We start from the raw sequence: 72,089 nt of genomic DNA, 5'->3' as shown, positions 1-72,089 counted from the left end.
GCATGAAATGTATTTGGAAATTCCGTTTGGCAAATTTTTTTCTTTGATTTTACTTCCAAAGAAATAGGAATTGAGTTCTATCTTCTTTTTCTTTCTTATTATCAAAGACCCACTCACCCTCAAGCAATTTAAATGCTTATTGACTAACTGACTAACTGATTTCCTTTCTCTTCTTCTTGGCCTCAAAACATATATTTTTTTTTAAATCTCAATTTGTGCTCCTTAGCATTCATCACAAACCTCCTTTTAGTTAATATTCCTAACATTCTTATAGAACCATTCTTTCTTTTTTATCCTCAGTTACCTGCCTTTGCTCCTATTATCTGTACATGCTTTTTCAAAGTCTAAACTAGTTTATCATTTCCCTATTCAGTCTTTAAATTTTTCTTTTTTCTTCCTTAGAATCATTTGTGTTCATGTCATCTCTTTTAAATAATTTTCTTTGTAAAATTTTAGACCATGGACTCTGACATCTATTCTCCCAAAATCTAGGAGTTTGGTTATAACCATCCTCCTTATTTTTCTGATTGAAGACTTCCAAAGGGAAATCCATAATCTCTTGAGAAAGTCTATTGTACTTTTGGACAACTCTAATTGTTAGGAAGTTTTTTTTGTTTGTTTGTTCTGTTTTTTTTTTTCTTGATACCAGGCCTAAATTTGCCTCTTGGCAACTTCTACCCATAGTTCCTTGTTTTCCCCTTTGGGGTCAAATGGATCAAGCCTAGTCCCTCCAAGACAGGAAATCAAATAGTTGAACCCGCTGTCACATCCCCTCCTAAGTTTCTCTTCTCCAGGCTAACCATGCCTAGGTTCCTTCAGCCAGTCCTCTCATAATGGACACAAGGACCTTCACTAGTCAAAAATCATCAATTAAGCTCTATAATTCCAAACTCTGTTTTAATACAAAGAAAGGCAAAAACTTGGTTCCTGCTCTTGAGACAATATGCAAATAACTGTGTGTATAAAATAAAATCTATATGATACAAATGGAAAGTCATCTCAGGGGGAAGGGAATAGCCAGAGAAAGGGAGATGGTAGAGGGGTAGACTAGAAAATGCATCCTGTAAGAGGTGGATTTGAGTTCACTGTTGAAGAAAGCCAGGAAAGCTAGCAGTAAAAGATGAGGACTGAGCATTCTAGGCATGGTGAACAGCCAGTGCAAATGCATAGAAGGGGAGGGGAAGGGAATAACCATTTATTTAGCACCTACTATGTGCCAGACACTGTGTTAGGTGCTTTGCAGATATTATTTAACCCTCATGACAATTCTGGGAGGCAGATTCAATTGTGATCCCCATATTGCAGTTGAGGAAACTGAGGCAAACAGAAGGTGAATGATTTGGCCAAGGTCACGTAGCTAGTAAATACCTGAGGCCAGATTTGAACTCAGGTCTTCTTGGCTGCAGCACTTTATTCACTATGCTTGTAGTCAGGTGATTTGAGTGTTGTGTTCCAGGGGCAATAAGTAAGCCAATATAGGTGGATTGTAGAGTGCCTAGTGTGAGAGTAAAGTGCAAGAAACCTGACAAATTTAGCTAGAGGCCAGGTGACGACAAAGACAGCTAGGTTTTGCAGTGGATAGAGTGCCAGGCCTGGAGTCAAATCATCTTCCTGAGTTCAAATCCGACCTCCGACACTTACTAGCTGTGTGACCCTGGGCAAGTCACTTAACCCTGTTTGCCTCAGTTTCTTCATCTGTAAAATGATCTGGAGAAGGGAATGATGAACCATGTCAGTATCTCTGCCCAAAAACTACAAGTGGCATCATCAAGAGTGGGACAGGACTGAAAAAACTGATGGTCAAGGTTTTAAATGTCAAACAGATGATTTTATTTTTTCATCCTGGAGGTAGTAAGGAGCCATTGGAGTTTACTGAGTAGAGAGAAAGGGTGACATAGGTGTGCTTGTAGCAGTTTAACAACTGACTCACTGTGGGGGTGGGGAGGGTCAACACTCCCCCCCCCCCCGCCATGTATGCTGGACACACTTTTAAGTTTAATCTGCATTATTAACATTTTATCTATCATTTTTTAAAGTCTAGGCAACCAAAAATACAATAAATCAAGCCCTGATTTATGGGGTCTACCCCTTTCTGAGGTGTAAATGCTCATACTGAAAATTTAACAATTGGCTGTTTGAGATGCTATGAGATGGTTCTATCACACCCTTTACATTATTTCTTCTACTTTTTGGGAAAATCACCTTGGCAGGTGAGTGGAGGGATGGATTGGAGCTGGCAGAGACTTGTGGCATAGACATTAATTAGAAGCCTATCCTAATAGACTAGGTGAGAGGTGATACAGGCAGTTGCATGAGAGGAGAGAAGTGAATATATAGGAGAGATATTATGAAGGGGAAAATGACAAGACTTGACAATCAATTTTTATATGTGGTGAGTTTAAATGGGAAGGCTAGGATGTCAAGCCTGGGTGATTGGTGGTGCCCTTGCCAGTAATAGCAAACTGGGAAAGAGTAAAGAGTGTGTTTTGTTTGACTTAGGGTGGTGGGAGGTCTTGGTGGGGGAACATAATGAGTCCTATTTTGGATATGTTGAGTTTCAGAGGTGCCCATAGGACATTTAATTTGATACCTCCAAAAGGCAGTTGGTGCTTTAATACTGGAATTCAAGTCAGAGGTTAGGATTAGGTAGATAAATCTGGGAATCATGTCCATAGACAGGCTTATTGAACCCAAGGAACCTGAGGACATCATGAAAGAGGATAGTATAGAGGGAAAAGAGAAGAGGGCCTAGGACAGAATCCCAGGGGATACGCTCCTCTAGAAACTCTTCAGCTTATCAAAGCCAATTTATCAATGCCAACGGCCCATTAGTCAGATGTTTTTGCACTTCCAGTGCAAGTTTAGAAAATGGTGTTGGTGGTGGTAAGGCTGGAGACTCTTGGATCAGAGCTGCTCGGGTCTTTTACAAGGAGAGTAGAGGCTCTGCCCAGGTCCATCTGATTGGGTTCCCACTTAAGGGGTGCTTATCAGCTAAGACACAAGAAGTTTCTTTCTTATCATGTTCCAAGTGTTATCAGTTTTGCACAATTGGAGGAGGGGCTGATACTGGAGTAAATAGCTAACTCTTGCACCTGGGGGGACATGACTGGGGAACAGTCAGGCCATTGGACAAAAAAAAAAGTCACAAAGCCCAAAGGTTTTTACAGGCTGTAATAGAAGCTTTCTGTTTACATTTCTGTAGCCTATTAGTATCAGCGTTAATGGCACAAGACCATGCACAGACCCTTGGGGCACTTTACGGGAGACCACCTTCCAAGATGAAATCCACCCATTAATGAGGGACCTTTGAGTCTGATTGTTCATCCAGTTCTGAATCCCTTTGATTTGGCTCATTCTGTAGCTCCTCATCCTTCCCCTAAGAGAAGTATGTGCTTGATTCTATCAAATACTTCATTAAAATATAGGTAAATGATGCCTTGAGCATTGCCCTTGAGCTGCTCCATACCTTCTCTTACTATCTCTTTACCTGAGGGTCAACTTTCTATCATAAGAGGGAGGCAATGAGGTGGTCTGGTGGTTAGAGGGTTGAGTATGAAGTCAGAAAGACCTGAGTTCAATTCCAGCCTTAGACACTTGTCAGTTTTATCACCCTGGGCAAGTCACTTAACCTCTATCTGACTCCATTTCTTCAGATGTAAAATGAGGTTAATAATATCACCCGCTTCCCAAGGTCACCGTGAGGCTCGAGTGAGGTAATAGTGGTAATATACCTGGCACAGTGCCCAATGCACAATAAGTGTTTAATAAATGACTATTTCCTTTCCGTCCCCCAACTTAGTTAAGAAAACACCCTTTTTCATTCTCCATGAGCTTTCTTTGCCAGTTTCAATTCATCCTGAGCTTTAGTATTCCTGACATTCATCTCATTGCTCCGTGCCACAATTTTGGATTCATTCTGTTAGTTGCCCTTTCCCCATCTTCTGTCAGCGACCTTTAGTATCTCAGCTGGTGGTGCATCCGTATTAGTCCTTTCAGACAACTTTGCGGCTTGCTCCTCATTTAAATTGTGTCCCTTCTTGTCTGCAGAATTTCTTTCTTGGGAGTTTTCAATTGCTCCTTTGACTAACTTCTCCTATAGAATTTTATTCCATGGGATCCCAACTATTTTTTTCTTTTCTAAATAGTTTTCTACTTATTTTAATGACCTTTAAGAAAAAAGTACTCTTAAAATGGCTAAGTTTAGGGTAGTGTTACCAGATTAGCTCAACAGTAAGGAAATGTAACCTGTCACTCAAGCACCTTCTACAATATACAACATTCTGAAGTACTCCCAAGTTTCTGTGAACAGGGTAGTCCTCCATGAGACTTCTCTCAACAAAATAGCAATCAGAAGTTTTCCAACTATTTTTCCTATGAATCCTTTGAAATCCTCTCTTCCCAGATCTAAAGTACGTAGATAGCATACTGTCTGGCTTTCTTCTCCTCTATCTAGGGTGTAGCAGTTTCCTATCATTTCAACCCCAGGGATCAGCTCCTCCCTGTTGGGGAGAATCTGATTCAGAATAGTTAAACCACCCTGACTTTGTTCCTTGTCCTCCTCCCCCTACCCTTTCTTTGCTTTTGGTTAGGATTACTAGAGTGACAAGTGAGAGAATGATATAGATACAGTATAACTGTCTTCCACCAAGGCTTTGGTAGTTTTTCCCAATCTTCTTATCAGCAAAGTACAGAGGTGTGGTGTAGATGATGGCACTTAGGTAGATTCCAAACTGGTTAAACAAGAGTGCTGATTAATGACTTGAAGGCAACTCAGAAGAACATTTTTTAGAGAAGTAGCATAGGGTATCAACTTTACAATTGACACAAAGCTAGGAGAGATAACTATGGGTAAGTAGGTGGCACAATGGATGTAGTATGGTTCCTGGAGTCAGGAAGACTCATTTTCCTGAATTCAAATCTGGTCTCGAACACTTACCAACCATGTGACCCTGGGCAAGTCACTTAACCCTGTTTGCCTCAGTTTCCTCATCTGTAAAATGAGCTGGAGAAGGAAATGGTGAACCACTCCAGTATTTTTGCCAAGAAAACCCCAGATGGAGGCATATAGGGTTGGACACAATTGAAATGACTGAACTACAAAAGAGAAATAACTAAAATGTTGTATTGTACAATCATGATCCAAATAAAAAATCTAAGCAGGCTGAAAAAATGGGTTGAATATGATGAGATGGACATTTTTTTTGATGGGACCAGAGATTTCATGGGCATGGGATATTCCTCATGAGGAAACTTCTCTTCTCAGTGCAGATTGGTACCTGCTCTGCAATTTAGAAATATGGGATAAATATAAATTCCTACATTTGGGTTCGTGGCAATATGAGAATTCATGAAAAAAAGACCTTGGGATTTTAGTGTAATCCAAGTCAACAGTATGAAATGGGAGCACTTAATCCTGGGGGTACTGGCATAACTTGCTGAAACTACCACTAACTTGACAATAGCTCTCTCATTTGTCACTTCCTTTCTATTGGAACTGCTAAAGAAGCACCTGATTTTTGGTACTTATTACCTCTCATCTGGACTATTTTCATAGCCACCTAATTTCCCCATTGGTGGTCTCTAGTCTTTTCTTTTCCTCCCTACCCTAATGCTTACTTTATTTCTGCCAGTTGATATCCTGCTTATCCCCCAAGATATTCATCTTTGCCTACCATCCAGTCCCCAGCTTTGCACATAGTAGATACAATACACCCATCAATTTGAATTAAGCCTGTCAGTTCTTAATTAAGTGGAGAAAATAGCATCTTGTGAAGGAGCATGAACAATCAGGAACTTGTTAGGGTGTTGTCCTGAAAGTCTTTGCTTTTGAAATGGTGGAACTACCAGCCACTTCAGGCTTAAGTCTAAATCCTAATGTTAAAGATTGACAGCTTATATATTTAGCTACAAGATCACTCACTCCCACAATGACATCAGCAGCCAGTTTTGCATATTTTCACTGGGTCCCAGGAAGGTGGACTTAACTGTCACCATAGCAAAACTAAGAATGAGGAAGTTACCAGGAAATTGAAGACTCCAGAGGTGAGGATGGCTTGTGAGCTCAGAAGTAGGAAGCCCAAAACATAGGGTGATGAAGAGAATAACATCGGAAGTCCTTTTACAATTGACCTAGCACCTCCTTGTGTTTAGATTGGTTGCAATGCAGTTAAATTCAGTTCATATTTCTTGAGTATCTACTACATCCCAGACAATACTAGGTGATGGGAAAGAGAGAGGAAGAGAGAGGGAGAGGGAGGCGGAGAGGGAGAAGGAGAAGGAGGGGGGAGGAGTGAGAGGGAAAGGCAGAGAGAGAGAGAGAGAGAAAGGGAGACGGGGAGGAAGGAGGAAAGGAAGGAAAAAAGAAGAAAGAGAAACAGAAAAAAGAGGAAGAAAAAGAAATGAAGAGAAAGAATGAAAAAGAAAGAAAAGAGAAACAAAGAAAGAAGAAAGAAAAGAAGGAAGGAAGGAAGGAAGAGAGGGAAGGAGAAAGGAGGAAAGGGAAAGAGTCACTGACCTAAAGAATTTCACATTCAACCAGAGGAAAATAATGTGTACAGAGATTAACTAATTCTAAAATATGTCCAAAGTAAATACAAAATCATTTTTAGGAAGAAAGAAAAAAAGAAACTAACTACTGAGGTGGGGGAGGGGAGGGGAGAAGAATCTAGAAAGTCCTTATGTAGGAGATGGCACTTGATCTCTGCTTTAAAGTAAGCTAAGACTTCTTCATAGTAGAGGTACATTAGAGGCATGAAGAACAGTCTATCGAAAGGCATTCAGAACATGGAATATCATGTATGTAGAATAGCAAATAAGTCAATTTGGTCATAACATAGCATGGCAGTGGTTGTGGGGAAGGGGAGTTTCTCTGGAAAAGTAGGGTGGAGCCAGAAATTTAAAGACTTTAAATGCTAAATGACAGAGTTTATATTTTATCCTAGAAACAATAGAGAGTTGTGGAAGCTTATTGTGGGAGTGGCTGGTCAGAGCTGTACTTTATGGATTTCATTTAGGCAGCTGATTGGAATAAGGATTAGAGAAGAGAGAGAGACTGAAGGCTAGGAGACCAGTTAGGAAGCTATTGTAATAGCCCTCATGAGAAGTTAAGGTCTACTCTAGAGTGATGTCTGCATGAGTAGAGAGGGGGCAGGGCTGACATGGGGGATATCATGGAGATGGTGCCAACAGGAGTTGGCTATTGATTGGATATGGAGGCAAGGAATAAAGACGATTTAAGAATGACTTTGAAATTGAGGACTTGGTTGAATGGCAGGATGGTGGTACCCTTGAAGGGGAAAAAAGAGAGAGATGTAGCATGAGAGAGTAGAGGTTCTGTGTTTAAGTCCCACTTTAGATGCTTACCATTTGTGTTTGAACTCCCTGTACCACAGTTTCCTTATCTGTAAAATGGGGGAGGAATAGACTTGGTGTACACTAAATCCAACTCAAAGGCCTGGATATCATAGGATAATGGATTTGAGAACTAGAAATTAACCCAGCATATATCCATATAATATATATATACATATGTATATATATATATATATATATATATATATATTTTATTTATATATTTTTGTTTAGTCATTTTTAAGTCCTGTCTCACTTTTTGTGACCCCACTTGGGGTTTTCTTGGCACAGATACCAGAGTGATTTGCCATTTCCTTCTCCAGCTCATTTTATAGATGAGAAAACTGAGGCAGACAAGGTTAAGTGACTTGCCTTGACATATTATATATGTCTGTATACATATCTATGTATATATATATATATATATATATATGTACATATACATACATACATACATCAGGGATTTAGGGAAGGAAGGAAGGCACCAACAAATCATTGATCAAGAAAAGGATCAGACAAAAGATGTTGCTTGGGCTGTGTCTTAGAGAAAGTGATGGATATGATGTGGTGCAGGTGAAAAGGAAGGCATTGCAGTTATAGGAAACAGCTGGCTCGAAGCAACAGAGGTGGGGGGGGGTGAGTACGTACTGCAAAACATCAAACAGGACCCTGTGGCTGTAGAGGAAAGCACAAAGACAGCAATATATTGGAAGACTAGAAAGGGGCCAACTTGTCCAAGAAGTTTATAGTTGATCTTGGAGGCAATATAGAGTTGCTGGGGTTTATTGAGCAGAAAGGTGATATGATCCTTGAGGAAAATCACTTGGGTGGCTGGGTGAAGGGTAGAGTAAAATAGAAAGAGGACTAAGGCAGAGGGAACAAATATTCTTAGACTAGAATTACTAAATGAGGCAGCATGCTCTGAAAGACCTGAGTTCAAGCTTTACCTCTGACTCACACTGGCTCTATAACCCTGGACAAGTCACTTAATCCTTCAGGGTTCTCACCAACTCTGAAAATAAAATGTAGAGTTGGTGCTGGGCACTGGTGGAGAGAGTTTACTTGTCTGGAAGTTACCTGTATCAACAAAATGCAAGCCTTACCACTAATTCTATGCCAGGCACTGCACTATATGCTAGATACAGAGAGTATACAAAGAGTTAGAAAAGTAGATTAATATGGAAGGGAATTCATTAAATGAGGTGAATTTAAGTATAGAATCAAGATGCCAATTTCAGCACATGTATCCCAACCACTAATAAGCTTTTAGATTTCATCAGAGAACAAAGTCTTTAATAAGGACAGGAACAAACTATGAGTCCCTTTAGTCATGTCCTTGGGCTGATTTCCCCTTAGTATATCTTTAAGTAACCCAAACATGTAAAAGTCAGAAGACACAAGATCAGGACTGAATGATGGATATGGTAGGGGCTCAAGTACTGATCCAGGGAAGCTCTTCAGGGTTGTTTTGGCATCAGTGAACATAGCCCTGGGGCAGGGAAAAACCAAACCAAACCAAATAAACAAATCAAGAAGTGTTATTAACACAATATGTCTTTTCAAGCAAATCATTGTGTCTTAAAGAAGTAAGGCACTGGAAGCAATAACCATTGAGCTTTTTTTAGTCTTTGGGAAATGGTACCACTTAAGGTTCTCTCAGCTAGTTTAAAAAAAAATCTATCATTTCATTTTGACACAACCAGAAAGATCTGTAGACTGCAATAAAACCACATAAAAAACACCACAACAAATCAAAATCTCAATCTGGCTATTTTTTCTTCTGAGACCAGGGAACTGCTGAATATTACCAAAGTCTGGAATTGTTAAAAATAAAATCATTCATTTTTTTCTTCTTCTTTTGTAGTCTCTTCTTTGGATGCTGAATTTAGTCATTTTAAAACATAAAGCCTATTTGATTTTTAAAAACATCTCTGTCATTTTCCAGTGACCACACACAACGCTCAAGTCTCCCTTGAAACAAAGGAATAGTTACAAAACAAACCATCACATTGGCTTTTTCTGTAGGTTTCAATTTTCCTTTGTCCTCTGAAACCAAGATTAGTCATTGTATTAGAGTTCTGATATTCTTCAAACAATTTTCCCCCTTAAGGTTACTGGAGTTCCTATACAAAGTGTTTATTTCTGTTTACTCCACTCTACACCAATTAATGCAAGTCTCTCCAAAGTGTTCATACCCACCCTTTCTTATGTCACAATAATATTCCATCATATTCACAAGCCTTAATTTATCCAGGTATTCCTCAACTGATGAGTACTCCCCCTGCTTCCAGTTTTTTCTACTACAAACAGTGCTACTATGAGCATTTTGGTAGATCTGCCTTTGATATCACACACACACACACACACACATATACACATATATACATACATACACATACACATCATATATATACACCTATATAAACATATACAGAAAGACAGAGATAGAGAGATAAAGACAGAGACAGAGAGATCTATATATCTATATATCACTAAGTCAAAGAATTTGAACAGCTAAGTGAATTTTCTAATATAATTCCAAGTTGTTTTCCAGAACAATGGTACAAAGACACAACTCAATCAATGGTAAATTAGTGCACCTGCCTTCCCAGAGCTTCTCCAACAATGACCATTTTTTGTCTTTTTAAATTTCTTTATTGCATTTACTTTTTAGTATTCTCAATACTTCCAAAGAGAACTGTGGTTGAGCAGAGTAGAATTCTATGATTTGGAAACTGTTAAAGGAATTCAGGGCATGGGAGCTTTGCAGCTCCCCTCCCTTCCTTCCAAATAACATGATGAGTTTCCTCTTTCCTGGGTCTGACAAAACTGTTATGCAATCATGTCTCAGGACTGATGCTATAAAGCCTCAGCACAGGGACAGTCTTTAAGATAGGAGGTGCTCATCAGAGAAATGACAGAAGAATTTCTTTTTTAAAAAAAATATTTATTTTTGAACCTTTTTTAAAAAAATTTTTTGAGTTCCAGATTCTCCTTCTCCCATCCAACCTTCCACCACCCACTTAGAATGCCAACAATATGATATCAATTATACATGTGAAATTATACAAAACATATTTCCACATTAGCTGTATCACAAAAGATTGAAAAAGCAAGAAAATTATATTTAAATTTGCACTCAGAATTCATCAGTTCTCTTTCCGGAGGTGGATAGCAGTTTTTTCATCATGAGCCCTTTGGAATTGTCTTAGATCATTGTACTGATCCAAGGAGCTAAGCCATTCTCAGTTGATCCTCATTATAGTGTTGCCGATAGCGTGCAGAATGATCTCCAGGTTCTTCTCACTTCTCTTTGCCTGATTTCATACATGTCTTGCCCTCTTTTTTCTGAAATCACATCCCTTGTCATTTCCCACAAACCAATAATACTCCATCACAAATATATGCCACAACTTGTTCAGTCATTCCCCAATTGATGAGCATTCCCTCAATTTCCAATTCTTTGCCACCACAAAAAGAACTGCTATAAATATTTTTGTGCATTTGGGATATAGATCTAGTAGTGGTATTGCTGGGTCAAAGTGTATGTACAGCTTTATAGTCTTTTGGGTATAGTTCCAAATTGTTGTTCCAAATTAATTCGCAACTCCACCAAGAGTTCATTAATGTACCTATTTTCCTTCATCCTCTCCAACATTTGTAAGTTCTGATCTGATAGGTGTGAGGTGTTTTATTTTGCCTAGTAATTTAGAGCATTTTTTTCAGATGGCTATAAATAGTTTTGATTTCTTCTGAAAAGTGTGTGTTCATAACCTTTGGTCAAAGGATTTATCAGTTGGGGAATGGCCCATTTTTATAAATTGGATTCAGTTCCCTATATATTTGAAAAATGAATCCTTTATCAGAGAAACTTGCTGTTAAAAATGGCTGTTAGTTCATTGTGTATGGTACCTTAAACAAAATGTACTTTTCCTGATTATCTCTTTTAATTAGGTCTATTTTTGCTTTTGCTTTGAGATGATGATTGCTACTCTTGCTTCAACTGAAACATAATAGATTCTACTCCAGCCCCTTATTTTAACTCTGTGTGTCTCTCTGTTTCAAATATGTTTCTTATAAACAACATATTGTTGGATTCTGATTTCTGATGCATTCTGATATCTGCTTCCGTTTTTGGGTGAGCTCATCTCTTTTATATTCACAGTTAAACCTGCTAACTGTATATTTCCCTCTATACTTTCACTCTCAAACTGGTTTAGCTTGTCTGCTGAGACTCTTTTACTGGGGTATGGCTGCTAGACATGCTACAGCTTCTTGGAACCATAGGTGAGAGCTGAGTGAAAGATGGACACCAAAGGTGAGCAGCCCTGAAAAGGGTTAGAGATTCTGGTATTGACAGTCCTCAAACTCGTCAGTGAGGTAGTTTCAGGCTTTTTCATGCTGCTGTTTTCATAGGCAGGTCTGGGGGTCTGCGAGTTTTCCATGCTTCCAAGGTGGTATGATCTGGGGAGAAGTTTGATCACCACTCTCTTAGTCTGCGCTCTAGTATTTAGCTAGGAAGAACCCCTGCCGTCCTGTAGCCACATGTACTAATGTTCCTCTTAGCTCTGGAACTGTGATATCCCTGTGAGGTAAGTACTTCAGCATTCCCACCAGTCCCTGCTTCAATGCATGGTGTTGTGCTTGCAAAGTGAAACAGCTCTGTTCCGGTTTCTAATTAAAACACAGACGGAGCCCAATGCTAGAACAATGCTAAGTGTCTGACAAAAATCCCTGAGAGCGGGATGCTGTAGGGAGATGAAGCTGGAACTCGGCCCTTTGCCCAGGTTCTTGTGGCTCAGCATTGCTCTCTACATAATATATTAAGTTATCCATGGTACCATTCTGAAACCTCATTACAGGTAGGGAAAGTAAAGTGAGTTATAGGCAGAAGTTCTGCTCTAAAGAAAGTCTCTGAGAGTGGGCAGGCCGAAAATACAACCAGTTTTTTCTCATGCTGGAAGCAGTACTGAGGCTCTCTCTGATAAATGAGGGTTGCCTTGGGTCCAGTGCTTGAAGCAGGGAGAGGGGGCTGCCCTACCCTGGGACCAGGCAGTGATGCTGAGGCCAGGGGAAGGTGATTGTCCTGGTTAAAAACAGGGTTGGTAGGAGTAATGATCTGCCACCATCACCCAGGCAAATCAGATCAGGCTGTTATCCCTTGTTGCTTCTCCATGCCTTCTCTATCCCTTGGGCTGTCTTTTAGGAACACTTTTTTTTTTCATCTTCAAAAGTACCCTCACCATTTATTCTCATCTGCTGCTTAGCTAGTCTTAGGCTAGAATCGGGGGTGGGGAACCTGCAGCCTCAAGGCTACATGTGGCCCTCTAGGTCCTCAAGTGCAGCCCTCAGATTCAGTCAAAGGGCTGCACTTGAGGACCTAGAGGCACACATGTGGCCTCGAGGCTGCAGGTTCCTCACTCCTGGTCTAGTTAGTTGAAAATAGACATTACATAATTCAGAAGGCATCCAGTTGGAAGGAGGGAAATGGGAATAATGATATCTAGTATTTATATAGTGCATTGAAGTTAAAGCACTTTATATTTGTCATTTGGTCCTCACAACAATCCTGGAAGATAGGTTTAACTATTATCTCCATTTTACAGGTAAGCAAACTGAGGCTGAGAGGTGACTTACCCAGGGTCATGCATCTAATAAATGTCTGAGTTTAAGACTCTACCCACTTGCCTATGTAATGATGGTTAGGTTACTAAGCCAGAGTTCTTTCCTATTTTGATCTATGATGATTATAATGATAATGGTAGCTTATATGCTATAGCATTTTAAGGTTTGTAAAAAAAAACTTTATATCTAGTACCTCATTTGATTTATGACTATGAGACTATAGACTCACACATATCCATTCAATCCAAAAAAATCCATGTGCTCATGTACCATGTTCACTTAATCTGAATCACAGAATATCTGTAAATCTCCAAAATATCAAAACAACTTAGAAAAGAGAGGTGGTTTTGTTTGTTTGTTTGTTTGAAATCCTGATGAGCTTTTCTGGTACCCAAGGCCCCCTACAGCTCCAAATCTTTTCAGCTCATTGGCTGTCTGAATGATACACTTTCTCCAGGCTCTGCTCTGCTGCAGAAGAGGGTGGTCCAGTGTGGGGGGGGCGGTACAGCAATCCTAGAGGACAAGAGGGCAGCAGTCCCTTCTGCAGTCCAAGGTAGCCCCTACTAATGTCATGGAACTGGGACAAGCTTCAGACATATCACTTGCTAGGCAGGGGGTTTTGGGAGAAGGGGGTTCTCAGTGCTACCTGTAGCAGGCAAAACGTGTCCTTGGTCTCATAGCATGCAAATTTCACAGAGGCATTATTACCTAGAAGAATTAGGTTTTCCATTCTCATTAACATCCTACTTCACAGGTCCCAAACTGGGATTATTTTTTCTTCCCACCAGCTAGCATTTGTATAGTGCTTTAAGGGTTTTACAAAGTATTTTGCAAATATTATCTACTTTGCTGCCCTCACAATGGTCCCTTGGAGGTGAGGAAATTGAGGGAGACAGAGGATAAGTGACTTACCCAGGGTCACATAGCTAATAAATATCTAAGGTGGGATTTGAGCTCAGTCTTCTGGATTCCAAGTTCCATACACTCCAGCAATTGTCCCTCTTTTTGACATCAATTTCTTTCCCACTTTCTTTCAAAGTCTTGATGTTAGCTTTGATGCTTCCTTCTCCCTCACCTCTTACATTGACTGGTTACCAAGTCCTGTCAATTTGACCTCAGTCAATCAATCAACAAGTGTTTATGAAGCAACTACTATGTGCCAGGCACTATGATAGGCACTGGGCATATAAAGAACAAAAATCAACAGTCCCTCCTCTCGAGGATCTTGTATTTATCAGGGGAGAAGATACATACACTTACGAGTACATATAGCCTAAATACACCCCTTCCCTCCCAAAGCAAGTTAGATATAACATTTTAAGGAGGAAGGGAGCTAGCAGGAGGGGGAGCCAGGAATAGCTTCACATAGAATGTGATGCTTGAGCTGTGCTTTGATGAGAAGGATTCCCTGATGGAGGCGGTGGGGGTGGGGAGTGCATTTTAGTCACGGAGGGCAGCCAGGACAAACACGTAGCCATGGGAGATGATGCGTTGTGTGTAAGGTATGGGATGGACAATCTGGCCGCATCATAGAGTACTGGAAGGAGAATAATGCAAAATAAGAGAAGAAAGAAAGTGGAGGCCAGGTTTAAAAGTACCTTAAAAGCTAAACAGGAAAAATTATATTTTATCCCAGAGGCAATAGGGAACAACTGGAGATTCTTGAGTAGAGGAGTGAAATATTTGATTTGAAGTCAAGGAAAATCACTTTGGCAGCTGGGTGGTGGCTGGATTGCAGAGGGCAGAGATAGGAGGCAGGGAGACCAAGTAGGAGGTCAATGCAATAGTCCATTTATGATATGATGACAGACTTAATTTTGGTGCTGGCTGTGTGAGTGGAGAGAAAGACATGGGTGCAAAAGATGTTTTCAGGGGAGAAAGAGCAAAATTTGGTGATAGCCTGGATCTGAGGGATGAGGGAACCTGAGGAGTTGAATGAGAACCTGGGAGACTGGAACAATGGTGGTGTCATCAACAGAAATAGGAAAGCTTAGCAGAGGGTGGTTTGGAGAAGAAACCTTTCCAACGTCTCTTATATCTACTCTTGTTCTCTCTTCCCACATTACCTGAGCCCAGTACTTGAATTTTATCCATCTAGATTACTGCAATTGCCTCTCCTCATAGATCTTCCCACCTCCAATCTCTCTCTGTCTCTCTCTTTCTGTCTCTGTCTCTCTCTGTCTCTGTCTGTATCTGTCTCTCTCCCTCATCCAAACCATCCTTCATATCATTGCTGGAATATCCTTTCTTAGGAAAAGATTTGGTCAAGAAGGAAGGAAACAAGAATTTATTAAGCACCCTCTATGTGCCAGGAACTGTTAAACACTTTACAAATATTAGCTTATTTGATCCCCACAACATCCCTGAGAAATTGGTGCTATTATTATCCCTATTTTACAGCTGAAGAAACTGAGTCAGAAAGAGGGTAAGTAACTTGCCTAGGAGTCCACAGCTGGTAGGTATCTGAGGCTGGATTTGAATTCAGGTCTTCCTGACTCCAGACCTAGTGCTCTGTCTGCTGAGCCACCTAGCAGGCTCTAGGTCAGCTTGTGCCTCTTTTCCAAAACTCTGGTGGTTCCCAGTTTTCTACTGTATACAGTTCAAATTCTGTTGCCTGAAATTCAAGGTTGAAAACAGTCTGGTGCACCCCTACCTTTGCCAACATTTACTCATACTATTCCCCACCATATATCGTATGCTTCAGCTACACTGGACTATTAGATGTCCTCCCATACTACCTCTCTATTGCTCATCCCTGGGCTTTTGCTCGGTGTTCCCTAAATCTATAAGTCCCACCCTCACACCCAATCTCCCTCTTTAAAGCCTGAGGCACCATGGTATAGTGAGAGAAGCAGAATAACGTAGACAGAAAAAGGGTATAAACCCCATGAGGATTGAGGACCTGCACTGCTTAATCAATGTTTGGTTGACTGACAAGTAATCAAAGGATCTGGCAAATTCCCCATTTGACTAAAGCATTCCAAGTCTCATTTTTCTTCTCATTAAAATAAGGGATTTCTACTAATATAATTTCTGCTCTAAATCTGATGAAATGCCCCTTCTTCCCCAAAGCCTTCCTTATTTTGCCCCTAGTTAGTAACGATCCTTCCCACCTCAGACCTTGAACAGTCCTGTCCTTTGGACCAGATTTGTGATGTCATCAGTATGGGAAAGGCCTTGACCCATGCTGATTGTCTTTTCCCGGTACTGGCAGAGTGGAATGACTAAACCAATTCTGGCTTTATAAAGCGATACAGACAATATAATCCTATTGTTCTTGGTAGTTATTAAGTTTGGTTGGGTAAAGGGAGAGAAGAACATTTATTTAATCCTTGTTACATCAAAATCCACAAAATATTAAACTACATTCAAGAATATTACATGATCTATCATCATCAGCAAAAAAGATCTGTTGGGCTGAGGATTCGAATTTGTTTATTTATTCCTATGAATTATATTTTTCACTGAAGATCTTCCTAGCTCTAATGGAGATTATCATTGCAGAAAACATGGAATGTTTTCTAATGGATTTTTCTTTAGGTGGACTAAATTGCATGGAAGGGGCAAACATCATGCTATTAATACTTCCTGCAGTCTTTAAAAGTCTTTCAGGTCACCAGAATACCATGCAATGTGTAATATTTTCTTCAGGAATAAAACTACATGTGGACTTTTATGGCATTATTCCTGATAGGCCTGAGGCATAAGGATTTGATACCATTCCCATCTTATACCTGGAAAGTGGTTTTTACACTATGAATGACCTGATCCAGGATGATGTCCAGCTAAGGCTGAGACATGTATCGCTGTCTTCTTCAATACTTTAATGGGTTTGTGATCTGATAGATGTAGGTCCTCTCTCCAGGAATGTAATCACAACTTATCCATACCCTGTCATCCTTGCAACATTTGTCCATGCCTCCCCATAAATCTTTCATAGGTGGTCTGGCCATGATGCTGGGGACCTTTCTCTAATTCTTCTGGTATTTCATGAATAACAATGGAGCACCCATACTTTCCATTGGATGTCCCTTGCTCTTGTCACATGCCTTCTGTTTTGGTCATCCATCATCGACAAACATTTATTAAGTATTTACAACGTGCTGGGCAATATGCTAATGACATCCTTTGTGTCACTTCTGTGCAATTTGGTCTTGAATTAATATAGGAATCATTTCTCTCCCTATAATCAGATTTGTTAGAGAAAAGATCAAAATCAATAGCAAGCGAATAGATATAACCAATTGTGGTATACAACTGCCTTTTAAAAACAAGCTGCTGATAATTCCAAAGGACTCAGGATGGAAAATGCCATCCACATCCAGAGAAAGAACTACGGAGTCTGAATGCAGAACGAAGCAGAATCCTTTTTTTTATTTCTTATGGTTTCTCCCATTCCTTATAATTCTTCTATACAACATGACTAATGTGAAAATATGTTTAATAAGAATGTATATATAGAGCCTATATCAGATTGCGGGCTGTCTTGGGGAGGGAAGGGGAGAAAATTTAAAACTTATGGAAGTGAGAACTGAAAATAAATAAACTAATAAAAAAACCAAGTTGTTGATGTAAAACATTATATAATGTCAATAGAAGATATTACCTTTTCATAAGGAAACTTAACTGATGCCAATCCTTTGCCATAGCTAGGAAACTAAAAGTGCATAGAAGCCACCTAAGCCAACCAACATTTGATCTCCTTGCCAACTGGGGAGCTAAGGGTGTAAACTTGCTTGTAGGAACTTATGGTTCCTACTGTCAATGTTGCTGTCATTGTTAACCAAAGGTCTTTACTTGGTGGGAGAAGAAAGAAAGAACTTTAGTGTCTTCAAACAACGAAAGGAAAATTTAGTTCTAGCAAACCCTGCCTGCGTGTAGAACATGGTGCTTGAGCTGAGAGAATTACAAAGATTATGTAATATAGGTCCTTGTATTCTCAGAGCTGACAATTTAATAGGGGTGGTAAGACACTGGCATAGACGTCTGCCGTACAAAATAATACATAAATGGATAATTGAGGTGAGAAACAAAGAGCTATGTGACTTCCAATGGGGAAAAGGAATCAGAAAAATCGTTGTGGAACTTTTGAGTAGAACTTTCAATGACAGGTAGGAATTTGTCAGATGAGGAAGGGGAAGAAGGTCATTCATTCCAGGTATGGCAAGCAGTATGAGCAAAGGCATGAAACTAAGGAAACCTAGAGATTGTTGGGCATGTGACAAGACATCTAGTTTGATTGGAGAGTATGTGATATAATAATAATAATAATAGTAGTAACCAACATTTTTATAGCATTTTAAGTTTTGTAAAATGCCATACATGTACCGATGTAGCTTTATATATATAAATATATATTAATTATACATAACATGTAACACTATATAATCTATATGTAATATGACAGGGTAGGATAGGATAATAATATGATATAATATGACATGATATGACATAATATTGTATGATATAATCCAATCCAATCCAATATAATATAATATCCAGGGGTGTAGAGGGTGCCAGAGAGGACTAGCACCTCTGCTGTGAGGGCTTGCTGAGCCCTTTTCAAGGCTGTTAATCCAGCTTTGATGTCCACCTTCACCCAACTCTTACCTGTGGCTCCAAGAAGCTATAGCATGTGCACTGGCCATATTCTAGCAAAACTGTCTCATCAGACAAGCTAAACCAAGATGAGGGCAACTGAAAGGCCTCAAACCTGTTAGTGAGTTAGGAGAATGTCTACCCCAAGCACATGAAGATCACTCTGTTGGAATGGGCGGATAAGAACAAATTGTTCCAATGGCCATGGAGGCAGCTGAAGTAGGCACTGTGGAGCACTTAGAGCTTGGTCAAACATCAAAGATGCTAAATTCATCCACTGCATTCTGGACCATTGCTACTCATCTTGACTTTTGTCTTGCCACTGGACTTTGATGACTGGAAGAGGGAGTGAGGATGATGACTTTGTACATCTCCACTTCACTTACATCCAATTCACATGCAAGTCAAGACATCATCCTGTGATATCACTGGTCTTCTTTCAAAATGAAGGATGAAGAACAAAGATAGATAGATAGATAGATAGACAGACATAGACATAGACACAGACTTAGACTGGACATAGACATAGACATATATGTCTATAGTTATATCTATATCTATATTATGGAGCAAGGAACTGAGGTGAGAGAGGCTATGACTTTGCAGAATTCAGGAAGCTAATGTCTCTTAGGCAGTATTTGAACCAGCCCAATCTCATTTTCATTTTCACAGATAAGAAAACTGAGACCCTTGTAAGGTGAAGTGTATTGCTGTAGGTCTCCTGGGTAGTAATTGGCAAAATTTTGGATTTGAGCACAGGGTCTCTGACTCCAAATTCAGTGAGTGCTCTTCCTACTCTACCGTGCTTTCTCTTAATGATAAAAAAAGATTGGAACATGAGAACCTAGATGAATAGTGATGCTTCTGAAAGAAAAGATGAAACAAGGAGGAATGGAATGAGAGGGGAAAATAGGAAAAGAGTTTAGAGAAGCTAGAACTCTTAGTGGCCATAAAGTGCAATATGGATTTCCATTTCTATCAGTTCTTTAGGGTCAGGACCCCTGAATGGGCTCAGGGTGAGGGATGGAGTCCATCTCCTAAAGGCAAGGAAGACCCTATATAGAGGGCAAGATACGGTTTCTTCATATATTGATGTTTGAAATGGAGCATCTACAGCCTGGAAAAATGCTCGTACCTATTAAGCACCAACTGTGTGCTAAGTCCTGGGGACATGAAGTAAGGAAAAGAGCAGTAGCTGCCCTGGAGGAGCTTTCAGTCTAATGGGGGAAACAACACACAAACCACTGTGCACAAACAAGATAGATATAGGATGAATTGGAGATAACAGAAAGAAAGCAGTATTAAGGAAGGTTGGGAAAAGCTGTCTTTTAGAAGTCGAGATTTTAGATGAGGTTTGAAGGAAGGCGGGGAAGCTAAGAGATAGAAATGAGGAGGAGAACATTTCAAGTATGGGGGAGAGACAGAGAAAATGCCTCAAGTTGGGAGATAGTTTTGTTTAAGGAATAACAAAGAGGCCAGTTACTGGAAAGGTTGAGTGAGGCAGGCAGGTTGTGAAGGACTTTGAATGTCGAACAGAGGACCTTTTATTTGATCTTGGAGGTTATAAGGAGGCACTAGATTTCACTGATTGAGGGGAAGAGGTGGCATGGTCAGACTTTTAGGTGCTTTAGGAAGATTTATTTGACAGATGAATAGAGGAGGGACTGGCGTGGGGAGAGGCTTGACCAACCAGCAGGCTATTGCAATATTCCAAGCATGAGGTGATGAGGGCCTGCACCATGGTTATGACAATGTCAATGACAATAGCACATCTGATGTTACAAAGGTACAGTTCAGGAAGAAAAGAGAAATCTCTCAAGTTTTGACAATGTCTCCAAAATAGGTTGAGGATTCAAGACTGTATGAGGCCTGACACTTATTAACACTTGTTGACTGACTGCCTTGCTGTAGAAGGACCTAAGAGACGCACACTGGCCATGACCTCTACAACAGTAGAGGTACGATGTGTGAGCATACATTGATATGCTACAGAGTAGATCAATGGAACACCTTCAGACGCAAAGCAAGAAATGAATGAAATGACACTGGAACATCTAGTCTATGATCGCTTGCTGTTACGCTCCAATAAAAATAAATAAATTTGAAAGACTAAATTAAAAATGAGAAATGGAGACACATCTGAGAATTTTGTATGGATGACAGGGTGCTTCTGACATGATGAATTGGGAATAGGCTATTGCTAATATATTCATTCAACTTCTGTGTGCTGCTTTGGAAGGGAAAATCTGATGAGTAAATGCCTGGCTTGAAGAATCCATTGAACTAATCATTCTAAATTTTTAGTTCTTACATATCATGTTTAATCTCATTTATATAGTGTTTCCATGAAATCAGGCTTGGAGTTGGTCTGGAGCAGACATACAAGGGAAGGTTCCTGCTTTTTTCTATTTCTTGTCCTTTCTGAAAAATACATTTGCACACACACGCAAAAAAGACCACTGTATTTTTGATTGCAGCTGTTTTTCTATGCCATGTCCTCTCTCCTCCACTACAGAGTGTGAAAGTAAATGTTTAATAAACAGCTCTGCACTTATTAAACACCTACTATGTGTTGGGCATTGTGCTAAGCTCTTCACAAATATTATCTCATTTTCTGACACACTTTTAAGTTTAATCCACATTATTAATATTTCTCCATCACTTTAAGTATAAACATTCAGCAGAATGATAAATCAAACCCTGATTCATGTTATTTGTCAATTTCTAAAAATAAATGCTCACACTGAAAATTTAACAATTGGCTCTTATGAGTTACTAGTAGCTGGCTCCAGCACAGCCCTACCTCATCACTCCCCTTCCAGGTCATAATTCATTTGAAGTGGTACTTCAGTGAGAACTTAAAACATATTATCTGTTCACACTGGCCTGGCTTAATACCAATTCCATTTCTAGTCATCATGCTAGGTGTTAGAATGGTAAGCACGGCAACCTAATAGACCTGGCAAAGTAGAAGGAAACAAACAGATAGAGCTGTTTTGTGAGTCATTTGAACCTCCATTTCTAATTTGCAGAGATAGCACTTAGCCAAGATACTTAAGGAGGAAAATAGATGACAACTGCTGATATGTAATTGACTGACCACAAAACATTTTCTTTGGGGAATTTTCTAATTAGCAGTGAAAGACAGGGAGACCCAACTATAACCACAAAAGGTGGGGGAGGGCACTGCTGTGATTATTTCTTTGGCTGATTGGGAACTTTTCCTTCTCTCTTGTGCTGGATGTGTCCTTCTGGTGAGCTAATCTAGGAAGGAAACCCAGGGTGTGTGTATGTGTGTGTGTGATGTATCATGTTGTCCTCTGCCTTATGTGACTCATTCATAATGGCTGCCCTTGGTTGTTGTTGTTTGTCCTTTATTTTGGAAGAGGACCAATGACATCATGGGGTGATGTCTTAACATGTGCGTGAATTGGATTTAAGTGAGACAGAACTGTGCAAAGTTGTCAGCCTCACTCTTTCTTCCAGAGTCATCAAGGTCCAGTGGCAGGACAAAAGTCAGAATGACTGGCAATGGCCCAGGTTACGTTGGATGATCTTGGCATCTTTAATGTCAAACCAAGCTCTAAGCCTCCACAGTGCCTGCTCTAGCCTTCTTCATGGCCCTTGGAACAAATTGTTCTCATCACCCATTCTACAGGGAAAAGTCTTCACATGCTTGGTCTCCCTAACTCACCAAGGAGTTTGAGGCCTGTTAGTTACTCTCAACCTGGCCAGTCTGCTGATATGGTTTTACCAGGGTGTGGCCACTATTCGTGCTACAGCTTCTTGGAGCCACAGGTGAGAGATGGGTGAATTAGGTGGACACCAAAGGTAGACGAATAACCCTTGATAAAAATACTATGAAAACACATTACTGATGGTAGGTTGCATATCTGAGTAAGGTTTCTGGACAACAAGTCAGAAGCAATATTGATAATTTCAACCATCTATATAACCAATACATGTTGTATAGTTAATAAATAAAAGCAAATTTGAGACTTTAAAACATCAGAGTAAATGCGACATCATAAGAACAACTAAGATTTGGAGGAATAGAATTTGTGGCTGGACTATGATAATAGAAGGATATATCACCTACAAAATGAATAGGTTAGATATATAAGTTGATGAAGTAGTATGATATTTTGGGAACATAAATATATGTGAAAATCTATGAAATTAATGGAAGAAGCATGGTGGAGAGGTTTGGGTTAGGACAACAGGAGAGAGAAATTAAAGTGATATAGTATCCTCGTTTGACATCTTAAGCCCAGAAACAGAGAATTCGATTCAATCAAACAGATGAATTAGTGGTTGGTGAATTCCTCATATAGGAATAGAACTAGCATAGCAGTAAGATCTTCTAGCTCTATTTGTACTTGAGAGGGGACAGGGCAGAGTTGATCTAGATATTTCTAATCAATTAATTTCTCTCCAATCCAGTTAATGACATTAGAGAAGCTAAGAGACTAGTAGCAGAGGCAATAAGGTGTTTTAGAATCTCCATTCTGTTGATCTTTCACGAAGTGTGAAGTTGTTCTTCAGTAAGACAGCTAGCTCCTGGTTGGCCAAAGTATCAGACACACCCAGTAGTGGGATTCAGCTGGTTCATACCAGTTCGGTAGAACCGGTACCTAATTTTAAGTTGAGTTAGGCAAACGGGTCGCGGCCTGCACCTGCCACCTCAGCAACGGCAGGGGCGGCGCCTCAACTGGCTTCCATGGAGTAGTGGTTATTAATTTATTTGAATCCCACCACTGGACACCCCTGGTGACTCTTTAAAAAGCAGACCATCTCTAGGGAGTCAGGTTTAGTCCAAAGGCAGCTCTCTAAGGAGTGCGAGACTCTAGCATTCAAGAAGAGAGCCAACTATGGAAGAAGACTCTAGCTTTTGAAAGGGGATCACTCCTTGCCACTTGTGGGGAGAAGATTTCTTTCCTCCCACCTTCATTAGCCTTGATATCTTGCTTTTGAATAATATTTTATTTTTTCCCATTTACATGTAAAACCAATTTTCAATTTTTTTTTTAAATTTTGAGTTCCAAATTCTCCCTTCTCCCCTCCCAGAGACAGTTCACAATTTGAGGTAGGTTTAGGCTTGGCTTGACGCTTATCCAATAGGAGAGAGTGTACATAGCAGGGAGCAGACCCAGTCAGCCAATACAGGAAGTAAACACTGCTGAGGAACTGAGGCCTGTGAGTACTGTGAGGTCCCACCCTTTCCAGTACCTGGGGCATCTTCACTCACTCCCCTTGGCTCCCTGGTTGAATCAGGGGAATTGGAATACTCCTTACTCCCCATGGGTACTTCCAGGTTCTCTCCCTATCTCCTCACTCAGTGACCTCCTTTAAAGTTCATGCAGTTCATCTCTACCAGCCATTCAAAATTCTGGTAGCTGTTGTTTATAGACTTTCAGGTCATTCCCCTTCCTTCCTCTATGAGTTCAGTACATGGCTCACAATTATTCTCTCCTCCCCAACTCCTGGCCTCTTACTAGGGGACTTCAACATGCATATTGACTTTTCTACAAACATTCTAGCCACTCATTTCCTCAACCTACTCACTTCCCATGACCTAATCTTCCACCCCTCCTCAACTACACAAAAAGAATTATCATATCCTTGATCCTGTGTTCCTCCACAAACATACCACCTCCATGCTGAGGAATTCTGAAATCCCCTTATCTTACCACAATCTTTTAGCTTGCCATTTCTCCCTTTGGATTCCCTTACCAAACCCTAGTCTTCATTCATAACCATGACCTCCAATCCCTTGACGCTTCCATTCTCTCCCAGGCCATCTCCCTTGAGCTACTCACTTTCACATTTCCCTCCACTTTATCTCTTAGTGAACCAGTTCAGCTCTATATCACCCTCCCTTGAATTTCTGTCCCCTTTATCAATTTGTTACTTGTACTCTGCCAAGCCTCAGCCCTAGATCAATCCCTCAATTTACTGCCTTCACTTCTATGCATGGCAAGCTGAATGAAAGTGGAGAAAATCATGCAACCATTATGACTGAGTCCACTACAAATTTATGTCATATGACCTCAGTTGGGCCCTCTATGCTGTAAGGAAACCCTACTATACCTCCCTCATCAACTTACTATCCCACTCTCCACAGTGGCTCTTCCAAACCTTTTCATTCCTCCTCAAACCTTCAGTGTCTCTCTTCTTTACTCTTTACCAAGGCTAATCCTTCTACCTGCTCAAGTGATCCCCTTCCATCTGATATTCTCCAACAGATTTTCCCCTCTGTCATCCCCGATTCTGTAACTTACTTTTAATCTCTACCTGTCTACTGGCTCCTTCCCTATTGCTTACGAACATGCCCATGTCTTTACTATCCTCAAAAAAACTCTCATTTGATTTTTTCATCCCCATTATCAATTTGTATCTCTTCTATCCTTTATGGCTAAACTCTTCCAAAGGGTTACCTCCAAATTACCTCCACTTTCTTCTCATTCTCTTCTTAATTCCTTATAATTTGGCTTCCAATCTCATCATTCCACTGAAACTGCTTTCTCCAAAGTTGCCAATTCCAATGGCCTTTTCTCAATCTACAATCTCCTGAACCTCTTTGTGGCCTTTAATCTTGTTTATTATAATTTCCAACCTTAATATTCTCTTCTTCCTAGTTTTTGGGACACCAACTGGTTCTCCTCCTACCTATCTGACTGCTCCTTCTCAGTCTCCTTTGCTAGACATTCATCCAGTACTGCAAGTGTTCCTTCTCATCTTCTCTATGCTATCTCACTTGGTGATTTCATCAGCTCCCAGGGATTTAATTGCCATCTCTCTGCTTGTGCTTCTCACATCTACCTATCCTGCCCTAACCTCTCTGCTGACCTCCAATCTTGCCTTTCAGACATACTCAACTGGATGTCCAATAAACATCTTATGGTCAACATGTCCAAAATCAAACTCATTTTCTTTCCACCTAAACTCTCCCTCCTCCTACCTTCCCTATTAATGTAGAGGGCATCCCCATCTCCTGGACACTCAGGCTTGCAACCTAGGTGCCATCCCCAACTCCTCTCTATCTCTTCCCCATCATATTCAATCTGTTGCCAAGGCCTGTTAATTTTACTTTTGTAACATCTTTGGAATATATCCCCTTCTGTCCTCTGATACTTCTACCACCTTGGGGCAAGTCATTATCACCTCATGCCTGACTATTACAATAGCCTTCTGGTGAGTCTGCCTTCCTCAGGTCTCTTTCCACTCTAATCCATTCTCCATTTAACCACCAAAGCAATTTGCCTAAAGCAATGGTTCAACCATGTCACCCATCTCCTCAAAAAATGCCGTATTGCCTCCAGGATCACATACAAAATATTCTATTTGTCACTCAAAGCCTTTCATCACCAATGTCCCTCCTATCTTTTCTGTCTTCTTACATCCTACCCCCACCATGAACTCTTTAATCCAGTGACAATGACCTCTTGGATGTTCCATAGACAGAATCTTCCATCTCTTGGCTCTGGGAATTTTCTCTGGCTGTTCCTCATGCCTGGAATGTTTTCCCTTCTCATTTCCAACTACTGGCTTCCCTGGCCTTCTTCAGGGCCCAACTAAAATCCCATCTTCTATAAGAATCCTTTCCCAATCTCTCTTAATTCTACTGCCTTCCCTTTCTTAATCATTTCCTATTTATCTTGTATACAGTTTATTTATACATATTTATTTGCTTGTTGTCTTTCCCATCACACTGTGTATTAGCAAGGCAATAAACACATCGACAATAATTGTGAATATGGCTATGTAGTTCTGTATCACACAATATAAGAGGCTCTCCCTATAGAAGGTAGAAGGAATAAAACATTTATTCAGCCACCAGATGACCAGATCCCATAACTAATAAGTCCAGCCCATCCAAGCAGCAACCAACTCCCAAAACCAGTAAGCCCACATTATCATAACAGCAAGGAACCTAAAACACAATATCACAGCATGAAGCCTCACCATTCCATAATCTTCCGCCCCCACCCCCACCCTTGGGCCTTCCCACAAATATACTCCCAGCACAGCACACGTCTGCTCTTTCCCTCAGCTCTAACTGCTCTCTCTCTGAGTATTTCCTGTGACACACTTTCCTTTTCCTCTTAGCAAGCTCCTCCCACTTAGGCTTCCTGTGATGTAAGCTGGTCACATGGCCTATTAATTGGTGGGAAAGACTTTTAAAGACCTTTAAAGACCTCACAGACTGTGATCTTCTTAAGGACAAGGACTGTCTTTTGTCTCTTTTTGTATCTCTAGTGCTTAGCACAGTGCCTGGCACATAGTAGGTGTTTAATAAATGCTTATTGACTGACTGATAGTCCTATCAATGTTTTCCCTATAGATTACACATTAGGGCAGCTAGGTGGCACAGTGAATAGTGGGCTGGGCCTGCAGTCATGAAGACCTGAGTTCAAATCTGGCCGTGGATACTGTTTATCTCTGTGGCCTTGGGCAAGTCACTTAACTTCTGTTTGCCTCAGTTTCCTTCTCAGTAAAATGAGGATAATTATAGCATCTACTTCCCAGGGTTGTTGTAAGGAACAAATGAGATAATAATTGTAAAGTGCATAATAATAATAGATGATATGTATATAACACTTATACTGTGCTAGACATAGTGCCTGGCACAATATAAGTACTATATACATATGTTAGCTATTATTACTATTATATGATTTTAATGTTATAATAGGGTTTTCAGAGCTTCCATAGAGTCAAGACATATTTGCATCATTGAAGTTAAAGACAACATAACCCTCTAGATAAAATTCACTATATTAACTTTGTTCAAGTTTCTTTATCCAAAAACAAATAATCAAAATAACTAAAAACAACAAAAAACAATCCAAACCTTTTTTCCCCCTTCTAGTTATGCCTTCCCATCTCTTGGGCCCATTCTGAGTTATCTCTCATTCTACTTCAGCAGTCTTTCATTTTGGTGAAAAGGACTCCTGTCCTTTGTTATCATTCATCCCTGCAATGCCTTTTCCTCTGATTTTCTCCTGATTCATTGGCACATCCTGAAGCTGACATTTTTCTCATTGATTGGATCCTTCTATATGGATTTTGATGAGAACTGTTTGGCTTCATTTTTTTTCTAGGACTAAGATGAGGTCTACACTATACATCACTTTTAGTTAAATGTGCCTTCCCTAAACTTTCTGTGCCAGAATGGAATGGCAGGTTTACTTTTGATGATGTTTTAATATTTCCTAATTTGTTAAAGTCCCTTTGTTGTTGGGATTTTATTGCTTGTGTTTGTTTGTTTTTACTTTTTGGCAAATGAAATGGTGGTAGGGAGGGGAATGTTTGTCTGTAACCCATTGGATAACAAAAGAATGAAAATCCTTTAGCTTCCAATTAGGAAATTGGGAGTGAATTTCCCAAGCCTAAAGAGAAAAATTATATTTCAACAATTTCTCTCTCTCTCTCTCTCTCTCTCTCTCTCTCTCTCTCTCTCTCTCTCTCTCTCTCTCTCTCTCTCCATCTGTTAAACCTTGATAGGAAGCAAAGAAAATTGAGCAGATTAGGAACTAAGCAATCTATTTTTGTTTCATACAAGTTAAGAATGTAAGATAAAGAGAAATGGAAATTAGTTAATTCAGTTGGCTCTGTCCAGATGTCTATTTGACAGTTCTCACCATGCTACTTACTGATCAATGGGCCATTCTGCTGCAAAACAATATAAACTAAGAGACAGGATTTTTGCTTGTCATATATGCCAGACAACTTTAAGACCTAACCTATTCAAATCGAAATGATTCTTTGAAGACTATTCAAAAGCTTTAATAAGAAAGCATTAGGAACATAGCAGAACTGGCATTTCCCTCAAGATCTAGATATTGATCTAAATGTTTAATTTTAGGTAAAGTTAATCTATGTCTCCTCTAGCTGAAAGTGCCCATGGCTATAAAAGAGCTTGCAGCCCTAGCATGTATGTGTTTCAGTAAGCAAGGGCTGTTGTAGCAGGAAACAGTTCACCACAAAACTGGTACCCAAACCCTCAAATGCAAAGGGAGAAGTTGGGAGATAGAGGTAAGACTTTGTGACTCCAGAGTCTAGCTATCATTGAAAATACTTGCAGAATTATCAATTTAGAGCTAGAAATGACCGTAGAAGTTACTGAGTTTAACCCCCTCATTTTGCATTTGAGAAAACTGAAACTAGGAAAAGGTGAATGACTTGCCCTTTGTCATACAGCCGTGGAATGTCTGAGGCAGGAGTCAAACCCAGGTTTTCCTGGCTCCAAGTGCAGGTCTCCCTATATATATTCACTATAGCAAGGTTTCTTGAATTTGTTAGGAGTAGGAATTTGTGAGATTATGTATTAAACCCAGTTGAGTGGTATTATCTGAAATCTTTTACTCATGATAATTTGTAATGTGATTGTTGATATTAAAAGGTAGCTTCTTCTATTTTAGAATTTTGCCCTTCCCCTGCTCTCTTAGCTTGGTTATAATCAAACTCTCCCATGAATTTGAAGAATAAGGAAGAAATAATAATCTAGCATCTTTCATTTCAAAGTGCAGGAGAGAAATGAATGAGGTCGATTGCTGTTGAGGAGAAGCTTTTTCAGAAGATTTGAAAAGTTAAAAGAAAAGACAATTTTGGAGGTTATAAAGGACAGAAATTACTTTTTCCAAGAACCATTTGATATGCTTGCCAAGCAACGAGATTATACCAGAGGCAATATCAGTTTATACTACACATTTGTTTGCAAAGTGTTAAGAGGAATATAACGGAAGATTACAGGTAGGCTCCTGCATATTCACTCCAACAATTCAGATTACAACCTAGTCATGTTTGATTGTCTTATGTGACTTTTGTCCCTGTCCATCACATTTGCCACAAGGGGCATGCCCAATACACTTGGGGACCTAATTTTGTTTTATCTTCACCTCATGAGTGTAATAATGGATTGCACAAGGCGAGTATAGGTAATTCTTCTCTCTCATCACATGACCAGCCTATCTTCTTTTTGGTTCATACATGCCTTTATACTATTTCCCCCATGTCAACTCTTCAGTGCCTTCAAAGTCATATATATGCTCAGAAAAACAGCTTGATATGAGACAAAGCTAAGCTGAATCATTTCTTTTTTTAAACATTTTAAAGATTTGAGTTCCAAATGCTATCCCTCCTTCCCTCCCCAAGTTGGTAAGCAATACCATCAATAAAATAAAATCAGTATCAGTTCTTTCTCTGGAGGCAGATAATATGATTCATTATTAGTCCATTGGGATTGTCTTGGATCATTGTATTAAAGCTGAATCATTTCAAGAACACTTATAAATGAAAATGGAAGAAAAAAAAACAGATGTCAAATCGAACAGATCTGAGAGAACAACTGCTTCCAGGATGAGGAACAGGGAGCTTAAGTAATGAAATCAGGCAATATTATTTGCCTCAACTAGATTTTCATGAAATCAATGGCACCTCACTAACAGCACAATAGTATAAAAAGCAATGTTAAAAACCAGTATTATAAGTTAAGAAAGTTTGTTGGAAATATTTTGGCTGCACAGTTATTCCCTCTGAAATTCATGAAGATTTTTTTTGGTTATTGCTTTTGTAATTTTCTCTTTGAAAAAGACATTTTATCTGGAATTCAACCATATTAAGATTCAAAGAGATTGTTTATTAGATACTCTGTAAGATGAAAGGATTCTCTACATTTGATAAATCCCTTATTTCTCTCTCTCTTCTCTCCTTCCATTTTCAGTATTTTATTTCTCTCTCTTTTCTTTCTGTTTTTTCCCTTGTTTTCCTTTTTATTTAGTTTTCTTTCTTTCTTTTACAATTAAAAAAACTGCTTCACTCAGATCACCCGAATATTGCATTTATGAAAACAGCATTCCTATTCTGAGGTAGTTAGGTGCTTTTCGGTAATGTAATGAACACACAAAAAATGAAAGTTTCCACATTAGGAAATGGAAACTGAATTTGACAAGAAGCCCAAATATCAGTGTTTTTTCCTGTTGAACTAAATACAGCTATTGCTGTTTCTCCTGCACTTCCTCTAACATGTACAATACAGCTAAATGAGGAAAAACTGTCCCCTTTGGTCCCATGGAAGTTTAATTTTCACCTTCATTTCATTCTATGTTTTGGGAATACATTCCATGCCATTTACATTTTTGTAGCATTGTCGCTAACGAATGGAGTTTACAGAGACTGGATTCCCATTACCACCTACAAGTCAACAACTTGAGCAAATGCACATCTGAAAACACCGAAGGAAGCTCTTTGGATGCTGATGGCAAAAGATGATCATGGTTGTGGGAATGAAAAAAAAGAGTTGGGGAGTGGTAAAGCACAACACATTCTGGGATTCTGAACATGATTTTTCACCTATTTCCATCCAATATTGCCTGGAGCTCAGTCACTGATGTGCCTTATAAAGAAGTGGAAATGACACTAACAAAGATGAAATCAAGTTTTTGAGTAGCAAGACTAGACCAAGTATACCCAGAGGAAATAGCATGGAGGAGGAGAAACAACTTTGAAGATGCTGAATTATCCTAAAGCATCTGAAAGAGGGAAAGGTACTTGAAAATTGTGAAGAACAACAAACAAGCCAGCAAACAAACACATCAGTGACTTTACTACCCCAAAATTTGTGCTAGGATTATCTACACATGTAACAAGGGTACCTTTGATAAAAGTACTTGAAAGAAACAGCTTTCCAAAAAGTTTTTTATAACAGATCATATCTTCATAGTCCTATCTTTGAATAAAAGACAAAAAAAAATGAGAAATCTCACTTTGTCCACTACAGAAAAGTATTTGAGTTGAGTTAAACAAAACAAAGCCCTGAAGTGTCTCCCCCAATAGTAAGTCTCACATGCATGTGTTAAGATCATAAAGGGCAGAGGGGAGGGAATAAGCATTTACACAGTGCCTTCTATGTACCAGAAACTGTGCGAAACATTTACAAATAATATCTCATTTGATCCTCACAACAACCTTGGGAGATAGGTACTATTATTATCCCCATTTTACAGTTGGGGAAACAGACAAACAGATTTAAGTGACTTGCCTAGGGTCACACAGCTAATAATTGCCTGAGACCAGATTTGAACTCAGATCTTCCTGAGCTTAAGTAGATAGAGCTCAGTGCTCTGTCCACTGTGCCAGTTGTCTCATGAAAGCTTCCTTAGTAGATGCAACAACAGAGATGACTTTCTTCATTGATAATTATAGAGACCAACCTAAGCATAAAAGAGGGAGCCTTATGACTCTCAAAAGGTATTTGCCACTTTTGTATAGGGTGTCCAAATGGAAAAGGGCTTTCCTTAAGGTGTTGAGGTCCTACAGACACCCCTGTTCATGGATCATATTGTGACTACTGTGTCAATTTCTTCTCTTGAATTAGATCTACCACCATTTAAATCATTCTGCCTAATAATGTGCAATGGGCTGGGTGGGGGAAAGGGAAAGAAGTGAAGGAAGAATAGTCATTGTCTGCACAATGATATGTTTTTAGACTCCTATGTCTTTCTTCTGATACAGCACAATTCTCTTTATCTTTCTCTCTTGTTTCGTCTTGTTATCTTTTCCCTGGAACATCATGATCTGAAAAATCATTTTCCCATATCAACCCATATTGACCCATATCAACAAGATCATGGATTTATTGAACTATTTATTTAAGCAAATAATAAGTGATTAGATGGAAATTAAGTACCCATAGTACTTAACAGTCCCACATTGGTTTTTGGTTGTTTTTTAAAATAAATTCTGGGAAAAGGGAAAAATGAGGGGCTTTCCTTCCTTCACCAGACAATCCAGTCATATCAGCCAATATTTATTGTGAAGTGTCTAGAGTGGAAAAACAAAACAAAATGTAATACTGGGAGTCAATAGACCTGATTTATAGTCGCTATTCTATGATTTGCTAGCCATGTAATTGCAGTTAGCCAATCATATAACATTTCTGGCTTCAGGTTCTTCATCAGCAATATAATGTGGTTGGACTGGACTATGTGATCTCTAAACCTTTTGGCTTTAAAATTCTATGCCTGAGAACCTTTTTTTTTTTTTTTTCTGAACAGAGCCATGTGCCAAATGCTTTAATAAGTGGCCATTAGAGTGGTGCAATGGAAAGGGGCTGGGTTTGGAATCAGAAAATTTGAGTTTGAATCATGCTTCTGCTGCTCATACCTGTGTGGCCTTGGGCAAAGCATAACATCTCTGGACTTTACTTTCCTCATCTGTGAAATGACAAAGAACTAGACGTTCTCAAATATCCCTTCTAGATCTAGTTCTTTTAATCCTAAGAGATGTTACTCTAAAAATCATGTGTGACTTTAAAAATTTAATATCCAAATCAGGATTCTAATCAACTGAACTCATCCTGAATCAACTAATATCATGTAACAATATAACAATTCCTGTTTTCAGATGTCAGTAATTTGAGAAATCTTAAAACTCATGGTGCTTAATTTGGATTTATGGCAGTTTTTAAACACTAATTTCTCTTAAGTAGCAGCTACCATGACAGAGATGTTGATTATATCAAATATTCAACCTAACATTTCCAAGTCAAATCTGAAAATCAGTGGGTGGGATTTTTTAAGTAGTGCAACTGGCTACTTATTAAGCCATTTAGCACAGATCAAGGTAAAGATGTATTTATTTCAACAATTATGAAAAAGGTCATTGTTATACAAGATGGCCAAGTTATCCCCTTCCTAATAGGAAAGTTCCTGGATAGCTTAATTAGCAATCAGAAAGTTATTTGGTGAGCAAAAGGGATTCTTGAACATAATCACAAGATAACCTTCAGAGGCATTTTCTTTTAAAAAGAATTTTGATTATTTATTTAAAATTTTTTTTTAAATTTTGGGTTCTAGGTTATTTCCCTCCCTGGCATATGCAAAACATATTTCCATATTATTCATGTTAAAAAAATAAAATGCAAGAAACATAAAGTGAAAAAAATACGCTTCACTCTGCACTTAGAATTCATCAGTTCTCTCTCTGGAGGTGGATAACATTTTTTATCATGAGTCCTTTGGAATTGTCTTGGATCATTGTATTGATCAGATGTATCTTGTTCTCCAGGTTCGGTTCATTTCATTTTGCGTCGGTTTATATAAGTCTTCCTAGGTTTGTCTGAAACCATCCTGCTCCTCATTTCTGATAGCAAAATAGTGTTCCTTCACAATCATATATCACAGCTTGTTCCACCTTCCTCAATTGATTGACATCCCCTCAATTTCCAATTCTTTGCTACCACAAAAAGCTGCTATAAATATTTTTTTGCACATATAAATCCTTTTCCCCTTTTTTGACCTCTTTGGGATACAGACTTAGTAGTGGTATTGCTGGGTCAAATTGTTCTCCAGAAGGGTTGGGACTGTTTACAACTCTACCAATAGTGCATTAGTGTACCTAATTTTTCAATATCCCCAGAGATATTTTCATCAAGCTGAAATACTCCATTTAAGTGCCTGATCTACTCAAGGGAGAATACCTCATAGGTATCAAATTGAATATGTGCATGCATCCTTATGTCACTTCTAGAAGTAAGTCTTCTATTTAAATATAAAGATCTGGTAGTATGTGGGTTGCATCATCAATATGTTCAAAATGGTTTGTTACACTTATATATGCATTCAATTTGCTAGATATAGTCCAAATTTGACCATACCTAAACCTATTTCTCTTCTTTGCCTATTATTTCTTCTTTTCAGCTTTTTTGGCTGAGGTTAACCTATCATACACTGCCTCCTCCTAGATTTTGCTCATCCTCTGTCTTGTGTTTTCATGTGTTCTCCCTCCACAGGTTTGTTTCCCTCTGTTATATCTCCAATAGACTGTAGGGCTTGGAAAGCACTAGAGGATTAAGAAGAATTTAACAGACTGAGAGAGAATCCACCAGCCTTCTAAATCCTATGATACTATGAAAGCAGCTGTAGGCTCTGGCACCCTCTCTCTACAAGAATGTTCAGGCTTCCCCTAATCACATAGGTCCTTCCTTTAATCCTGCTACCTCCTGATTCCATCTCCCTTCCTACCTTTCAGGGCTAAACTTTTAAAAAGAGCAGTCTATACTGAATCTCTCCATCTCCTTAATACCCTCTCATAGAGCCATAGGGATTAAAAGTAGAAGAGACCTTAGAGATCACCTATTCCAACTCCCTCATTTTATAGATGAGAAAATTGAAACCTGGAAACATGCAACAGCTTTGCTTTAAGGTCATAGAAGCAGCAAGTAGAGGAGCTTGGAGTTTATCCAGACCCTCTTAGTCCAAATCCTAAGCTCAGAATCACAAAATCATGGGATTTAGCATGGGGAGGCACTTTGGAAGTCATCTAGCCAAGACCCTCATTTTGTAAGTGAGGAAGCTGAGACCGAGAGAGACTAAGTAACTTGCCTATGGCCATTCATCCATTAAATAAAAGAGCTAGGATTTGAACATAGATTTCCTGATTCCATTTCACTGCTCTTCTATTGTAACATGGTGGTAGTATGCTTCCAGCAGTATATGTAGTAGAAAATGAAAGAATTGTAAATCAAAGAGAATAGTACTTTTTTAGGGACCTAAGATAGGTAACTCAGAGGATAGTGATTAACCCTTCCCCAAACCAGAAATACTTGCCTTAGGTTCAGTAGGTCTACTTATGGTTACAGTGTCACTAGGTCTTTCTCTCTTTGAGAAATTATAAAATTATCACTTGTGTAAAAGTCAACTCATGCCATCTTTCTTGAATATTTTCATAGTTATCCACTGCTTCTTAGTGCTGGCTGAGATCCTCATGTACTCACTTTACCCTGTTTATTTAGTTCTCTTCTCTCACAAGATTGCTGCTGTCTCCTCCCCTTTAGTAGCAGAGAGGCAAGAAGAGAGACTATCTTTTCATACATAGCTACAGCTCTTTTTGTCTTTGAAGTAGAGTATTATAGGGATTGCTTTCATGACTCACTGGCAACCATTCCCAGTGTCCACTCCATCTACACTATTTTCCCAAATTATTTCTTAACTCTTTGGAAGATGGTTTATTTCCCTCTTCTATTTTTTAAAATATATTTTTATTTCATTAAATATTTCTTATATAAAAGTTGACAATTCCCCACATAAAAATTGACAATTTTAAAGATTTTGAGTTCCAAATTCTCTTCATCTCTCCTGCCACTTCTCTTTCCTTGAGAGAGCAAGGAATTTAATATCAGTTATACTTGTGAAGTTATGCAAAACAAGTTTCCATATTAGCAATGTTACAAAAGAAAACAGACCAAAAAAATAAAACAAGGAAATCTTGAAAAGTTTTAAATAATATGTTGCAATCTGCATTCAGAGTTGATCAATTCTCTCTCTGGTGGTGAATGGCATTTTTCTTTTTTTTTTTAATTGTTTTTTTTTGGAGGGGGGAAGGCAGGGCAATTGGGATTAAGTGACTTGCTCAAGGTCACACAACTAGTAAGTGTGTGAAGTGTCTGAGGCCAGATTTGAACTCATCTCCTCCTGACTCCAGGGCCAGTGCTCTACTCACCTAGCTGCCCCTGTGAATAGCATTTTTCATCATGGGTCTTTTGCAATTGTCTTGGGTCATTGTATTGATCAGAGTAGCTAAGCTTTCACACTTGATCATCCTTACAACATTGCTGTTACTGTTACTGTGTTCCTTGTTCTCCTGATTCTGTTCATTTCATTTTGCCTTAGTTCATGTAAGTTTTCTCAGGTGTTTCTAAAACCATCTTGCTGATCATTTCTTATAGCACAATAGCATTCCATTAGATTCATATACGACAAGTTGTTCAGCCATTCCCCAATTAATGAACATCCCTTTGATTTCCAATTCTTGGCCACCGCAAAAAGAATTGCTATAAATATTTTTGTACATACAGGTCCTTTTCCCTTTTCTTTGCTCTCTTTGGGATACAAACCTAGCAGTGTTATTGCTGGGTCAAAGAATATGCACAGTTTTGTAGCTCTTTGGACATAGTTCCAAATTGTTCTCCAAAATAGTCGAACTAGTTCACAGCTCCACCAACAGTGCATTAGTGTCCCAATTTTTCGACATCTCCTCCACGATTTGTCGTTTTCCTTCTCTATCATATTAGCCAACCTGATAGGTATGAGGTGGTACTTGAGAGTTGTTTTCATTTGCATTTATCTAATCAATGGCAATGTAGAGAATTTTTTCATCTGACTATTGATAGCTTTGATTTCTTCTTTGGAAAACTGCCTGTTCACATCTTTTGACCATTTATCAACTGGAGAATGCCTCTTATTTTTATGTTAGGCTCAATTTCTACATATTTGAGAAATGAGGCCTTTATCAAAGAAACTTGCTATAATTTTTTCCCCCAGTTTCCTGTTTTTCTTATAATTTTGACTACATTAGTGTTGTTTGTACAAAACCTTTTTAATTTCATGTAATTTAAATCATCTATTTTACTTCCCATGATCCTCTCTATTTCTTGTTTGGTCATAAATTCTTCTCTTCTCCATAGATCTGATAAGAATATTTTTCCATGCTCCTTTAATTTACTTATAATATCATTTTTTATATTTAAGTCATTTATCTATTTTGACCTTATCTTGGTATATAGTGCAAGAAGTTAGTCTATGACAAGTCTCTCCCATACCACTTGACAGTTTTGTCAGCAATTTTGGTTGAATGAGACCCCAAAGGCTTAGATCTTTGGGTTTATCAAACACTGGATTACTATGGTCATTTGCTACAATGTATTGTTTACCTAATTTATTCCACTCATCCAACACTCTATTTCTTAGCCAGTATCAGATTATTGTGATGATAGGAACTTTTTGATAGAGTTTGAAGTCTAGAAATTCTAGGCCTCCTTCTTTCATATTTTTTCATTGATTATCTTGATATTCCTGAACTTTTGTTCTTCCAGATGAATTTTATTATTTTTTTTTCTAGCTCTATTTTGTTAGTTTGTTTGATGTGGCAATGAATAAGTAAATTAACTTAAATAGAATTATCATTTTTATTATATTGACTTGGCCTCCCCATGATCAATTTTTATTTCTCCAGTTGTTTAGATCTGTCTTCATTTGTGTGAAAAGTGTTTTGTTATTATGTTCATATAATTGCTGGGTTTATTTTGGCATAGGGTTCCCAGGTATTTTATATTATCTTCATTTATTTTAACTGGAATTTCTCTTTCTATCTCTTGTTGCTGGATTTTGTTGGTAGTATATAGAAATGATGATGATTTATGTGGATTTATTTTATATATCCTCCAACTTTACTAAAGTTGTTAATTGTTTCAACTAGCTTTTTAATTGATTCTCTAGGTTTCTCTAAATATACCATTATATCGTCTGCAGAGAGTGAGAGTTTTGTTTCCTCATTGCCTATTTTTATTCTTTCAGTCCTTTTCTTGCTTTATCATGATAGCTAGCATTTCTAGTACAATATTGAATAATAGGTGATAATAGACATCTTTACTTATCCCCTGATCTTATTGGGAAGGCTTCAAATTTATCTCTGTTACAGATAATGCTTGCTCTTGATTTTAGATAGATATTACTTGTCATTTTAAGAAAGGCTCCATTGATTTCTGTGCTTTCCATTTTTTTTAAATAGGAATGTGTCTTGTATTTTGTCAGGCTTTTTCTGCATCTACTGAGATAATTATATGGTTTCATTGGTTTTGTTATTGATATGGTCAACTATGCTGACAGTTTTTCCAATAGTGAAGCAGTTCTGCATTCCTGCATTCCTGTAAATCCCATCTGGTTATAGTGTATGATCTTTGTAGATATATTAATGTAATCTCCTTGCTAGTGTTTTATTTAAAAATTTTCCATCCATATTCATTAAGAAAGTTGGCTTAATTTTTTTTCCCTTCTGTTTTTGCTCTCTTTAGTTTAGGTATCAAAACCATGTTTGTGTCATAAAAGGAATTTGGTAGGACTCCTTTAGATTCCACCCCCCACCCCCAATAGCTTATGTTGTATTGGAAATAATTGTTTGTTTTTGCTTGTAAATCCATCTAGGTCCTGGAGATTTTTTTCCTTAGCTCATTGACAGCTTGTTTCATTCCTTGTTCTAAGATAGGGTTATTTAAGTATTCTATTTCCTTTTCTGTAATCTGGGCAATTGATTATTTTTTGTAAATATTCATCAATTTCACTTGGGTTGTCAGTTTTACTGGCATATAATTCAGCAAAATAACTCCTTAATCGTATTAACTTCATCTTCATTGGTGGTGCATTCACCTTTTTCATTTTTGATACTGGTAATTTGGTTTTCTTCTTTTTTTAAAAATCAAATTAACCAATCGTTAATCCATTTTATTATTTTTTTCATAAAACCAGCTCCTAGTTTTATTTAGTAGTTCAATTTTCTTTTTTACTTTTAATTTTATTAATCTCCTTTTTGATTTTCAAGATTTCCATTTTGGTGCTTAGTTGGGGATTTTTAATTGTTCTTTTTCTAGTTTTTCTTTTTTAGTTACATGCCCAATGCATTGATCCCTTTGACTGATGTGTATTTCAGAAATACAAATTTTTATCTAAGTACTACTTTGCCTACATCCCACAAACTTTGGAATGTTGTTTCTATGATTTTTTTTGATCCATCCATTCTTTAGGATTAGATGAATTTGTTTCCAATTAATTTTAATCTATACTGCCACAGCCTTTATTAAATGTACTTTTTCTCGCATTATGGTCTGAAAAGGGTACATTTGATATTTCTGCTTTTTTGCATTTGGTTGAAGTTTTTATACCCTAATACATAGTCATTTTTTGTTCCTTTTCTAGTGCTATTCAGTTTTCTCCAGAGGGTTGTCCTATCTAACTTTTCTAAAATTCTTTATTATTTATTTTATAGTCAGAGTTATCTGGCTTTGAAAGGAGAAAGTTGAGATGCCCCACTAGTATAGTTTTCACTGGTTGCCAAGTCCCCTTACTATCTCTGGCTTGAGAACTCCTGAGGCTGCTGCTGCTTCTGCCACCACCTTCCTTTTCTGAAGACTGTATCCTCCTTGGGCTTCCGTGAAACTCTTCTCTTGGTTTTTCTTCTACCTCTTGGATAATTCTCTTTTCAGTCTATTGGCTCTTTTCCCTTCTGTTACCCCCTAAATATAGGTACTTCAAGTTTCTACCCTTGACCTTGCCTCATCTCTCCTCTCCCCTTCCTTTTCTCCTCCCCACTATTCTCTTTTTCCTTCCTCTTCCTACTTTTCCCTCCTCTCTTCTCCCTTTCCCTATACCCCAGACCTTCTTCTATCCATCTTCCCTGTCTTTCTCCTCCCTTCCTCCTTTCCCTCTCCCTCTGCTTTTTTTTCCTTCTCCCTTTTTCTGTCTTTCCCTCTCCCCCTTTGCTCTTTCCTTCCCTTTCCCTTCCCTCTTCACTATAAACACTTTCTCTTGGGAATTTAATCCATTCCAACAGCTTCAGCTATTGCCTTTATACAGATGACTTTAAAATTTCTGACCCCGCCCTCAGTCTCTCTCCCGGACTTCACAGCTGCTTTTCCAATTGCACATAGATGTCAAGCCAGCACCTTCCATATGTATAGAATCAAAATCGTCATTTCTGCCTTTAATCTAATCTAGCTTAATCTTTCTCCTCCCCCCAATCCTCACCTTTACCCCAGTCTCTAATTTGCTCTTCCCTCAAACACCCTAACATTTGGGGTTTGGTACCATAAATGAATTTTATGAGCCATCACTTGTTGTCACTCCAGCAAGATCCTTCTTCCTATAAAAATCTCCTAGGTGTCATCAAACAGGTGGTAGTTTCATGGGTGCACTTCACAGTCATATGCATTTATGGTGGAGCTGCTGTTAAACAAGAAAATAAACAAATATGAAGGACTCACAGGTAGTCTAAATATCTGATTTCAGTAACTAGATTCAACAAGAATGTATAAATGACAACACCATTATCCCATTTACTCAGGCTTTGAGCCCCAGATTAAACTTTGACCTTTTTTTTTTATCTTGCCCTCACCATCTAATCAATTGCTCAGTCTTATCGATTCTTCCCCTGCTGGATCTCCTCAATGAGTCTTCCAATGTCCATTCCCATTGTTACAAACTTTTTCTTTGGGTTTTCATTAATTCTCACCTAGACAATTGCAATAAACTCCTAATGGATCTCCCTCCCTCCAGTCTGCCCCAGTTCAAACCATGTTGTCCAGCACAACCAGAGAAATTCTTCTCATACATAGTTCTTATTATATTGTAAAACTATTCAATGATTCCCTAGTGTCTACCTAATCAAGGTGGCACACTTATTCTGTCATTTGAGGGTCTACCAGGGATGGGGCACCTGCGGCCTCGAGGCCACACATGGCCTTCTAGGTCCTTTTGACTGAGTCCAAGTTTTACAGAACAAATCCTTTTATTAATGGGATTTGTTCTGTGAAGTTTGGAATCAGTCAAAGGGCCACATTTGAGGATCTAATGGGCCACATGTGGCGTCTAGGCCACAGGTTCTCCATCCTAGACAGTGTGGCTTCAAGGCTAAGTTCAGATACCATTTCTTCCATGTAACAATCCCTGATTCACCCCAGTTGTAATTGATTTATTTCTTCATCCAATCCCACAGCACTTAGTACTCCTATCCCTACAGATGGAGATATACATATATATATAATATATATATATATTATATATATATATACACACATACATACACACACATAAATGCATACACAAGTGTAGATATGTATGAATTGATTTTGCCAGTATATCTAGCCCTCCCAGGTCACTGTGACCTAGACAAACCTGTGCCCCATTCAAATAGAGAATCATTGCTTACCCAAGACAAAGAACACCCTTTCTATCAAAGTGCCACCTGAAACCATTCTGTACTCCTTCACCTCACCAGGTCACTGATATTGTTTCTAATAATTCATGCATACATTCATGTAACATTCATTCAATAAACATCTATTAAGTGTCTTCTATGAAAAGAACACTATATTTTGCAAAGATCCCTAAGATGTGTTCCCTGTCTTCAAGGAACTAATCATCTAATAAAGCTGAAAAAGAGAGATGATGACAGATTTAGTGTAAAGGATGATGATGATGATGATGATGTGTGTTTGTGTGTGTGTGTGTGTGTGTTTGTATGTGTGTGTGTGCATTCATACTGCCCATGAGGGGAATTTGTTTTGCTTGACTTTGTATATTTTTTTACAAGAAATCTGTTTGTCCTTTCTTTTTTTTCTCATTGAGGAGATGCATAGGAAGGAGAGATATCTGCTATTTATTTTTTAATGCATACAAAAAATAAACTGGTGAAGAGGGGGGGCGATGTGACAAATATGGAATGTTACACACAGTTTCCGATGAGGTTACTGTACTGTAAGTTTTACTTAACTGTGTTACTTTGTTACAAGAGACTCCTCATGGATTAGGAGTAATCTGTGTTTTAATATAAAAAAACATAAATAAACCTTTGTAAAAAATCAAAGTTGCTGTAATCATCAATGTTTTAGTTTCCTTGAACCTATAATAACCCAAAAAACACACTTAAAAAAAGAGATACCATGCATATCTATTTCATACACCTGTATATATATAGATACACATTCATATGTGTGTGAGCATATATGAACACACGTGTACATGTAGATAGTGGCATATGATCGATAGGGGTGATGAGAGATACATGCAATATTTTATGTAATATATATGTTGCCTCTTATCAGCCTTAATAGATCACAATCTCCTTGAGAACAAGGAATATGCCTTATTCAGCTTCATTTTTTACAGTGCCTCATGCAGTGTTCTTTCCATAGTAGGCATTTAATAGATGTTTGTTGAATGAATTTTGAATGGATGAATGGACAAATGCATGAATGATCAGCATCATCACCTGGTGAGGTGAAAGGCTACCCAATGGTTTCAGCCGGTGCTTTGATATAAAGCAGGGCTGTCCCAGGGCTTAGGTTTTTATTGAAACAATAGACAATATATTTTGATTTGCCATTTTAATGAGAGCTCTGTGGTAGCTAGGCTTCTTTTACTAAAGCATTTATGTAAATTTCTATCCTTGTAAGCAGGCTGCATAAGTGGCGCTGCAGCTGCATGTGGCCGGGACACATTTTGGACAGCCCTAATGTAAAGGGTGTTCCCTCTCTTGGGTAAACAATAACTACCACTTGGAGCTTAGGACTGTCTAGGTCATGGTAACCTAGCAGGGACAAACCTAAGACAAAGTCTGGCAAACTAGATTCAGGGCAGACAGGTTCAGTCTGATTTTTGTATGTGGAAGGGCTAGGCTGGGCCCTTGATTAAAGATCCAGGATCAGCAACTTGACAGGCAGATAGCCAGGAAACACTTTATCAAGGTCGGTTGTAGCATAAGGAGACCTCTAAGAAAAGAGATAGTCAAATATGAAACCTCTTCAGATGGAATTCCATTGTTCTAGGAAGATCAGAGTAACTCTACTGGTCTTTACCTGAGTAGAACCTTTTGGGTCTTAAAGATATATTCCTCTAATGGGGTAGAATCCTCCCCAATCAATCAGGTGTCCTTGGTGTTTCTATCAACATGCACTATGACTAATCTTGGAACTCTGCTGGACTGTTGTTCCTGATTGCATGAGGTATCCAAGCAGGACTTCATCATCTTAGAATCTTAGATCTGAGGTTCGAGTTAAGAGGAATCTTAGAGTATCCTACCCCCTCATTTCAGAGACAATGAAACTGAGGTTCAGAGTAAATGGCTTATCTCAAGGGAGAAAATATTTGTAAAACACTTAATATACCGTGTGGCACAGAGTAGGCACTTCACGAATGCTTGTTCCCTTTCTTCCCCTACCCTGTCCAAAGTCATGAAGGTAGAAGAGATGGATTCCATTGTTCCATGTGGTCCCTGAATTTATCAGCAGTGGTGCCCCTTTTCTCAATGGCAGAGTCCTTGGCTTATCTAGAGCAGGGGTTGTGATTCAGGTCACAGGAAACCTGGTAGATATTTGCCATTGTTGAGACAATTAGGCTCCATGTTTAGGGTTTACCTCATTGGTTCAGTTGTTCTTATAGTTCTCTTTACTGTCATCATATTAACCAACATGTAGTTCAAGAGCTGTTTCTCATATAAGACCCTCCCTCTTGTCTCCCTCTTGGGCTCTTGTGTACTCTCCCTCTTGACATTAAATTCTATTACTCTCCATTTACTTAGGTACATGTTGTAAATCAGTAGTACGTGAACTCCTTGAAGGCAGGCATTCTTTCTTTCCATCTCTGTATCCCTAGGGCCTGGCATGGTGCCTTTTGCTTGGTAGATACTTTAAAGAAAAGCCTCATGGGATTTATTTGAATTTACTTCCTCAGTTCTCTCTTGAGGATGCAATAAGCCTGATGAAGTTCTTCAACTAAAACTGCCAATTAAAGTTTTCCTTTCCCATATCTTATGGACCATTCTCCACTTCCATCTTCCTTCTAAGTTCATATTCGGGACAGGTATAGGATTTCATATGATTCTATAATTGAGGCAGGAAGTGAGGTTAAAAGTTTATATATGCACAAGTAATAAGAATTTACCTCCACTTTTACATCTGAAAACATTGTAAAGTCATTAATCTTCTCCATAATGCTCTCAGATGGGTGACTGTTATTTCAGCCAGCTCTGGACTTTTCAAAGACTGATTATTCAGCTTGCAAGTTACCCATTCCTCTTATTTTCACTTTAGTTATCAGCTTCTTGTCCATTTCTTTACTCAGTTCCTCACTAAAAAACAAAAAAAAGTAAGTAAAGAAAATGAAAGAATGTAAGGCTCAACCTGTTGCAGAAAAGTCTGACAGAGACTATTGAAACTAAAGACGAGCTGGCGAAAAGGAGAACGATCCGGCGTTTGAGTCAGGAGACCTGGGTTCAAATTCTGTCTCAGGCATTTACCATCTCTGGTAAATATCATATAAATTCCTTGCCTCCAATTCTTTGAAACTTAGCACTATAGAAATGCAGTTATTATTAAATCAGGGCTTTTAGTTACCAGTAGGTAGATTGTTTGTATCCATTCAATTCCTCCTGTATCCCATTAGTTCAACAATATATACCTATTAATGGAGCAAAGCACAGGTATCTCTGGAATATCTGTTTCTGTGATGCCACCTTAGAGATGTTTATAACAAGGAAGTGTTACTATAAAGGGTTTGGTGTACACGGGGCCTTCGTTTTTTGTCATTGGCCTCCATGGTACATATCTTTAGCAGTGGAATCTCTGGTCTAAGAATATGACCTTTTTCACATAACTCTAAATTAATTTCTACTATATTTGGACCAGTGCACATCTCTACCAATAGCACATTTGTATGCCCATCTTTTTACATCTCCTCCCATCTTTTGTTATCTTTGACAAAAGGCAGTGAGGCAATACAGTGGATAAAAGGATGGGTAAGGAGTGAGGAAAACCTGGGGTCAAAACCCCACTCATAAACTTACTAGTTGTGTGACTCTGGACAAGTCACTTAACCTCTTTCAGACTCAGTTTGCTCACCTATAAAATAAGACCACTAATATTATCTACTTCACGCAGCGCTCAACCATGAAAATATATGTCAGCTAATATATTTTTACATTTTGCCTCTTGAAGTATTACCTAAATCCCATTACTATCTCTCCCAATTTTGCAGATGTGAGGTGAAACTCCAGAATTGTTTTGATTTGTATTTCTTTTATTATAAGTGATTCGGAACAATCTTTAATAGGCCTGTTAATTGTTTGCATTTCTTCTTTTGAGATGAGCCTATTCTTTGAGTATTTCTCTACTGGAGAATCACTTTTCATCTGTTATATTTTGGTTAGTTGTCTATATGTCTTACTAAAGATCTTTGTAGAAAGATTTTTTTCCTTACTCTAGTTGCATTAATTTTGCCATGAAAAAAGCTTTTTTAATGTACAGTAATTGAAGTTATATATTTTATCTCTTGTAGTGGCCGCTGAGAGTATATTATTTGTTATTAGGAATATTTCTCAAAAGCAGTCCCTATTACCATGGGACTTTGTAGTCTTTACTATAAGGACCTCCCAAGTTGGGACTTGGAGACATATTATTAATGAGATTAACAGGCTTCTATATTTGGCATCAGAAAGCAGCCAACCAAAAATGTAATCTGTGTAAAACAATTTGTTAACTTATGAAATGTAATGTGCTATGAAAGTGGATTGAAATGAAGATGGATGATAAAAAGACAGAAGCATTCAATCATATTTATATTTGGATCCTACTATGTCAAACATAGTTCTGAGTGCTGGAAATACATGGGAAAAAAGGAAATAGTATTCTCCTTATGAAGTCTACATCCTAATGGGGTAGACAACATATGTGTATAAATGTATGTGCATACATATATATATATGTGTTGATACATACCTACACCTTTGTATGTATATGTCATATCATATCATAGTATGTGCATATTACATATACATATGCACACAATAAAGAATACATACAAATGAGATACAAGGTAATCTCAGGGAAGAAGGGACTTGTAGCTGGAGGGACCAGGAAAGATCTCCTGTAGAAGGTGACATTTTATCTGTCTTGAAGGAAACCAGGGATTCCCAATGGCAGAAGCAAAGAGGGAGAACTTTCCAGTTAGAGGAGATAGCCGTTGAAAAGTATGAAAATGAGAGATGGAGCATTATGTGTGAGAAACAACAAGTAAGCCAGTATGCTTGCATTGTGGAGTGAATGAAAGGGAAGGACATTTAAGAAGACTAGAAACACAAGACAGATCCAGGTTTTAAATGCCAAATGGAAGAATCCAATGCCAAATAGAAAGTGTTTAAAATAAGATGGGTGAAAAAATGACAAAATAAAATGGAAGTGGCCTTCTTCAAGGAGTCTAGAAAGCAGAGCTGAGGAGGAAAAATTTATGAATATTTAATATTATCTAAGAGAGGTCATGTGTATTCAAGTGTTGTCAGTGGCCATGAGTATTCTGACCTGAGTGTCAGGTGTTAATGAATAGCATAACTCAACATGGTTTAAATCCATTTCAATTCACTAAATATTTATTTTCAGTTTATGAGGTACAAAGCAGAGGCAACATGACACAGTTGAAGTTATGGTTCAAGTTCCACCTTTGACACCTACTAGCTATGAGACCCCAGGCCAGCCATGAGACCCTAGACAAGTCTCCAAACCTCTTTGTGCTTCTGCCAAACTCCCTATGACTTAGTGACTATGTCATAGACCAGAGATGATCTGTGTTAATGAAGTCCCAACTTCAGAGGTTCCCTTTCATAATCATTCACGGCTTATGTGAATGGCACTTAACTAGAGTCAGAAGACCAGAGTTCAAATTCTCACTTTGCCACTTACCACCTGTGTGGGAAGGCTGTATACACTTTCTGGGCCTTAGTTTCTACACCTATAAAAAGGATGAACTCTGAGGCTCTTTCCAGGTTTTTGCCCCATTATCCAATGAAAATGTTCCTCAAGGGCATCCATTTTCTTTTGTTTTAGTCAGACAACAAGGATTTATTAAGCCCCTCCTATGTGCCAGGCAATTTGCCAAGTGTTGGGGATTCAAAGAAAGGCAAGAAAACAAAACAAAACAAAAATAAACAAATTCTATCAAGGAGCTCACAGTCTAATGGGGCAACAACGATGTACAAATGAGATATACACATGATAAATTGGGGTTAGTCTCAGAGGGAAGGGATTAAGATAAGGAGGACTGGGAATAGCTTCATGCAGAAGGTGACATTTGAACTGAGACCTGAAGGAAGTCAGGGAAGCTAGGAGGTGGGTATGAACAGGGTGAGAGGGCCAGTTATAGGGGACAGCCAGTGAAAATGCTCAGAGTAAAGGCTGGGAAGAGCATGGAAGACAGAGTCACTGCATCACAAAGAACATGAAGTGCAGTAAAATATAAGAATACTGGAGAGGTAAGGAAGGGACAGCTTATGCATGGCTTCGAAAACCAGACAGATTTTATATTTGGTGCAAGGGGTAATAGGAAACCACTGAAGTTTACAATGCAGGGAGGGTGATATATTCAGATCTTTGTTTTAGGAAGACCATCTTGACAGCTGAGTGGAGAATGGATTGGAATGGGGAGAGACTTGAGGCAGGGAGACCAACAGGCAGGCTATTGCCATAGTCTGTGTGTGAGGTGATGAGAGCCTGCTCCAGGGTGGTGGCAGTGTCAGAAGAGAAAAGGGCGCCTGTATGAGAGATGTATGAGAGATATTACAAAGATGGGAGCAACAGGGATTAGCCATTGATTGGATATGGTGAGCAGAGAGGCAGGTGGGGAGGGGAGGAGAGAGAGAGTGAGGAGTAGAGGATGACACCTAAGCTTGGAACCTTGATCACTGGGAGGATCCATGGCAATAAGAAAGTTCAGAAGAGGGAAGGGTTTGGGAGGAAAGATAATGAGTTAAATTTTGTTGGTTTTAAGATGTCGATATGACAACCAGTTTAAGATACATAAAAAACATTTGGAGATATGTGTGGGTGAAGATAGGAAGGGAGGTTAGGGCTGGACAAGTAGATTTGAGAGTCATCTGCATAAAGATATGAAATCTCCAAGAGAAATGTGGAATTCCACGCTTATAATACCCATTCCAGTACTTATGGCATATAGGTCTCCCATTCTAAGTTAGAAAAATGGTGTCTTTATACATCACTAAGCATGTGGTGAGTATGGTTAGTATGAATGGGCCTGAAACTAGGTGAATTGATAACATTTCATTTCTAAATTTTCAAAGTTAAGGACAAGACCTAGGATGAATAGTGGTAGAAAAACGGAAAGGTTTGATGTGCGCATGAAGTATGCCAGCATAACTGCATTCTTGGACAGGCTGGAGCATGCTGTCATGCAGTTCTTTGAGAAGGGAGGAGCTATACAATGAATAGAAAACCAAAAGGAAATGGGCTTAAGCAGCTATAGTAACCAGAGAACCTGAGTCACAAGAGACTTCAGAGGCCACCTAATCTAGCTCCATCTAAAGCATGACTCTCATAATTGACTGATTGAAATCCCTTCAAACTCTGTATCTGTCATTGTAATCGCTTAACAATGCATTTCTATACAAAATGAGGAAGCCTGAATTGAACCCATAACGAATGGTGCCAGACAATGTCCTTGAAGCATCTCCAAGGAGTAGCCATCCAGCTTTCACACAAAAATCTTCAAGGACTGGGAACTAAGTGGTAGTGGGGTGGTTTGAATACTGGACCTTGGTTCAAATCCTACCTCTGACCCCAGCTATGTGATCCTGGGTAAGTGGTTCTCTGAGTCTCAGTTTCTGCATCTGCAGAGTGTGTATAATAATGCCTATAACACGGACCTCATAGAGGTTCCCAAATGAGGCTCAGATGAGATGAGAACTTTAAAGCAGGATGTAAATGTCAGCCAGCATTATGAGTGGATAGAAATAATTGACAGAAAAACTTCCCTTGTGTTGTTAAAATCTGCTTCCCTGTAACTTCTTCCTATTAGTCCTCATTCTGCCCTGGGGAAAGAAGAATAATGAGGCCAAACCGTCTTCCACTTGACAGTCCTTCAGGTACTTGAAGCCATCAATCATGTTGGCTGTAAGAATTCTTTCCGCCAGGCAGAAAATCCTTAGTTCCCTTATCAGTTCTTATATGATATTGTTTTGAGGCATAGAGGATATTTAGGCATGAGAATTTGTTTAATTAGAATGGGTTACCCAGAATGTTTGTGTCATGATCATCTCTTGAGCATTTTAAGAACACAGTGGGTATCATGTATAACCGATGTCTGATTGCTTACCATCTCAGGGAAGGGGGAGGGTAGGGAGGGAGGGAAGGATAGAATGTGGAACTCAAAACAAAAAAAATACAAATGTTAAAAAATTGTTTAAACATGTAATTGGGAAAAAATAAAATATTGTATTGAAAAATAAAATTAAAAATATAAAATTTATTTAAAAATAAAAAAAATTATATTAAAAATATAGTTTGTCCCATAAGTCTTAGTGCAGCTTTAAGATTTAATGTGTGTGCATATATGTATAATTTCTGATGTTGGACTATTTGACATTGCCAAGGACTTTGGTGGCAAGAACTGACTTTCTTTTGTGAGTTTTCAGTAGCTGCGGCTATAGGAGCAGTTTCTAAGCTGCCTTTCCGTAAGCTTTGCCTCCAAGTGTGGTGGCTGCAGATATTAGGCTGGCAGGATTGATTACTATTGTCACAGCTCTTGGGTTCAGGGTCCTTGGCTGTCTCTATCAGAGGCTGAACAGATGGTGGTCAAAGTTGGGTGGTGACTTGACCTGCCTGGCACATGCCGCCTACCATATCTCCCTCAGAGGGTTTTGAGGCTTCAACTAGGCTGGCTTGCCTACCCTGTAAGTAGCAGTTGGTTGAGACAGCTGACCCTTTCTCTACAGGAGCCATTACCCTGACGATGACTGAAAGGGCCAGGCTGGAAGCAAGACTGGTAGGCTGGTATTTGTTGCCACTCCCAAGCCTCCTGTGTCTGTGGGCCTATTAGTGGGGGTTGGTTAGCAATTGTTGCTCGTGGTGATGAGGAAAGTGGTCCCCTTCACCACTATGGCTTCTCCTGTAGCTGCAGGGACTGGATTAGAAGCAAGTTTGGGGCCACTACTATTGACAAGGTTGTAGGGTTCTGGACTATCTCTATCAGTGTCTGAGGGGCGATGATGTTCAAGGTTGTGGTAATAGTTTCACTTGTTTTGACCACACTACCTCTCATTACCCTCAGAGAGATTAGAAAGCAAGGATTAGGTGGTATTAGGTACAAAAGCTGCATATATGAAGTTTAACTTGACTTTTCCTAGCACACTCACTGAAAATAGGGGAAGTGACTTGGACCATCTCTAGTGCACTAAGCATTTTTTTCACCAAACTAAATAGTCTGACCACTTATTTTGGAATCCTGAAGACCAGAGCTGCCTGAACGACATTGCCCTAAATCTTTCCTTTCTATGACCATTACAGCAAGGATAGCAAAATGTACCTTAATTTGTTTTATAGTTGCCCATAGTAAGTCAACTGGTTTCTCAGTGCCACTTTCCCTTGGCACCAAATCGGTTCCTTTGACTTGAATTTGTCTCACCTGAGCTCATCTCCTCAGAAGGCTAAGATTGTTGAGAAGATCAGTAATAATCTCTGGAGGCCCAGTCCTAAAGAACCAGAAGTCCCCAAATTTCAGCACCACTCCAGACTAATCCAAAACATAAAGAGAAACAGAGCCATCAAAGTGAGTCTGGTCTTTCTCAAGCCACCCCACTTTTCCTTTGCCCTCTCAGTTATCTCACTACTCAATATTTTCTTCAGAGAAATTGAATCCTCAGCCAACTAAAGTAAGAATCATAGCTTCCCAAGTGCTGGTGTATATCTAAATCTATAGCAAAGCCAAACTGTATATAGAGCTATTTACAATGATAGCTAGGGTAGATTATGCCAAGGCAGTTTATGTCCAGTCACAAAGTGAAAGGCTGAGAGTTTCTTAGAAAATAGATAATGCGTAAAAGCAAATTAAATTATGTGATCCATAGTCCAAAGATAATAACACCTTGCCATTATATAGATCTTTTTCCCAAGGAACTCCAAGTGTGCTACAGACTTTATCTCATCGATCTCTTTACTATACTTACAAAGTAATTGGGGTTCAGCTATTATTCTCATTTCACAGGTGATGTATGTGTGAAGTAGAGGTTAAGTACGAGGTTTCATCCCTTGTTGAGATCAATGATGGGAGTGTGTGCCTGGAATTTAGTACTCCATTAGCAGCTGTGTAAATTTGTCTCTGTTGTACTTTTCAGTTTTTGTCACTGGAGATCATGGGATCCTGGGATGTTACAGTTGGAAGGGAACTTAGAGGCCTTCTCTAAGCCCAAATTGTGCAGCCGAGTAGTCTGTCTCCCAAGTGGATGAAGAAATTTGCCCAAGGTAATGTGCTGAAAGAAATGGCAAAATTGAAGAAGCTTAGACTATTTGTGATTTTCTTATTGGGAAAAAGAATAAATTCCTACAAAAGTAATGAGCACTTGTTCATTAGGAAAGACACCCATGAACAGCCTCAATTTAAAGATACTGTTTTAAAGGCAATACCCTAGAGGCTTGGCCTGCATCAAACATTGTCTAAGTTCCAGTTTTGACCACTTATATGAAGAATGGGAACTGAAAAAAAGATTGTTGAAGGAAAGTAACAGGAATGAGAGCGTGGTAAGCTGCAGGAACTTGTAGGAATGAATGCATTGCTGTCTCTCGGGATTAATGATCAAGGCCACTTATACCACTGCTCTCCCTCCCCCTCCTCCCTCCACCCCTGTCCCCTGAGGATCCTCCCTTGGATCCCTTGGTTAATTTATAGAAATTTGAGACTGTTGTCCCATGGCTGACCTTGCTGAGCTATTTCCTAATGAGCCTCTCAATCCCAGTGGTTCAGCTCATGTCTCAGCATCCCTGGGGTGCGGAAGCCTGGGGATCGGAGGAACTGATAGACGGAAGCCCCTGAAGGACCAACTCCTCAGTCTCAGAACCAAATGGCCAACTGTTGATTTCTCTGAGTATCAAGAGTCACATGGTAAGGCCTTTCAAGTCTCCTGCATGGAAATAAGGGGCATCTGTCCTGCTCCTTGTATTACAATGTAAATAACACACCAGGAGACAAAGAAAAAAAGAGAGAGACAGAGATCCTTCATGCTGACTGACAGCGTGCTTAATTGTGCAAAACAGGCTGTTAACCAGCTGCTGGCTAAATTGCTGCTGAAGCGACTCTCACTGGCCCTGCTGTGCTCTATCTTCATGCCTTTGAGGTGTTTTAGCATCAAGGGCTCCCTGCCTCAAGACAAATTCAGTATCTCATCAGAACCAAAAGTTGGGGCCATAGGGGGTGTGGATGATGTGACCAGATAAGTGAGACAAGAGGATTTGGTTGAGATTGATTTCAAAACCAATCTTATACATTTACCAGTCACATCAAAATTCACCAGAAGGCATTAAGGAGGGGCCAGTTTGATTAGCTCTAGAGGGTTCAGAACCAAAATGTGGCTTAGACTCACAGAGCTGTATAGTCAAAAGCAACCTCAGAAGTCACATACTTCAGCCCTTGCCCAAAATGGATTCCATTCAAATAGGAAGTCCAGTAGACATTTTAAACTCAACGTGTCCAAAACTGAACCCATTATCTTTCCCCTGAACATTCCTCCTTCCAAACTCACCGTTACTGTAGAGGGGGCACTACCATCCCTCAGGCTCACAGCCTAGAAGTCATCTTTGTCTCCTCATGATCTCTCCCTCCCCCATACGCAATTCGTATCCAAGGCCTCTCCATTTCACCTTTGCAAAATCTCTCAAACACACCCCCTTCTCTGCTATGATACTGCCACAGCCCTGATTCAGGACTTCACTGCCCCACTCCTAGGCTATTGTTACAGTCTGCCAATGGGTGTCCCTGCCTTCAGTCTCTTCCCCACTCCAATCTAGAATCCTCCATTCAGCCACCAAAGTGATTTTCCCAAAGCACAGGTCCTACCATGTCAACCCCTCACTACCCTTCACCCACTCAGTAAACTCCAGGGGCTCCCTATCACCTCCAGAATCAAATACAACATCCTCCGTTTGACAAAACAAGGCATTCAAAACCCTTCCTAATATACTCCCTTCTTCCCACCCCAACACATCTTTCCAATCTTCTTATACCATGCTTGGACTACTCTTTCTCCTCATCTCTGCCTCTTGGCTTCCCTGGTTGCCTTCAAGTCCTAACTAAAAATTCCATTTTCTACAGAAAGTCTTTCCCAACCCATCTTAATTCTAGTACCTTTTCTCTGTTAATTGTTTTCTATTTATTCTATATAAAACTTGTTTGTACACATTTGTTTGTTTGTTGTCTCCCCCATTAGATTGCAAGTAACTTGAGGTCAGGGACTGTCTTTTACCTTTTCTTGCAACTTCAGTGCTTAGCATAGTGCCTAGCTGACAGTAGGTGCTTAATAAATGTCTATTGAAGGAAGGAATAAGCATTTATATAGCACCTACTATATGCCAGGCACCAGGCATTATACTAAATGCTTTTTTTAAACAAATATTGCCTCATTTAATTTTTACAACAATCTTGCAAGATGGGTAATAATGTTATCCCATTTTACAGTTGAAGTAAACAGAAGTTAAGTGACTTGGCCAGGGTCACAAAACTAGTAATTGTCTGAGGCTGGATTTGAACTCAGGATTTCCTGACTCCAGGCCAAGCACTGTCTATTGTGATATCTATTGTGCATCTATTGACTGACTCTATAATATTTAACCTCTGTTTAGAGACTACCAGTGAAAGGTAGTTATGTGGTACTGTGGATAGAATATTCAGTTTGGAGTTAGAAAGACCTGAGTTTAAGTCCTTTCTTAGACATTTACTAACTGTGAGATCCTGGGTAAATAACAACCTTTCTCAGTTTCAATATACTCACCAATAAAATGGCGATAAAAGCAGTTAGTGGCATAGTGGATAGCATGCTGGGCCTGGAGTCAGGAAAATTCATCTTCCTGAGTTCAAATCTGGCCTTAGACACTTACTAGCTGTGTGACCCTGGACAAGTGATTTAACCCTGTTTGCCTCAGTTTCCTCATCAGTAAAATGAGCTAGAGAAGGAAATGGCAAACTACTCCAGTATTTTTGCCAAGAAAACTCCAAGTGCAGTCATGACTGAAACGACTCAAAAGAACAAGTAAGAGCATATATTTCTTTTTAAAAATTAATTAATTAATTGATTGAGTTTTAGCTTTAGTTTACAACATTCAGTTCCTCAAGTTTTTGAGTTTCAAATTTTCTTGCCCTCCCTCTCCTCCCTCCTCCCCACCCAAAATGGCATGCAATCCGATATAGGTTCTACATATGCCTTCACACTAAACATATTTTTACAATAGTCAGATTTTAAAGAAGAACTACAACCAATGGAATAAGCCACGAGAAAGAAGAAACAAAATGGAAACAATTTTTTTTAAAAAGAGAACAAATAGTTTGCTTCAATCTGCATTCAGACTCCGTAATTCTTTCTCCATATGTGAGCATATATTTCAAAGGGTTTCTTTAACACCCCAAAGTCACATAGCTAGTAAGAACCAGAGCCCTGATTTGAAACTAGGTCCTCCAACTACAAATATGGTACTCTTTCTACATCACCACAGGCCCTCATCAACTTTTTCATTATATAGAAGAGTCATTCAATCAACAAGCATTAGTAAAGTGCTTATTATGTTCCTGATGTTAGAGAAACAAATAAAAAGGTGATTATTCTTGCTTTCAAGGAATTCATACCGTCCTGAATGGAAGGGAAATAAGAGGTAGACAGAGGTTAATTTTCTTGAGTAAATAACGCAGCTAGAAGCAGGAAAGGCCTAGAATCTGCATCAACTACTGCCCTGGGTACTGATTTTTCCATCATGTCATTTGTGATTTGCTGATGTCGAGGTGAGGGAATATTCTCATGGACTGACTGTTTTTCTTGAAGCCCTACTTAGTTAATTCTCATCTTCTGTCTACCTCTCATGGTTGAGAGAATGACAAAAGAGTAGTTCCCAGGGTGGCATGGTATTTGGGGGGAGGAGCAAACCAGCAAGAGGGTGAGTTTCTCTAGGGTATAGCTAAGGCAAGCAGAAATGAGTAACCCAGATGGTAGTGGAGAAATATGGGAGGAATAGGAAAGCCAGCTGAAAGCTGAGACCAGGGAAGGCACTTTTTGATGACTTTTACAAAGTTAATGGGAGTTGGCAAAAATAGTAACAGAGATTCCTGCACAGGGAACAAGTTAGATGGCATGGAATGCCTTCAGGACATTACCTTCCAGCCTGCAACATGATAAGAAAAGAAAATCGATAAGAGAGAGGTGGGTGGGGTGGGAGAGAAAGAGAGAGAGAGAGGCAGAGAGAGGGAGAGAGAGACAGAGAGAGAGAGAGTGAGAGAGAGAGAGAGATGGTGAGAGACAGAGACAGAGAGAAACAGAGATAGACAGTGAGAGACAGTGAGAGACAGAGAGAGAGAGAGAGAGAGAGAGAGAGAGAGAGAGAGAGAGAGAGAGAGAGAGAGAGGTGTTGCAGGTCTCTGGTGCTTATTATATAATTTCTCAAATCATGACTGTGCCCCTTCCTTTTCCCCTCCCCCACCCCAAGAAAAAGGATCAGGAATATTTAAAAGTGAGTCACTACTCCAGTTATTGACTTTTAATACTTAGCAATCATTTGTTAATCATGAATTCAACCAAATCTGAAGGAAAAGCAAGGGACCAAAACCTCAAGGAAAAATTTCCATCATTCAACATAACAAATAATCAAATTAAAGTCTTTGTCCTCAAGGAATTTATATTTAACTAGGGCTATATAACAAAAAGCGTTAGTTTGAGGAAGGAAAGAGAGCTGTCTTGGCCTCTAAAACTATTAAAACTTACTCCACTGAAACCATGAACCATATAATTGAAGTTTTAAAAGCAGGAAGAAACTTTTGAGGCCATTATAGTCCAAGCAATGTTAGTGAAAACACAAAGTAGTTTTTTTTTCATCCTCCTTCTTGTTTTATATATATGATGTCATGAAAATGAATCCATTCTTTTTTTTTGATCCATTAAAGTAAAGGCTCTTTTGACTGCAAGGACAGACCTTTCCATTTGGGCATTATTTGTCCACAGCTTTTATTATTATTAAATCTATTTTATTTTCAATTTATGGAATAAAATAGGCATCTCCATAACACAGTATAACAAAGATATCCTTAACCTGGGCAATTTCCAACTTCCCTGGGCCTCCCCCAGGTTCACACCAGAAAAAAATCAAGCACTTATCAAGTACCTACTATGTGCCAAGCACTGTGCTAGGCACTTTACATGTATGATCTCATTTGAGCCTCACAAGGACCATGTGAGCTTGGTGCTATGATCCCCATTTTGTAGTTGAGGAAACTGGAGCAGAGAGAATATAAGAGGCTTGTCCAGGATCACACAGATAGTAACTATCTGAGGATGGATTTTGACTCAGGTTTTCCTGACTCCAGGGTCAGTGCCACCCTCCCCTCACCCCACCTCAGGATTATACTCACTTTTGTAGGGTAAATTATTCTTCGCTATTAGGCCATATTATTTACCCTTTGAAATATTATAATCACTATTCCAAAGGGACATCCTCTCATTTACAGTAGAAGCTGCAAGTCTATGTGACTGGTATGCATTATTCTGTACCTGTAGTTCCCCACCTCCCCCTATCAAGAGAGGGGAAAGGAGATATGTTTCTTCTCCAGGAAGAACATTGTTCCTTGTAACTGTATGATGTTTTGTTGCCTTTTTGTATTGTTTTCATTAACATTCATGTATCTTTTTTCCCTCTTAGTCTCCTGGTTCTGCTTTTCCTTCTCCTATCCCTACGTCTTTGCTATGGAGGTCCCTTTTAACTTCCACCTCTTAGAATGCCTGGCTCCATGTAAGACAGCCTCAGGAGCACTTCCTGCAGTAGCCTTTCCCAGGGACCAAAGAAGCCAGTGCCTTTCCCCCCTAAAGCTACCTTCCATCTAATTTATGTTTATCATATATATTGCTTTCTGCATGTATAGTGAGGCCCTCCCCAACAAATACTCTGGGAGTGTTGTTGTGTGGTTTAAAGGTGGGAAAATAGAGATCTCTAGCCTCTTCTCTTCCTCCCCTTCTCCCAGGGAGACTTTATTTCCTTCCAGGAGGAAAAGCAAGAGATTGGGACCAAGCACTTGGCCACTCTGCTCTCCTCAGAGATAGAAGGGGTATGGGCCTAAAATTATACCTCTCTGCTCTCTTAAATGTTGTTAGTCTACTGGACTAGATTCATGGGATCCAGATTTCTATTTGTTGGTCGAAGGGGGAAGGAAGAGCTTTATATTCAAATCTTGACTCCCTTCCCACCAAACACCAGTTCCAAAATGAACCCACATAGGAAGTAGCAAAGAAACCCATTTATCCAAGCTGATAGCAAAACAGAAATCAGAGAAAGTGTACATAGGAGAATATATGCCAGACAAGGAAAAATAAAGGAGCTCTCCCCCCTCGGAAGGAGGTACCTCAGCTCAACCAGCACAGGGAGTAGTTGATTCTGCCCCAAGGGAAGCTCCCCAAAGTCTCTAGTGAATGGGGATAACAATCTGGGAATGAGAATGTGAGGGAGACTACCAGCTCCAATCATGTCAGTTTCTTTCTTTCCAGTTCAAAAAGGCAACTTCTTCAAGAGTTAAAATGGATGAAAAACCTACCTTGTAGAATCTGCTTTGAGGGAACAGTGAGAATACAAGTGAGGGGAGAAATTTCCAAAAGAGCCTGGATATGGAAACCTTCAAAAAAGAGTAAAGGTAACTGACTGCCAGCTTAGGTACCCTCCCAAAGAGAAGTGGGGTCCAGAATAATCCCTGCCATTGGTTGAAGGTAGAGAATCCTAAGACCACTGAATCGTGTGGTTGTAGTACAAAGGTCCCTGCCTAGCCCCCATGTCTTTATGAATCAAGTTCCAGAGGATTAAAAATACCAGTTCTGGAAACCTGGTGATGGAAATGAGTTAATATCAAGTCCCAAAACTGAGAAGAAAGCTCATAGCTCTAGAGCAAAGATTTCTAACCTTGACTGAGTAACTTAATGTTTGTTGACTGACTTCCCTTGTGGAATCAGGGCTCCAATGTTTAGCACGTGGTAGACATTTAATAAATGTTTATTGGATTGAATTTTATGGAGAGACCTCTGATTTCTGAAATCCTGGTAAACTTCTAAAATTCAGTTTTTATGTGTTTTTTTTAAATACACCTAAACAAAGCAGAACATTGAGTAATTCTACTGAACAATCTTGGCCTTGAGGACAGAGAGAGGGAGAGAATGCACCTCCCTCTTTTCCAAAGAGCAGTGGAGGACTATGGGTAGAAATTATTGCATGTCTATGCAGATAATTCCACTACATTGGGTGTTTTTTTTTTATTTTTCTTCCTTCCTTCTTTCCTTCCTTCCTTCCATCCTTCCTTCTTTTCTTTCTTTCTTTCTTTTACAAGGGAGGGGTGGCTCATTGGGTAATTATGGGAGGTATATTTGCAAATGACTGTGATACAAAAGCATCAACAAAATTAATTAAAAAAAAGTTTGTCTTTAGCCCAAAGACATACAAACATGCCCTAGTGAATTCAGAGGTTCGAATTCTCTGCATTTTAAATTATTTCTTTAAAACCACTGAAGAGCTTCATTACTGGGAAGTGCTATGCCAATGACGAGGAAGCCCAATGACCACAATGAAAAGATGCTCCTCAGGAAAAATTAAGAGAGGTGGACAGTGTATTTTTGGTGCTTCTACCTGTCTTCAGGTACATGTCTGTCCATTATCATTACAATTCCTTTAGCTGCCCAGGACTTTCAATCTAGATGTCCCATTTGTCAGTTGGTAAATAAGCATTTATTAATTAAGACCCTATCATTTGCCAGGCCATCTAGAACTTTCTTCCCAAGCTGCTAAGTCTTTGTTTTGTTATGGCTTTTACTCCCTCCACCATAATTAAAAAAAACACAAGACATTTGTCTTGCACCCACTTTCTGGTTCATCTTATGAATGGATCTATTCTAATATGATCCTTACTTTGATGGATCCTGATTTTATTGGCTTGGGTCCTTTTGGAATATGCTGGAAGCAGCTTGAATGACTTGTGAGAACCAATTGTTAAATTTTCAGTGTGAGCAGTTACGCCTTGGAAATCAGCAGCTGTTAAAATTAGGGCTTGATTGATTCTTTTGTTGAATGACTAGACTCTAGAGACTTATGGAGGTTATAGAGAAAATGTTTATAATGCAGATTAAACTTAAAAGTATGTCGATTGCACTTTTTTTTTAAACCTTTCCCAGCACAATGCTGGGGAACTCCCTCTACCAGTAGGGATCTCAGCTTCTCTAGGTCTTCTCATCTTGTAGAATTCATGTCCGTGTCTTTCTATTAGTTCTATTAATCTTCCAGAAGGAATATGCTCAGTGTTGAAACCTTTCCTCTGGTATTTTCAATATCATGTGAAAACCTATCCATTTCTTATCCCTGAGCTTTCTTTCTTATAAGGATAAGAATTGGCCCTGCATTGAAAAATTGAATAGAGAACTCCCAGATGAGTAAATTCCTTCCATCAGTGCAGGTCTGCACCTTCTCTGAAATTTAGAGTCCTGTAGAGTTGTCTAGGGCAGTGGTGTCAAACTCAAATAGAAGGGGTAGCATATTGACTTAAAACCACAGATTAGCATTATCTATATTGTATTGTATTTTTATTTATTTTGTTAAACATTTTCCAATTACATTTTTTCTTTTGAATATTTTATTTTTTCTAATTATATGTGAATATAATTTTTGAAGTTTTTCTGTTTAAATTTTGAGTTTCAAATTCTTCCCCTCTCTCCCTCCCCTCCTTCCTCCCTGAGATGGGAAGAAATTTGATATAAGTTATACATGTTCAATCATGCAGAGCATATTTCCATATTACTCATGTTGTGAATTCCTATTACATTTTAATCTGGTTTTACCTGGGAGATTGCAGAATGAATGTAGCTAGTAGCATCTCTGGTCTAGGTCACTAAAAGGTTAAGTGACTTGCTCCAGGGTCTACAGCCAGTGTCAGAGGCCGGGCTTAAACCTAGCTCTTCCTGGCTTCAGGGGAACCTCTCTCTCTCCACTATACCACAGGTACTTCTTTTTGGTCATAGATATTCTAAACGATCAGAGATCATAGATCGTTACTTTGAGACATCTCCAACTAGATGTCCCACAGACTTCTCCAACTCTACATGTTCAAAACAAATCTTAATTTTTCTCCCCAAACTTTTCCCTCTGCCTTCTTACCTTCTCCATTTCCATTGTAGGCATCACCCTCCTATTAGTCGTCTATCTCTTCTATTCTCAATCTTTCACTTTCACTCACCTCCCTCACAAGTCTTATTGATTCTCTTTCTTCTCTTCCCTTCCCTCCACTCACATCCAAACCGCCCTCAGTCCAGGCCATCATCACCTCTTGCCTGGATACCACAGAAGTGCCCTAACTGTCCTTCTCCCACCCAGTCTCTCGCTTCTCTAGACCATCATTGACACAGCTACTCAAGTGGCATTCCTAAGAAACAGATCTAATCATGTCACTCACCAGCTCATGAACCTCCTGGGCATCTCTTTTAGCCTCTGGGATAAAATACAAACTCTACTATTTGTCTTTCTAGGAAGTTCACAATATGGATCCATCCTTCTTTTCTAGACTTCGTGCATACTACTCTCCTTCATACATTGTTTCAGCTAAACTGAACAACTTAGTCTTCCCCATACAAAATCTTCCCACTCCTGGTGGTACTCCTGTACTTTGGCACAGAGGTCTGCATTGCATTCCCCCTTTACCTTTAAGTATCCCTGGCTTCTCTCCTTCAAGTGACATCTGCAAAAGTCTGTCTTGATACTTCCTGTTACTACCGGCCTCTCTCCCCTCCTTTCTCTCACTGAAATTACTTTGTATCTAATTTTTATGTATTTGGGTTTGATTTTTCTATTTTCATGTTTTTCCCATTAATAGAGTGAAAGCTCATGGAAGGCATGGATTATTTTGTCTTTGCCTTCGTAACTCTCGCTGCCTGGCGCAGCTTAATAAATTTTTGATGAATGAGTAAGTAGAATGAATAAAAGTTGGGGTCATAGATCTAGAGTTTTAAGGAACCATAGGGGTCATTGAGCATGCCCCTTCATTTTATAGATGAGAAAACTGAGGTTCAGAGAGGTCCGATGCTTTTAAGCTACTTCCTACCCATGAGTGAGTCTAGTGGCACCCACCATACTTTTGTGATAATTTTTTCCCAAGTTTATTTTTACCTATTCAAGGACAAGTTCTTTATCTGAAGAAGTGAAGAGAGGATTGTATCTCCTGAATTTGGTTTTCAAGGGGAGGGGAATGAGGAGAATGGGAGAAGGGAGGAGGGAGGTTGGAGTCTCCTTTCAAGTCTTCATCTCCTAATGGTCCCAAGCACTTGCTATATGCTAGAATAGCTCATCTACATTTGTTGCTCCCTGATCTCTCATTTGTGCCATGCTAACTGAACAATATTCAAAATAACAATACTATTTCCTCCAAGTCATAATGTGCTTTCCAAGGAATTCAGTACATTTTGCACAGATCAAGTCATTTATCTTTAAAACATCCTTGAGGGACAGAAAGGAAGAAACTAATTATGAAATCTTAATTAAAGGGGAGTAACATTTTAAAAGACAGAGAGATGAAGTGAGTTCTTTTTCAAGACCTCACTGTAAGTCTGTTAAGGAATAGAGCCCAGATTTGGTTTGTTGTTCTTGGAAGCAGACTGGGAAGATGGAAGGAGCATTGGACTAGGACACTTGGGTTTTTCCTCTCAATTCTACTCCTGACAAGCTGTATGAGACTGGAGAAGTTACCAATACAAATATGTCAGACAAATACTTTGAGCCTGCTTAGGTTTGTTCTTTTTGGTGGATCATAGAGAGCACGTGCAGGTATTCTAGTCTGGTTCAAATTTGACATGTGCAATTTGGGGGAGATTTGCTAGCTGTGACTGATGGAGGAATTGTTAGTGTGTGGTGGTAAAGAGTCTTTGGTTGTTTGAAAGCCAGGAGGATTGATGTCTCGTGAATGACTGAGCTGGACCTGGGTGCATATGCAAAGAGGGTAATCTAACTCTTCTGCCCTTTCTGCTTCTTTTCTCACGTGATGGGGAGAGACAGAACTGTCCTCTCTCCACAAGGACCTTCTGTGTGAAGAAAGGGGGGTCCAGCTTTTTGAAGAGTGTTTTAACCACAATTCTTTCTATGCCTTCTCAGTCAATTCCCTTTCTAAAACAACAACAATAATAGTGGTGTCCAATTGATTATAATTTATAATGGATAGGGGCTCAGGAGCCACAGTGTTAGTCTAAGGGTTACACCTAGAACACTCTAGGAATCTAGCCTGAGAATATGTGTAGAATGAACAAGGAAGCCCAATGAAGGCATTTTTATGATAGAATAAATATTTATTAAATGCCTGCTGTTTACAAAGCACTGTAGGAGGGAAGAGAACAAACGCATAATTAAAACAGATGTATTAGTCTTCCTGAACTGCTTTTTTTCATTTTCTTTTTTATTCTTTTATAAGACAGTGGTCCCCAAATTTTAATCATGTATTTTTATCAATAAAAATGTTGAGCATGTACACATGGTATTTATGTTAAAATTATGCATATATTTAATTATGCAGTCATAATTATGCGTGCCATAAAACTTACACAAATATTTTTAAAAGGATGAGGTGAAAAGGAAATAACATTAGATCTTAGAATCAATAGGGAGCCACTGGAGTTTACTGAGCAGAGGAGTGGCACGGTCAGACCTATACTTTAGGAAAATCATTTTGACAGTTATGTGGAGGGTGGGATGGGAGAGGAGAGACTTGAGGAAGGGAAATCAACTAATGGGACCAAAATGTAATTAATTTAGGTTCCACAAGAAATTACATTGCTTAGTCATGAGATGGGGGTACTAAAGCTAATTGATGTTGATCCAAGATCAAGTGGTTATTATAGAAGGAAAGCCTCTAGAAAAGATGCTGGTACGTCAAGAAATCATCCTATTAGCTAGGCACACTTGAGATCATCTAGGCCAACTAGTATTTGGGACAGTAAACATGACTATAGAGATATTTGGTCTGCAGACGTTGGGTCTATTCAAATCTATCCTAGATTGAAGCTTGAGCTGATGCATTTCCCCTGATTATGTCATGTACTGTTGAGTCTTTGAAGCCTTCTAAGCCTTTAATTATGATTGAAAAGGCCTGACTCCAAAGTAGTATGTGGAAAACGCCCATGGAATGCTGTTTTCAGTGTATCAGTCTCTAAAGCCTTCTTTTGTCTATTTATTCCTCATTCTTAATTTCAGCTTCTATGATACCAGATCAACAAGCTAGCTAGAATTATGTGTAAAATAAGAGTAAATAGGATCCAAGAGCCTCCCTTATAAGTAAAGTGCAAGAAATGTAGCATACCTTAATAGATAGACTTTATGGAATGGATTTTCGGCTTCTTAGAGATCTTTTTGACTGCATTCCTAATTGTCATATAAATTCTGATTAGTTGGAATTGCCAAATAAGGGAGGTTTAGATAAGTGACGTATAACCATACCAGAGTGCTTTCTATAAAAGTATGCTTTTCCTCTTGTTTGTTTAGAGTTGCTCTGGAGAGAGGTGGTTATATGAAAAATAATGATAGATATCTCATATTTATTTAACATTTTACACTTGGCATATCTTCTTTCATTTGATCCTTATGATAACTCTTTTAGGCAAGGCAAATATAATCTCCATTTTGCGGATGGTAAACTCAGGCTCAAAATCATTAAGTGATTTGTTCCAAATCAATAAACTATAAATCTTAGCCCTAGGCCTAGGACCCAAGTCTTCATTCCTACTTCAGAGCTTTTTCTACCACATTGGGCCAGGAGACTTCCAGATATAGAATGACCTGTTTCCTAGTGGTACAAAGTTGGACAGCCCCAGAGGACAGTTGATCATTTCCTTTGGATTGTTCTAGCTCCATCATCCTTTTCCATGTATGGGGAGGGAGTGGTATCAAATCCTTCATTCTGGAAACTCTGCCTGATGGCCTGGCATTGTGGCTTTTTCCCTGCCTGCCTTTTGGAGGGAGACAGAGCTGTGCCACTGGTAATGAGCTCAGTTATTTAGGGAACTATAATTAGGGCTTTTTAATTGATATGGTAAAAAGGGTGATTTAAAAATGACAATTTCATTCAACAATTGTTCTTAAAAGCTTTCTCCTAAAGAGTAAAAAATAGTCACAGAAATATGTGTAGAATTGCCTACTCCAACATGATTATTCTCAGAACCCTATTATTGAACAAATCTGAGTCATAATCCCCTGAATGTGGGTGGGGGGAATCTGGGATAAATCCACACAGAGCCCATTAGCCTATCTTGACTGGGATTCTGTATTCTTCAGTTAGGGACCATGACCTGTCTAGAAATGTGTGTCTCTTTCATCCTCAGGAGGATCGGACGGGGATTTGTCTTATCTAAACACTGCACATCCCTCGGTATCTAGCACCATGCTCTGTAAACAGTAGGTGCAAGACACATGTCTGTTGATTCTACTGGTGCTTCTTGACTAAAAGTTTACATCTTCCCACTATCTCTATACGTTAAAGACAAAGCAAAACATAGCATGCATTTCCATAATGATCTTCATGGAGGAGTCAAATCTCTTTTGGTCAGTTTCATCGAGATGCATGTTTCTTCTCCCTGACCCTTGTCAGCCTTATTCTCAAGCCCTTGGGACCTGCCCAATTCACTGCCAGTTTCTGTCATATCTATCTCTTGCAGACCGTTTCCAGATCTGTGTTTGGTTTATATTTTCTTCTTCTCTTCCTTCTCCTCCTCCTCTTCCTGCTTTTCTTCCTTCTCTTCTTCCTTTACCTCCTTTTTCTCCTCCTTTCCTTTACCCTTTTTATTCCTTTTCTCCTCCCTTCTTCTTTCTGTCATTCAATAAATATTTACGAAACATTATGCAAAGTACTGTACTAGGCATCAATAGATATAGACAGAAAAACAAAAAAATTTCTCTGCTCTCAAGAATCTTATGTTCTAGTGGGGTGGCAGAAGAGGACACATAAGTAAGTAACTAAAATTATATAAAAAGTTATTTCAGGAAAGCTCGAGTGTTAGGAATTAGGGGGCAGGAAGAAGGAAGCATGAAGGGCCTTTCTTAAGAAGTGGCACCTGAGATGCATCATGCAGGAAGCCAGGGTTTCCAGGAGATGGAAGTTAGAAAGGCACACGTCCTGACCATGTGGTACCATGCGTACCAAACCATGGGGGGAGGAGGTAGAATGTCATTTACAAAGAACAACTCACAGACTAGCTGAACAGAATGGAGAGTATATGGAATGTAGTAAAATAAAAAAAAGCCTAGAAAAATAGATGGGAGTCAAACTGGGGAATGCCTTGATGCCAGTCTCCTTTTTCTCCTCTTTTGACACTTTGAGATAATATTTTCTCAGTGTTAGCCCTCCTGTTGACACATCACAAGCCATCCATGACTTAATAGACTCCCTGCATTAGTTGCTATGGACAAAAACACCTGGTTTCCTGTTGGTGAGGATCTCCAAACTCAGCGAGGTTGATACAGAGGCGAAAGTCATAGAGCGATTCTGGTGATATTTAGCCTTCCAGGTTGGCATGGGATCTGCCATAAGTTCAGTTTCAAGGCAGCCCATTAGCGCAGTAGCTAAAGCATCAGACCTGGGGTTAGGAAGCCTTAGTTTCAAATCTGGCTTCAGGTAATGCACTAGCCACGTGACTTGGAGCAAGCCATTTAACTTCTTGCCTTCCTCAGTTTCCTCATCTGTAAAATGGGGATAATAATAGCACCCACCTCACAGGGTTGTTGTAAAGACAGGATGAAATCATATCTGCAAAGTTTTTCGTAAGCCTTAAAGCATTATATAAATATTAGATATTATTATAACTGACATTCTGCTGGCATAGCCTTTAGCAGCCAAGCACCCTTTCTAAGCCATGATTATGCATCAGAGTAAGACTTTAGTGGAGGCATTCCTCCATTCATCATTCAAAATTCGTAGCAATTCAATAAATTTATATCATATGCTATAGTATTTGAAGGTCTCAGACTACTTAGCTTCATTCTTCTGGCTTATTTATGCTCCAGGTTGCTTTAATAGTTCTTTAGGTACCGATCTAAGTGTGTTGAAATAGGGGCTACCAGTAGTTGCATATTCTGTCTAATGTAGGCATTAATAATCCAAGTTCTATGGACCCCAAAGGGGTCTGTGGATAGATTGCAGCAGAGTGGGAAACTATCGCCTTGGATAGGAAAAAATACATCTTTATTTTTACCTCTAAATAAGATTTAGCATTCCTTTCAATTATTTAAAAACATGATTCTGGGAGGGGGTCCATAGGCTTCACCTGACTACTAAACAGTTCTTGTTCTCTCTCTCTTTCTCTCTGTCTCTCTGTCTCTCTGTCTCTCTGTCTCTCTCTGTCTCTCTCTCTCTCTCTCTCTCTCTCTCTCTCTCTGTCTCTCTCTGTCTGTCTGTCTATCTGTCTCTGTCTCTCTGACTCTCTCTCTCTCTCTCTGTGTCTGTCTCTCCCTCCTTCTCTCACACACACATACACATCAATGGACAATGTATAATCATTGAAAGATTACTAATTGGCAAGTAGTTATTGAGCTACAAAATTGAGTTACTGACAAGAAAAGTCATGAGAGAAAAAGATGAAGGCAAGGAGTCTTACAATTTGAAATATAATAACATGCTTCTTATTTGTCTTTCGTTTTCAAAGAGTACCAATGACATCATGGGTGATGTCTTGACTCGATCATGAATTGGATTTAAGTGAGGCTGAGTAGTGCAAAGTTGCCAGCTTCACTCTCTCTTCCAGAGTCATTGAAGTCCAGTGGCAAGGCAGCCTACGATACAGGGGATAACCTTGGCATCTCTGATGTCTGACCAAGCTCCAAGCAATCCATAGTGCCTGCTTCATCTGCCTTCATGGCCATTGGAACAAATTGTTCTCATCAACCCATTCCACTGGGAGAAGTCTTCACATGCTTGGAATAAACATCCCCCTAACTCACCAATGAGTTTGAGGTCTATTGGTTCCCCTCAACCTGGTTTAGCTCATCTTCTTACCAGGGTGTGGCCACTGTGCATGCTATACCTTCTTGGAGCCACAGGTGAGAATTGAGTGCCACACAGACATCAAAAGTGGATGAGCGACCCTGATAAAGGCTCAACAAGTTTTCACAACGGAGGTGTTAGTCCTCCCTGAACACCCCACACACCCCATAATAACATACAATACAACTTTAAAGAAAGGAATGATTAATTCCATCTCCAAAGTCCTACTTGAGCCTGCTCAGAGCTTAGAAGTGCCCTTGAGTTTTTAAAGGCTACGCCAGTATTTCATAGGCTATGGCAAATCCTTTGCCAAGCTGGAAAGGCTGAATATCATCATATGCATCTGGCAAAAGCCTCCTTCCTGTTAATCTTAAAATACCACTGAGTGGACTAAATCCAAAGATCCAACACAGCCAAGTCAGGTTTTCTTCTTTGTTTGTTTGTTTGTTCATTTCTTTTGTTCAAACTCAGGAGACTTTGAATTTCAGAGACTCTCATGCACAAATTTTAATGAGAGTTTCAAAAACTGTATTTGATTATAGAGCAGTTATGAAACATAACTGACTAATAAAGAATTCATTTTTCTCCAAATGTTATATAACGGAATCACAGAATGTCAGCTACGGGAGGGACCTCAGAGGCTACCTGGTTCAACTGATACCTGAGTTAGAATTTCCTCTACAATATTCCTCCCCCACCCCAAGCAGGCATCCAGACCCTGCTTGAAGATAGATTTCCAGGGAAGTGGAACTTGCTACCTTCTGTGCAGCCCATGCCACCATTGGACAACTCTAAATATTTTGTAACTTTTCCTTAAATCAAGCCTAAATCTTCTTTGCAATTTCTACCTAGTGTTCTTAGTTCTAGTCTTTGCAGTCAAGTAGAACAAATCTGACCCCTTTAGATACTTAAAGGCAGCTCTCATATGCCCTCATAAAACATCTCTGCTTTGGGCTGAACAGCTGCGATTCCCTTACTGTATTCCCACATGGAATGTTTTTCCGTCCTTTTTCTGCCTTTGTTACCCTCCACTGGTGGAGCGCCACCCTCTCAGTGTCCTTTGTTATCAATCCTTCCCTGTGCACTACTTTGGATAGTGAAGGTATCATGACATCCAGAAGATTGGCCCTGCCCCATCTATCTTTGAATCCTCCCTGAAACTGTGTTATTATATGTATAAAGGGAGGAAGAAGTTTGCATAGGTAATATGATCACACAGCATCTTGGCATTTGGGAACATGTCCCTTTCTGTAGTACTCCTGACATGTACAAATTATGAGTGGCATACTTCATGATACTTATTCTGTTTAAAGCCAAATATTATATTAGTGCTTAGTCTTTTCCTTCAGATAATAGGATCACTTGTTTGGGAATCGATTTAGGGGCCATATAGACCAATCTCTTCTTTTCATAGAACAGGAAACCAAGTCCCTGAAAGTCCAAGTTTAAATCAACTCTCCTCAGTGGTCCTTTTCCCAAGCTATATTTGTTGAATCCAGGAGAGAAGATAAATTGAGGACCTTATTTTTTTCATCCTCCCATTCCACATAAAACCTCGAGCTAGCCCAGTATATCATTTATTAGCTAAGAAGTTCATGCTTTGCCTGAGGGACAACAAACATGTCCTGCACTTACCCTAGAAAAATCTTGAAATACAAAGTAACCTGGGTCAGTGTGACCTCCAAGAATGCTATTGTTTCAATGGGAAGAAGATTCCCCTGAGTGTCCATTCACATCTTAGATATCCACTAAAAGGAAATTCCACTCTTCTTTGTAGAGATCAAAGAACCAGAAAATGGCTTAGGCTTCAACTTCTTTCCTCTTTAACTGAACCTTTATTTACCAAGGAAAGGAATTTTTACTAGGGACTTTCTCCCGAAAGAAAAGCCTTGAAGCTACACTGTAGAAGGTGTTGTTTTGTTTTGTTTTGTTTTGTTGTTTGTTTTCTCCATGGTAGGCAAGCAATAAATGTTTGTTGAATTGAACTGGAGGAGGGGCTCAATTTGGATACTCTTAGATTGTTAACAAATGAGTTAATGTGCTGAAAGATATCATTTGAGATAGTTCCACCTTATTCCATCATTTTTAGTATTAAATCAAACGATCAGCAAGCATTTATTTAATGTCTGCAATGTGCTAGATACTATCCTATGTTCTGAGAATACAAAGATAAAAACAAAAATGGCCTGTGCCTTCAAGGAAGTTACATCCTGTATACACACGTATATAAGTAAGTGGGGCAGAGCCAGGTGATGCAGTGGATAGAGTGCTGGTCCTGGAGTCAGGAACATTCCTCTTTGTGAGTTCAAATCTAGCTTCAGACTTTTACTAGCTTTTTGCCTCAGTTTCCTCATCTGTAAAATGAGCTGGAGAAGGAAGTGGTAAACCACTCCAGTATTTTTGCCAAGAAACTACCAGATGAGGTCACAGAGAGTCAGACATGACTGAAATGACTGAACAATAACAAAAATATAAGTAAGTACAAAGTATTTTTGAGGATCACTGGTGGCTGAGGGGCATAGTAAAAGCTTCATAAAGCTGCACTTAGACTGTGTTTTAAAGGGAACAGGTAGGTAGGAGGCAGAGGTGGAGGAAGTATATTCCAGGCATGTGGGACAAGTTGTACAAAGACTCAGAGAAAGGAGGTGGGGTAGCAGCAAATAGGCCAGTGTGCTTGGAATACAGAATGCATAATGGTGAGTGATGCACAATAAGACGGTGTACCTCTGGCCTAGGGCAAGGTCTCTGCACTCACAGGGATCATTTTCTCTCTTTGACTCCTTGCTCTGACCGGGAGTGCTCAGGAAGACCCATAAGATGAGGCTTTGAAGTGCTATAAACATCTTTCTTCAGAGATGTTTGAAGAGTTTGAGAAGCAGGTTTGGAAGGATGCAACCCTGGGCTTAGGCCCCAGTCAGTGTTCTAGGACCCCTTTCATCCCCAGGATATGCAGTGGCTTAGAGATGGCCATTGGCATACATGCCAGGGAGCTAGATAGTAAACCCAGCATCATACGGCTAGGTGTAAAAACATTCCAGTATCTGAAGAAATCTGAATGCAACACAGTGAGAAAATCCTCTTGTCAAATGCTTATACCAGTTATTTACCTGGATACCAAATCCCTGCAGCCTAAGCCCAGATAAAATCCCTTTGCTCACCCCTGATCCTGGTACTGAGTCTTGCTTCTGATTCAAATAACAACTTCTTCCTAGATTATTACCTGAAGCTTTGTGGGGATTTCTTGACCACAGCCTTCCTTGGGGCATTAACCGAACAGGCTTTAATTTGTTCCTGTAACCTGCCTGACCTGAGCCCAAGGTACTACCTCTGTGTCTAACAAAGGGGAATAGTATACTGAAGCTTTCATCTTTGACTACCTTTTGAAATCACTGAACTCCAACTGAAGGTATAGAGCCTCCTGAACCATCTGGATTTTCTTTAATTCATTAATTCATTCAGTAAGCATTTATTAAGTGTCTATTCTGTGCCACTCACTGTGAAAGACATGAGGGATACGGACAATAAAATTAATACCTACCTTTGAGGAGTTTGCATTCCAGGCAGAGCTGTGCAAAGTCTTCAGCCTCTCTCTCTTCTCCAGTCATCAGAGTCCAATGGCAAGACAAAGGTCAAAATGACTGGCGATGGCCAGGGCGCAGGCGGTGACCTTGGCCTTTCTAAATTAAGGTCTTTCCCAGGTCTCAGTTTGTCCGAGGCTATGCCCTAAAAACAACTGAAGAGTAGGGTTAGACCTGAGGCAAAAAAGAGCCCGATTTACTATCACAAAGACATCCATCTGGGAGGGGAAAACCTCCAGAGTTTCTGGCTAGAACAGAAAATAATAGTTATTTACATTCATTCTAAGCCATCAAAATCTAAACAAGTGAGCCAGGGAGGCTTGGGCTGGGGATATTAATTGGCCATTGTCACATCACCTGCTCAGGAAGTCCTCCTCTCTGTGGAGAGACCTCATGCAGAACCCTGGTGGTGGAGGTTGTTCATCCTTGTCCTTTCTAGGGAAGTATCATGTATTCAGATAAATACACTATATAAATATATAATACATATTCAATATATATTCAAAGCAAATTCAAGATACTTTTATTGGGATGATGGGACTAAAAACTGGGTGGAGAAGAGGGGTTAGGAAAAGTCTCCTAGCGGAGATGGCACTCACTGAGCTGGGCCTGGAAGGGAGCTAAAAAGTCTACGAGGAGAAGGTTAAGAGAAGGAACATTCCAAGCATTGGGAAAAGCATATGCAGTGTATGGAGACAAGAGGCCAGTTAAAGAGGAGTGCATGAGAGGCAGTGGCTCTGACTCAGTTTGGTATCTTGGACTCAGAGCTGGATGCATCTGAACCCTAATAGCTTACCTCACTTTTTGAACCATCATAACTACATACCTTGATTCAGCATCCCCTCCATATTTAATTTCTACCATTTTCCCACATACTACAGGCTACAGGAGGCCTGTTTTATTGTTGTTTTATTAGGGGCTATTTGAGGCTTTGAGGTAATAAAGTAGATAGAATGCTGGGTTTGGAGTCAGGAAGACCCGGTTCAAATCCAACCTCAGTCACTCACTAGCTGTGGGCCTCGTGAAAATCATTTAACCTCTCTCTCCCTCATTTTCCTTAGCTGTAAAAATAGTACTTATCCCCAGGGTTGTTGTGATGATCAAACGAGATAATATTTTTAAAGTGCAGTGCCTGACACATAGAAGATGCTTAATTTTTTTTAATTTACCTTAGCAATTTACCATGGAAAAGAGAATAGACAAATTTAGAAATAAATAAAAGTGTACACAGAAGATATCTTCCCTGTGTCCCATTGATAGGCATAAGAGCTTTCTAATGAAATATTGGGAGCAACTGTGGATGAAGTGTTTAAAGTGCTGGGCCTAGAGTCAA

This window comes from Trichosurus vulpecula, chromosome 1 (genome assembly GCF_011100635.1).
Source record: "Trichosurus vulpecula isolate mTriVul1 chromosome 1, mTriVul1.pri, whole genome shotgun sequence".
NCBI lineage: Eukaryota > Metazoa > Chordata > Mammalia > Diprotodontia > Phalangeridae > Trichosurus > Trichosurus vulpecula.
The sequence above is the reverse complement of the archived record's forward strand: the minus strand, read 5'-3'. Positions refer to the sequence as shown.